General features: G+C 40.1%; 1 long non-coding RNA gene across 1 annotated transcript; it reads left to right on the top strand.

Moving 5' to 3' along the window:
• Window positions 1-39,165: 39,165 nt before the first annotated feature.
• LOC150059285 (uncharacterized) lies at window positions 39,166-50,031 on the top strand. The gene is made up of 2 exons (XR_016536637.1): window positions 39,166-39,454; window positions 49,762-50,031. It is a non-coding gene; the product is annotated as an uncharacterized LOC150059285 (long non-coding RNA).
• Window positions 50,032-72,089: the final 22,058 nt, after the last annotated feature.

Here is a 72,089-nt window from a genome sequence, read left to right on the forward strand (position 1 = left end):
CTTGGCTATGTGCCCAACATGGTTAAATAGGACTTAAATGGTGGTGACAATATTCTTTATTCTCCATCTTGAAATTGACCCCTTCTAAATTGAAAAACCAAAGGACATAGGAACCAATGGCAAAATGAAGCAAAATATTTCAAAATGATCTGAAGAAACTGGACTCCAAACAATTTGCCTAATGAAGACTTGAAATACCTCCGCTATACTGAGTGAGGAGCTCAGACTGTCTGGTAACTAAGGAGACAGCTCCAGCAGGTCAGGAAGCCTCCCATATGCTCACAGGGCTCAGTAGCATCTGGGCATTTCTCCTGTATCCCTAGAAAGTCAGAATCACTTGGAAGCATGTATTCTCTAGCCTCGCTTCATGAACAGGATACTAGGATGCAGGAAGGACCAAAGGAAAGTCCTAGAATTATGAAATCAAGTATTCCTATACACATGAGTGTAGAGGGAAAAATTAGTTTTAATTGTATAGATTGTAAGCAATCTCAATAATTTAAATAAAATATCTGTGATTCCCCATAAACTCTTCAGCCTTCTGTCTATGAACATCCAGTGCTGAGTCTGTCCGGCTTCTCATGAATTGCAGACAAGGCTTCCTTTGTCTTCACCTGGGTTGTATGTAGTCTTTGCTCTTCCCAAGGGTTTCTCTCTCTTTGGAATTCTAATGTTTTAAGAGTTCTACCCAAACTTGCCAATATTCAGGTTTTAAAAATGGATGTTAAAAATCCTTCACTTGCTCCACCTACATGTAGAGCTATGCCCGTGAGGTACATCCTGCCACCAGAAGAAGTATAATGCACACCTTACGTTCAGTTGGGAAGAAAATGCTCAGTCTCTTGATAACGGATTTCCTTTATTTATTTTTCTGTCAGTCATGAGGCGTCCTCTCAGGGCCTGGGTGCTGTCCCCGAGCTTTTTTACTTTAGGCTAGCACTCTACCACTTACTTGATCCACAGTTCCACTTCCAGGATTTTCTTTCTTCTGAGAATATTATTAAGATGACTATAACAGTAGTTGAGAGGAGTTGATTTAAATTAAAGAAAAAGCTGGTACTCTTAATTAAAACTCTTGCTTTGGTAAACATCATGGTCAATGAGAGGAATCCAGCCTGAGGACTGAGGATCTGTCCTTCTGTCCAGCCTTGCCCTGTGAAGAGGAAAGATAAGCAAGCACCACTGAAGCTTCTCCCTTGAAAGTTGTAAGAATGGGCCACTACTGGTATCACTGAGAAGAGGGAGAGAACCCTGGGCTCTTTCTGCAGTCTGCACAGCCTGCAGCCTGAGGGTCTTCAGGGAATGACTGTGAACCCTCAAAGATGCCTGTATCACATTACAAGGGCTCCATCAAAAGACACAGAGAAAACATACATAAAAACAAGTACCTGAAAAGAGATGGGGAAACAAAAGCAGAATATGCATAATAAGAAAATATAAACACACAAAGAAATGTAGGCTTTTAAAATTAGAAAAACAAAGAATGTGAAAATAAGGAAATATTATAAAGGAATGGATAGGGAAAACGTACATAAATATTTCATAAAATTAAAATGGCTATAAACTAGTCCATGAAAACAAAAGAGAAAGGGAAGAATCAACAAAGTGATCACACAAAAAAAGGAGGGTAAAGGGAACCAAAAAAGAAAGAATAAAAATTCACATAGACAGAAATAATATTAAGAAGAAAAAAGAAGGATACCATGGAATACCTGCTTGCAATTTCAGCCCTTTAGAAAGCAAAGATAAAGGATCTGAGTCCAAGGCCTATCTGAGCAAGAAATAAAGTAAAAACCAAAGGACTGGAGGCATGATTGAAAGGTAGAGCACTTACCTGCAAGTGGAATGCTTTGACTTGAAATCTTAATATCATAAATAAATTAAAATATAAAAGGAAAGAAGGAAAATAAAAGTAGAAGATGGTAGATGGGAAGAAAGTCAAAGATAAAGGTACCTAAAAGTACACAATCAAGGCCATACTAAAGCAACCAGCACAACCATATTCATTACAGTATTATTTACCACAGCTAAAATATGGAACCAACCCAGATACCCTTCAGTAGATGAATGGATCAAGAAAATGTGGTTTACATACACAATGGAATTCTATGCTGCCATCAAAAAGAATGGCATTGCCCCATTTGTAAGGAAATGGAAAGATTTGGAAAAAGAATCATATTGAATAAAGTAAGCCAGAACCAAAGAAGTATAGGCTCCATGGTTTCTCTCATTTGTGAGAATATATATCCAGATTCTCCTAGCAGAAGATCACAATAGCTCAATAGCTGTGTACATATGACCACATAAGATGATGATCAGCAAAATGAACCCCAAGATATGGAAACAAGAAGTTTTTTCTTTTGGGTTGTTCTATTTAATGTACTGTGTGACATTATTTCTTTTTTCTTTCATTTTTTCCTCTTTGATTTATCCCCTGTTGTCTCTGTATCTGATTTTGTTGCCTGTGTATTATATTACATTTATTTGAATCTGGAAAGGGAAGGGGAACAACAAAAGGAGACAAAGGACAAAGTGTGAACCAATATAACAGTGATAACTCACAAGATAATATGATGGGAATGAGTTTTACAACTGGGAGGGAATTGGAGGAAGGAAAGTGGGAAAAAAACATGGAAAAGGGAAACAATATTGCACAAGAAATGAACTCACTACCTCATGTACGTAACTGTAAACCTTCTGTATACCACCTTGACAATAAAATTAAATTAAAAAAGAAATAAGAAAAAAGAAAAGAAGTAATAAAACTCAGAATAGAAGAATATATATTAAGTAAAACAGAAAAAATCAATGAGGGAAGAATGAAAATAAAGTAATATAAAAATGAATAAGATGTATACACTTATGAATTGACATATTAAATTGAAACCTTTGTGCAACTACTTAAAGAAAGATAACTAATGAATAAATAAGCTAAAATAGACATCAAAGCGAAGCAAGGCAAAGATAGGAAGTGAAGGAAAAGGAGGTGTCTAGTAAAGGGAAAGCTGTTAATCACTATGGGTAGCTGACTGGAGCTTACATAAAGCTCACATACGTAGCTCTTTTATACCTTGATTGAGAGCAGCTGTGGAGTCTGCCAGATGTGAACAGAGTCCCATACAAGGGGCCTGAACACACCCCTTACTTAATGGAAAGATGTTCTTTGTTTGGTAGTAAGAGTAAACACAGGGGAATAAGGGCAGTACAGGACAGCATTTGGACAAATTGAAAATACTGAGCCCCATGGACAAGACACAGGTTAGTCTTTTCCTAGCTGCCTATATCTCTGTAGCTGCCAAATCACCTATGGGGTATATATTATTTATAGGGAGCAAGGCAGCATGGACGAAGGAGAGCAAGGCACAGCAGGACTTTGATCAGAGTTTATTGTATGCAGGGGTGGGAAAACCATAATAACCTTTCCTATATAATTTATTTATGCTAATTGAAACATACAGCATAATAAAATGTAAAACAAAAAAACAACTCATAACCTGGTGATGGAAAGTATATTGGTTTTTGAGAAATGTGTCTCTTTTCACTTTTAACACACTGAACCTATGGATGAAGCTTCTATTTCCCTTACTCCTAGCTCCTGTTGAAAAATATAGATGCTTAAAATTGATCACTGAGTTAGACTCTAGTGTCTGCATCAACTAATTGCTTGTCAAGTACTGGCTGTAGAGATTAAACAGTGCTTATGCTTCAACAAGGGTAAACAGCTTTATTTATTTATTTATTTATTTATTTATTTATTTATTAACTTTTATCAGTGCTGGGGCTTGAACTTAGGGCCTGGCCCTGTCCTAGGGCTTTCTCAAGGCCAGTATTCTACCACTTGAGCCACACCATCACTTCTGGCTTTTTCTGTGTATATGATATGGAGGAATCAAATCCAGGGCTTTGCACATGCAAGCAAATACTCCACAACTAAGCCACCCTCCAAGCCCAACAACTTTATTTTTCTATGGACCATTTCCCACAAGGGAGATAAGCAGGTCATTGTTTCCTCTGATTTTACTTTATGGATATGGATAACTTTCATTTGTCAGGAGTATGAGAGAATATGAGACATCATCCACAACTGACCATTGTTGATTAGAAATGCAGTCAGTGCCTATCATACTGTATACATAATAATCTCACACAGTGTGTTGTGATGTAGGCACTGCGGGTAAAAAACTCACCTGAAGAAAAGTGGAAGATGTGGAAGGCGTCGGACCATTAGAAATGTGACTGAAGACTGGTGGCATGGGAGACACAGTCTGTGCGGGGCATAGAACAGAGACGAATTCATTCTCCTGGGAACATACCAGGAGACTTAAGAATACAAGACCTGAGATGAGAAGCCTAATGTCAACAAGTGAATTTGACACTCGTGTTTCTATGACTTTGAACATGTAACTTACATTTTCTATGATTCAACTGCTACTTTGATAACATGAGGAAAACTTTGGAGCAGAATTTACAGTTTATTACAGAGGGAGCACTGGAATGCAGGATGTGTTTGGCTCAATTGTAAGTGTATGAATAATCCATAATATTGTTTGTTATTTAAGTTTATTATTATTGCCTTTTCAATAGATTGACTTTCAAAGAAATGCAAAGTCATGGTGACAGAAATGTTTGTAATTTCATAGGAAGCATGCCTCTTTTGATTAAATCTTTTTATTATCACTTCATTAGCATTAGCATTATTATTGACCTTTGTATGTCATTTGTCTTAATCATTGAGGTAAGAAGATAAGCTGTGCTGATATCAACCACATAAAAGGCATAATTCTACTAAGCTACAAGTCTTATTTTATTGATTTCCGAAAAAGAGGAGGTATAATATGTCTCATATACCTCATAAGTAGTTTATACAAATTCATTGATTTAGTTTACTTTCTCCTTAAGGATTCTGTCCCCACTTTGCAAATAAAATGGGAGGGAAAAAAGCTGTATTTTCCTCAGCATGTTTGTACAATATGCTTGAACTCAGATTTCACTAATTCTAAAACCATAGTTTTTTAACTATCTCAGCCTCTTTGGGAATTTATTCATTTTATGTAATGATTTCTAGTTTCCAGTTACTTAACTCACACTGTAGTATAATATGAGAAGCCATGTACCTTGTGTTACCAATGTAACCTTGTGTTACCAAGAAGAACTTGAGAGTGGAGATGGTTGTACACTCTTACATTTCTACCCTTTACAAGATTCAGGCAGAAACTGCATACATTTACAGCCAGCCTGGGCCATAGAACAAGGAGGTCAACTTTACGTACAGAGTGAAAACTCAATAAACCAAAATAATAATTAGTAATTATTTTAAGATTAGACTCTTTGAGATTCAGTTTCCTTAGCTGTACTATGAACGAACGCTCTTAGTCATGTATTCATAAGTGGTTAAGAGAGAGAATATGTAGGGCTTTATACGAAATATATAGTCATTAATACTCAGCAAACATATGTGGGAGTGTAGCCAGGTAATTAGAAGCAGTGAGTGAATTTAGAATAGATATTGACGGATGCAGCAAACAAAGACTAGGAGATGTGGTAACTATATTGTGTGATAATTTTATAATTGTCTCTCTGTGACAACTATCAGGGACTAGGCCCCTAAATTTGACACCACCCTACACCTGAAAGTGAGAATCTTTATCACTAACGCTGCCCTCATCTTCATCTTCCTGACACTCTGTGGCCTTAGAACTTGACTGAATATGTCTCTGAAACCTCCTGGGTCCTTTTCTCGAGCTACCCACTTACATGCTTCCAAGCCTGCTCGTTGAAACCAGAATATTCCCTCCTGATGTCTAGCCACTCAAATCTTATTGTGCCTTGCTTTCGCCATATCTCTGCTGCCATATATCTCCTATATGAAATATTCTTTGTTGTCTAGGATAAAAATTCAGCCCGTTACTATGTATCTTCTTCCTACTATCCTTGTCTGCAATCTGTCTCTGTCTTTCCGTGTGTGTGTGTGTGTGTGTGTGTGTGTGTGTGTGTGTGTGTGTGCACGCATGCGCTTTCATTATTCTGTGAAAGAATATCACCATACTCTTTGAGAGTAAGCAAATGGGAAAGGTAGTATTTTACCTGTTGACTGTACCTCCCTCATACTCACATGTAATATTAGCTTGAAATTCTACCTTAGTAACTCTAGCCTCATTTTTCTCATTTCACAGATAAAAAAATTCACACTTGGAGATGTTAAACAAATGTCTTCATATAAGTTATAGAACACAGCTCATACGTGGTTAAACTGGGAATACATCAAGGTCTAACCACAAAGCAAGTGCTCTCTCCCACTTTGTTCCTTTTCTTCTTTTTCTACCAAGACTGTTCAATTGACAACAGCACTGAATGCAACAGAAGCCAGGAAATTGAAGGGAAGGGAGACAAGTCTACCCTGAAAACTAAAAACCGAGTTTATCTGTTTCTCATCCTGAGCCTGACTTTAATACTATCGCCAGCTTCCCAAGCTTTTGGATGCTACAGAACATGGAAAAGAGAGCCAGTCACTGCCTAGCTGTGCCCCTTCTGATCATGAAAATAGACTCATGCGCTCCTCAGCTGTGAAGAGTGCTGTCCTTGGCATTTGTTTTAATGGTCAGAACAAATGGATTGTGACCATTGAATGATACTGAAAATTAGGTTTATTTGCAGATGAACTGATGCAAAATTACCAAAACTATCATCTCAGGAGGCAAATACGGGGTTCATGCTTGCATAGAAAAGAAAAATATAGTGTCTCTCTCCTCAGTGGTCTAAATAAGCTTATTTAACTGAAATAGAATGCCCCTATCATCAACTCTTACCTGGGGACCATATTCAAGCTTCAGTACTAAAATGAAAACCAGTAAACCCCTTTCCCAGGGCTACGTAATGTGTGTGACTGAATCGAGAACCTGACCAGCTGTGGGCCCTCCAGCTGATAACTATGAGTAAGAATTTAAGAGTCAGCAAACTATGGCCTGTGGAACCAGCTGTGTCTTTTATAAGTAAAATGGAATTGGAATGCAGTCTTGCTAATTCATGTCTGTTTTACAATTTCTCCCTTTCCGTTTATTTTTTGCTGTTTGCTTTTTTCCCCTTTCTCTCTTCTTTTTATTTTCTCTACAATGACAGTCTATTTTGCTCAGATACACAGAGCCTTGCAAAAATAGATGAAAGTGTTTACCTTCCTGGCAGGAGGAACCGTGCCAAGACTCACAGTCACCTGGATAGCTGGATTCTGTTGCAATCCACAGCTATCAGTGCTTAGGTCTTTAACCACAAAGCAAGTTCACCACTATGAGTAGCCAAATATTACTAGTCACTAGTAGTGTCTCGTAACTAAGCATTGTATTTATCCCCCCTTCTCAAAGTCATCTTGTGCGTGTGTTTCTTTCCTAGTAAACTGTGACAGTCTTGAGTGCTGTCTATGCCAGTTGGCCTATGTAGAAGCTGAGTGCCTAACATTTAGCTCCTTGTAGAACAGAATGACTCTTTAGAATTGAATTTCTTGACATTTTTAAATTAAGTCATTTATTCTGGGAATTCTGAGCCTGGGTCTAGTTTTTATTTGCATCCTTAAAAGAAAATGGTTTGTTGAGAGCAGAAGTGATAGTTCAGTCATTGTTAGCCATTAAGATATAATCAAGTGAATGGAAAAGTACCAAGGACTTGCCTTCACAACTTGGATGATTTCCAGAGGATTTGTCTTTAAATCAGAAAACGATAATAATAATTTTAAAAAGCCTTCTCTTTACACCCTCCCATGTGTCACAGTATGCAAGACTAAACACTTTTCACCCATGTATAGCCGGATTCGTTTGTAAGATACATGATATATTTCTATGATCTGCTCATCAGCCAGAGTAGGTTCAATTACAGCCTCATTTCCAGGAGACTGTGATTAGTTTCCTGTAAATTGGTAGAAATGCTGTTCCAATCAAATGCATAATTCACTTTTCCCAGTGAGTTAGGTTTCCTGGTGTTATGTGGCATTTAGCAGTTGACATCACCTTTAAAATTATCCCTTTCAGGGAAGGATCTTTGCATGAGAAATAGAAATCTGACTAGCGCTGGGTTTTAAGAGCACCAATTTTTCTGCAGGTCAGATCCCAAATGCCATATTATATCTGTGAGCTCTACTGTCTAGCCATCCTCCTCCTTCTGATGACTGCATCGCTCAAATATGGATAACTCTGGTAATCATCTTTTATTCGAAATATTTAGTAGACATATATTTTCCAAAGGCCTGATCCAAAGTTCTCACGTCAAATCCTCAGAATGATACTGAGAGTTACTTATAGTTTTCCATACCTTAAAATAAAAAAGAAATAGCAATATCAACAATATAGCATACTTTTAAAAGCAATTGGTTAGCTGTTTAAAAAATAGATAGATACATACATGCATCCATCCATCCATGCATGCATCCATCCATCCATGCATGCATGCATCCATCCATGCATGCATTCATACACATATTCATATACATAGAAATACTGAATAGCATTCATTCACGGATCTGTTTACTTGCCCAACCAGTTCTGATCATTGCTAAACAGTGTTGACTCTCAAACAAGGCAAAGGTAGACCAGAGCAATGACCTTGTCATTATTTCACATTTAATTATTACAGTTCATTCACTCACAGCAGCCAGTGTTGGGGGCAATTGTAAGGATTGGGAAAGGCTAAGGGGATTGGGCTGTTTTTTTTGTTGTTGTTGTTGTTGATCATTCCAAACATAAAAAGACTTTTAAAGAAAGTTCTGTAAAATTGTGACTTTAAAAAAAACTTTAAAAAATTACTTTTATCTCTAAGTAGTTGTACAAAGGATTTTCCATTCAACTAAGTAGTATATTCATACAATACATCTCAATTAACATTTTCATTTTAAAACACTGAAAACCTAAGAATATCAAGTGACCTCTGGAAATAATAAGGAAGTCATGTGCCAGTAAGCATTAACCATTTTTAATACACAGCCACATGTGTGTTCTTTCATGCTATCATAGAAAAGCTAAGTCCTTGCAAGAGAGAATATATAACTTACAAAGTAATATATTCTTCATCTATTTTGCCATTCCCTTTGTTGGGTAACCTCCAGTGGCTATCTCCTTCTGTATGCAGCCTTGCTTGTCAGTTTTTGCTTTCATGCAAGCAGTTAACGTAGTGGAAGCCCACTGGAGAAAAATGCCTTAGAAAAGTGAAACATGTGGCTTTAAATGTTCATTAATTAATTTCCGTAAAGAGCATTTATGTCAGGTCCACCAGATTTACCAAATTGTAAGTACAATACAATCAAATATATAAAATTCAACAGATAATACTTTCTATTAAGGAGCCACAGCACTGGAGAAAGGAAATCACAAGCTAACTGTACCAGTATAGTAGTTCTATGATGATACTTAAAAAACACAGACAAAATTTGCTTTGTAAAAGCATACAAGATAGGGAGCCCAATATTACATAGAAGGAGACAGGCTTGCTGAAGCTATGAAGGAAATTCCCTTGACCTGCCCTGTAAGGCTGCTGTTGGTACTTCAAGCAGACTGAGAGTTCCCCACAGAGCGTTGGTTGTGCAGGAATCACATGCCATGTATTTCAGGTGAGGACTTTAAGGGACACTTGGCCATCGGCCATCACTGTCATGTGGGATGAGAGAGAGAGAGAGAGAGAGAGAGAGAGAGAGAGAGAGAGAGAGAGAGCGCAGCCTAGGCACTGAACAGATCACAGAGGACACTAGGGGCTCTAATGAGAATCTAGAGAACATTCGAAGATGTAAAGCATTAAAAAGAAAATGTAACAAGTTAGAATTTGCATTTCAGAACCATCCATCAACAGGTCAGAGAGTAAGATATCAGCAGTATGGTGCCCTTAGACAATGGTACTTCGCAGATAAAGATGAGGAGACCCAGTTAAGGCTACAGAAGTGATTTCAGTGGGAAGGGCTCACAGTGTCCAGAGAAGGGCCATAGGATGTGGGAAGGAGTGCAGCTAAAGGAATGAGTCAACAGTAACTACAGGCTTTGCATTTACTTCCCAGATGGAAAGTTGAAAGTTGTCATCTTCCCTCCAGTTGAATACTCACAAACACAGATCTGCTGATGGTTGATCTTACTCTGCCATAGCTATTCAGTTATTCTTCCCTCCCCCCACCACAGGATACAGTGGAAACTGCTGAATAGTCCTCAGTCGAAATTGCAATAGCAGGTTGGTTGAAGCTAAACATCACAAAACACATCTGAACCTATGTTTCCATACTTCTCTATGCATGATCTGTGTATGTATGTAGAGATCCAGGTTCATAGTTTTACACACATATCTTAATTAGCAAAGGAATGACATTACTGAAAAGCAAATGCAGGGATATTGTTCCATAGAAGCCGAGTTTTAGAGGGAAACACGCCCACCTGGTGTTTAACAAAGTACTGCCCCTGTGATGTGGACCTCCCTCTTTTGCTTTATTAGCAATGAGATGGTATCATGTTGAAATGTTTGGTTCCATGGCAGACAAATATTCTGCTTCTACAATCTGGAAATTTCTGTGGCTCTGGAAGCTCCTTTCAGGGTCACTACTCATTTCTTGTCAGATTAGCAAAAGAGTAAATATTCTCTTCCTTGAAATCTAACTATAAACCCTATGGAATCTTCTGGAAAGAGGAAGAAGCCTCAAACGGTCACTAGAAGGTAGCCGTGTTGGGCTAAGGAGTTTCTGAGGCCTGAATGAAGTATCACACGGCCAGTGATGGCTCTGGAAAACAGAGGTGTCCAACATGTACAAGAATGAAACACAGCAGAGAAGGGCTCATTCAGCTGACTGGGCATACACACGGCTGGCCTTTCAGCTGGACCGCAGGAGACTAATTCAGTCCTCAAGAAGGGAAAAACCCAGAGTTATTCATGTAGTTCATGAAGGCAAATGTGAATGTATAAATGGTGTGAGCACAAGCTCAAGGAAGAGACAGACCAGGAAGGCCAAGAAACATCCTTCAGCTCACCTCTTACACAGAACACCCAGCTCAGGGCTGATCTTTAACACGTTTCCTTGTCAAATGAAATACCAATGCTTCAGCAGTATCAATGCCTTCTCAAAATAGAGCTCCGCCTAGAGCGGTGGGAAGGAGTATTTGATGTCCTCTGCTGGTCATACATTCAAATGGAAGAAGGGAGAAACAAGAGGAAGAAAGGGAGAAGGAAAAGAAGGAGATCAAGGAGTGCTCTCAAATAAGAGGAAGTTACAAGGTAATTAGAGGAGAAAAATAGAATGCACTTACTGTTGACATTTAGCTATTTTGAGAATTATAAAGCTAATTTATGGTGATTGCATCCAAAAGGATATGGAGTTCTTGACTGTTTCAACAACTGATCTACAGACATAATGAACATCAAGATCTACGGCTAGGTCGGAACCACTCAGGGGGAAGGAGTTGCTATCTTTCCTGTGCCAGGCACGCGGTCACCGTGAATCCCACTGGAATTTTGCAAGGGAAGTATGATGTCAGCTTTCTGTGGGAATACAAAACCAGGCAAAGAGAATATAATTGCAAAGTAAGCTGTGGGTTATGCTTGCTGTACATCTGGGTACTTCAAACATATACCTTGGCATTCAGTTTTCAGCAGAGTCTGCTGTAAGCTTAGCTGTAGATGCTTCTAGAACACAGCACATGTAGCAGCATTACCGAGGCCTCAACTTGCAGGCACTAGAAATCCACTGGGAGTTCGAAACCTTAGGGTGTGGTATGGGCTATTAAGAATTCTGATGATCCATCTAGTCACAGCGAGGAAACATATGAGAGTGCAGGTATTTGGAAGGAAGTAGGAGCAAGGAAAGATGCAAGCCACTAAAAAGATGATGATGGAGAAAAGCAGAGGTTCCTTCCAGAGGATGAGAGAGATGCAGCGTTAGAAGGAAGGGGTGGTTGTTCATAAAAGATGTTAGATGGAAGTCAGTTGGTTTTAATTTCAATTTTTGTATAGTGGATTGTTAAGCACATATAAGACAAGGTAAAGCCAAACAACTCCCCAAATTAAAAAAAAAAAGAAATACATCAAGAGGATTAACCAGCAAAAGTTCATGGGAGCTTGTCTTCCTTGGATAATGTCACACTTATATCATAAAAGAAAGCTCATTCAAAGAGTCCAGCCTATCATGGCACTCACCCTCCACATCAAAGTGGACACAGATTTCAGAATAAGTCATGCAATGAAAATTGTCTCTCCACATCCTTGTCAATCCAGAACTTGAGAATGGATTCCTACTTGGAAATAGCATCTTTGTTGGTCTAATTAGTACAGATTTTTAACTAAAAATTGTCATAGATTTCATGCATGCCCTAATTCCAATCATTAGTACTATTAGAAGAAGAAGACGGAGGCAGGTGTTAGGGGCACATGCCTGTAACCTTATCTAGTCGGGAGGCTGAGACCTGAGGACCATAGTCTGAAGCAAGCCCCAAATTATGCTCTTGTAATGACAGAAATACAGTGTAGAACTACAGGGCATCTCTCTCTCTTTTGAGGTTATTTCACTTGTCAATCTTATTTCTGGTTCTATTATGAAAACAAAACACCACCCCAAAATAAATGTATTCCTCAGAATATTAATTGATATTGTTTCAAAGACGATACCACTGTTTATCAAAGCTTTAAATTAAATATTAAGAAGGAAATGAAAGAAATTTTTATTTCATTTATTCAGCAGTAACACCACAATTTATACAAATGAAGGCATAATTAAACAGTCTGCCATTAAATTACAATCTGCATCTCATGTAAGCAAACATATTAAAATTGAAAATGCTTGTTAGGAATAGACAGCCAGCTAACCAGCATGCTTTAATAAGGATTGTTCTGAATGTATGAGTCACATTTAAACAACTGTTTGGCTTATTCAAAATTGACTGTGGCTTTTTTTCTGATGGTATGGCATGAAATCTGGATTTTTTTTTTCTGGTGGTGGAGCTTGAACTCTGAGGCTGGACAATGTCCCTAGGCTCTTGAGCTGAAGGCTACCACCCTACCCCTACAGCCACAGCACCACTTCCAGTTTTCTGGTGGTTAACTGGAAATAAGAGTCTCTCGGACTTAGTGCCCGGACATGCTTTGAACCGTGATCCTCAGATCACAGCCTCCTGAGTAGCTAGAATTACAGGTGTGAGTGACGACTCCTGACTCTCAACAGTGGCTTTTTAACTGTGGTTGGTTGCATGGCTTCTAAGATGTGTAGTTGGTAATTATTCTAAGATTACCAACAGCAATGCAGGTTGGGGTAATCTCTGAGATGCACTAACTCTCATTTATAACTTCATTTGTGAACTAAGTATCACTGTTACCTCAGTTTTTGTTTGCTTGATAGATTGTTTGGCTTTGTTTGGCAGAGAGAGAGAGAGAGGGAGAGAGAGAGAGAGAGAGAGAGAGAGAGAGAGAGAGAGAGAGAGAGAGAGAGAGAGAGAGAGAGAGAGAGAGAGAGAGAGAGAGAGAGAGAGAGAGAGAGAGAGGTACAGAAAGAGTCTTCGGGTAGCAGTGATTGGAGATGCAGACAGGAACACCCCTTCTAAACTGTGGAGTATGAGGTAAGGACTCCAAACTCCAAATCCGCTGGAGTCTTGCAATAGGGAATTAACCTGTAAGAATTACTGAGAGGGCTTACTGTATACTACTCCAGGGGGGAGGGGAGAGCTCAAATCAGGTTACATCTGTCCAAATGATATTGGTTACCTTTTGTAGCTGTTTTTGAACCCTCTTTATTGAGATATATTTGACACGAAACCAAGCCGTACATAATTAATTTTAGGCAAATTGAGGAATTTAGGAATAAGTTCAAGTCCATAAAACCATCAAACACAATTAAGCCACAAACAACCCATCTCTTCTAGAAGCTTCCTCTTGCTCTCTTAGCATTATGGTTCATACACATAATACCTTGCAAGTAATAAAAATCTTTCAGCTCTCCCCTTTCAACCAGTTTTGAGTATACCGCAGAACCTACACAAGCAACCCACTTGCTCCTCTGGGCCTCATTCAACTTCCATAACTGAAGTTGTGTCCCTTCTTTTGTACACCTAGGACTGTGTAACAATTGCTTGGTGTCCTGACTTCTCTCACCCCCTTGCCCTAATCACTCTCCCTTATCCTTCCATTCCAGGATGAGAGGAGCCTTGGAAAAAATTACGTCATGAAGTCCGCCTGCCTTCTGCTCCCCAAGGCTGAGGAACTGGCAGCAAGGCTGTCGCCAAACCAATCAGAAATGGAGACTAAAATACTGGAAGCTAGTGAGTTCCCTACCACTAGTGTCTGACAGGCACTGCTCAGAGGCAGTGGTCACTGACCTGGTGGAAAGGCCTCTATTTCAGTCCTTGGTTTGAGCTAAGCAGGAGCCCTGCCTGGGGCACCACGAGGCCTTCCCTCAGCCATGATACCAGTTTCCTTTCTCCTTGAGCAAATCAAATCCACCTTAAAGTGAGCTTGTGTCTTTTCCTGCTCCCAGCTTCCCATTAGGCCTCCCGTTTAAAGAGCTTTCTATCGAGCTAGCCTTAGGTAAACAGATAATTTGGGGAATATGGCTCATGCCTGCTCATTTTTTTCATAATGTGTTATTGAATCTAACTTGTGAAATTCTACTGCATAACCCCTTGGTTTATTGAATTTAAGTCCTCAGTTTCTACTGTAACATCATTCTCTCAAGAATCATTGGCGAACTTTCTGATTTTGAAATGTTTTCCCATATGTTAATGTTTGGGCAGAAAAAAAAAACTGGAAATATAATCCTAAATTTTTATTGGATTGGCTAAATGTTTTCCTTTCCATTTCTTTTTTCTTCTATCTTCTTCTAGATTAGCAAAGCAGAATGAAGGATAGTGATCACAAAACCCTAATCCATTCTTAAATTCCAGCATCCTTGGGTACCATTTAATTAAAAGGAGAACCTGCATATCATCTAACAACCTCTTCTTCCTTGTTTGTTTATATTAGTCTCTAGAATTCTTGTTTGCATTTTATTTTATTTTTTATTATAACCTTTAAGTAGCTTTACAAAGGAGTACAAAGGAGCTGTAACACAGCAGTTTATGAAAATAATATGTATGCTTTTATTTTATTAATTTTTTTGTCATTCGTAGGGCTTGAACTCTGGGTCTGGGCGCTGTCCCTGAGCTCTTCAGCTCAAGGCTAGCACTCTACTCCTTGAGCCACAGCCCCACTTCCAGCTTTCCAGTGGTGAGTCTCTGGGACTTTCATACCTGGGTCGGCTTTGAACCGCAATCCTCAGAACTCAGCCTCCTGAGTAGCTGGGATTACAGGCAGGAGCCACCGGTACCCAGCTGAAAACAATATTTTGATATGTACCTAAGTATACCCACATATATAAAGAGACAAATTATATATGTGTGCATGAATTCGTGGGGTTCAGTATGATTGTTCAGTCCATGCAAACAAGCTCACTGATCAAATCTCGCCTCTCTTCCCCCACTCTCTAGCAATCACGTCCTCTCTCAAATCCAGTGATGACCATTGTGGACTCAGTTGCATCCACATGGCCCAGGTAGAGTTTATAAATAATAACAGGGTAAAAAAATCTTAGAGATATGGCCTGCCCATTGATCACTTCCTCTTCTCATGTACCTCCATGGTCTGAAAATCCCCCAAATCCTTTGGTATATGGCAGGAAACACACGCTCCTCTTTGTCTACCCACAGGCCATCTTCCTGTGTTGATATATGTACGGCTCACAAAGGATGTGTGTTTACTCTGATAGGCCATAATGCCCCCGTTTAATTATTTGCATCAAGTAGTTGTGCGAGTCTAGACATCGTGAGCAGCACCCACTTTGATCAACGTCTCCTCTTCTCTCATTCTCCTCCATCTTCACCCCATCCATCCATCCTGTTCTTACCCTCAAGTTAGGTAGCTCCCTGTTCATATAATGCGCATGGAGTGAAATGACTCTGTTGGCTGACAGGGAGGGGGTGGTATTCATCTTTCCGTAGGTGGCTTACTTCACTCTCAACAGTACAATCATGGTCCTCTCCCAGTGAACTTCAGCCATCAAAGTAGATCCACTTTCCTTTTCCCTCCTTAGCCAGCCCCCTGGCTTCTGGAATTCACCTTAGTACATGTCGGTCTCCTCAGCTCAGCTTTTCTGTGGACACAGCACTGGTCACACACTCACCAATTCTCTTCTCCCATTCCAGCACTGATCCCCCCACCCTTGCCCATCTCTACCCCATGGACCGTCTCAAGCCAGGACATGCAGTTGGCCAACTCTGAACAACTCCTTGTCAGAAACAGAAGCATGCAGGAGCCTGGCTCTTCTTTTCTCGCTGTGCAGTTAGTCCAGTGTCTTTCCCAAGACACCTGATACTTGCCAGCTCATCTGTCATCATCACTTTTCTTTTTCAAACTCTTGAGCCGTTTGAAATTCTCCCAGGCCCTGCATTGATACAGACTTTGGAAAAATCGTTTTCTTCAGCAGAAATCATTTCAGTGGTACGTAAATCCAGCTGTAAAATGACCAAGGTAATGGGTCTTACAAAATGATGGTTATTGATTGGATCGCTTCAACAGACATTTGGTGAAATTAGTAATTACCTCTCAAGAGCTATGGCTCTGAGAGTAGCTTTCTTTATAGTTTCCTTTCATTTTCTTCAAACTAACAGTGACTGTAAGTGGCCCTAGATCTGGGTGTGATCCTTCCTAATAGAAATGGTGGTTACAAAGTAAAATCATTTGCATGATGAAAAATTAATTAGAAAAGTCTGTTACAATTTTTAAATATGGATTTGTGGTTAAATCAATTTGAAGTTTTGGATTTCACTTGCTGCCCCTTAGGGTGGATATTTCGCATGCTTGTAGTTTATCAAACTACAAAAAAATAAAAACAAAAAACCTAATCAGACTGGCTCTGCCATAAATGGAAGTCATTTATTTAGCCGTAATTGGGATCTGAAAAGTTATTAAGGCATATTTTTGGAGTTTGTTCAAATTAATTATTGTGAAGCAAATGAATTTATAAACAGGCTCATTTCTCTAAACATTCCTCCTGAACCAGCTGTGCCTTGTTTCAACAAATGAACATTATAGGAAAAGAACAAATATTATGAGCTTACTTAGACAGAAAAATACATGGAGGGACCAAGGTTTAGCGCAGAAGCTGGGGAGACAATAAAATAAAACATTGGTATTATCTGTGCTTGCCCAAGCTAAGTAATTATTGCTTCTGCCATATTTCCACTGGAAATATATTTTAAAAGTTTATTGCAAGCACAGGAAATATCTTGCTATCCAGTTGATCTTCAGAGGTCACAGCATAATTTTATGGCTGTAGACTTTTCCTAAGTAGGGAAATACAAATAATTCAGTTTCTTATACCCAAGGTTCATAAGATCTTTCTGAGGAAGTATATGTCATATCTCATCTAAAAGAATCAGGATGGGGTTATCGTGTAGAAAAGTAGAGTTTTATTAAAAGGTGACCCAGCATATGGAGTAATGGTAGAATCTAGCTATTTATATTTCATTCTCTACATTGCGTGCAGTATTCGTTTAAGATATAATTACAATTTATAATCTGAAATTCATGCTTATCCCAATAGATAAATGCATTTAATCTTGACTGTTTAGCAGGTGATGATTTTGATATAACCTTTAACCCAGCTAATGACAGCTATAAAATTCCTGGTTCATCCAGTCCTAGGCTGAGGATTTAATATTACTAGAGCAATTACCTGATTTATAAAGCTGGATATCAAATGATCACTTCTTTCGTGAAATACTCAACTTATATGATGAGGAAAATTTAGATATTATACCAGTGGCTCGATATACACATGGAGAATATAGATGATATATTATGACAATAGTTTTAAAATTAGCAAAATGTGTGCACTTTTCATTTGTTTGTCTTTTTCCCTAAATTTATCCAAATATATGGCATGAAACAGGTGACTTTTGATTTATACTGAGTCCCTTTGAAATAAGAATAGACAAAACTTTTGATTTCTGTTGTCCTCTTCAATTATCTGGCCCTGGTTTTCTACCCTTTACCATATCAACTTCTCTCCCAGACAGTTCAACAGCTGTCAGCATTCTGTGGACTCAGCACATTGTATTTCCAGCCACACCCTTTTCAGTTTTCTGAAATGAGAAGGTCAAAATATGAGTCATGCATGACATGTTTAAATCTGCTCTGTTTCAGTGAAATCGGAAGCTATATGTTGGGTCCTCCCTATTTGAAGGTTAAGTGTTGGATGTGAATGATTATCTCATGTCTGTGTCTGTGTCTGTGTCTGTGTGTGTCTCTTTGTGTCCGTGTGTAAATCTACATCTTCCACCTGAAAAATCGACAGAAGTCAAAACATATTAATTCATTTTCCATAATTTGCTTCCACAGAAAACATATATAACTTCCAAAAGTAAATTTGGATAGTGAGGGAAGAGAATTGAAGTGCCATGGTACTGTAAATTTGAAATTTGATAGGGAAGGGGGGAAAACCAAGACGGGTGGGGGGTGTGGGGGGGGAGGGATACGGGTACCAAGACATGTGAAAGGGTATCAATGTATGTGAATTAATGCACCTTCTATCTGGCAAATATCATGTAACCCTTTTACTAATTACAATAAAAAAAAAGAAAAAAAAAGAAATGAAGCGACCTTATGAATGATCTGTGAAATAGTTCCTGGCAAGAAGAAATGCGAATCTCCTAGAAGGAAAATGTCCCAAATGCAAACCCTAACAATTCCACTGATTAAATCCCACAAAGCATGGTTTGAACAGAAAAAAAACACTACATATACAAGAATGTATTAGCAAAAATTAAATCAATCCAAGAGCACTTTACCCTAATGCTTTCAGAAGTTGGAGATGACGGATACTGTATAAAAGTGTCTTGCAAGGTCTTTTTATTAAAAAAAAATAAGAATAATACCAAAACGTAAACAGTTTATAGTGTAGCTCAGAGCTTGCTTAACATGCAAACAGTTATGGGTTTGATCTTCAGAACTTAAAGAATTATTGAGAAAAAAACCTTGAAAAGAAACAAATTTTGAATATGGATAGATTTTTCCCTGCTATCTCAAATTCCTGTTCTGAAGATCTGACCACCAGTACTTCAGAAAGTGGGCTGATCTGAAATAAGGTTGTTTGATGTAAAAGTAGTTAAGATAAGGTAAGTCTGGAGTCATGAATACTGTAATGATAAATCTTAATTATATAAAAACTAACTGGCCATGGAGTACTCAGATGTTTGATTGGCATTGTTTCAAGTATATCCCTGAGAATAACATTTGGTTGGCCAAAGTAGATTGATGGCCTCAAGATGGGACCTCAATTAGAAAACTTACTAGACACCAGCAGATAGAGTTAAGGAGAATATTAGGTACAAGAGTAGACAGAAATGATGTAAAGACTGTAAGCCTATAGAAATTCCCAGGAATGTTTAATAATGCTAGAAAGAAATAGAAAAATGAAAAGCACATTAAAAGATATTGAGAACTGGGCCTGGGATACATACCTGGAATCCTAGCACTTACGGAGCAGAGGCAGAATGATTGTAAATTTGTGGCCAGCCTGGGCTTCATGGGGAGGGGCCATCTTAAGACAATAATAATAAAAATTAGTAAATGAAAGTACATTTAAGGGGATATCATGTAAATATCCAGCATGAGAGTATACCTAGAAAGCATTGTAGATGCTGAGAGAACACCTTCTGTAAAGTTTCCACTGCTGGTAATAGTTTAGAGTCCACAGCTAGCCAAGAAAACTAAATCCAAACAAATAAAACTCTGGACACATTTTACCAAAGACAAAATGGCAAGGGGAAAAAGAGACTGTTTCATTAAAATGATAATTAGAACTGACTTCTGAGTAAAATGATACCCCCAAGGCACTCAAAGAGTGTGCTAGCACTAAAAAATTTGATATACTGCCTCAAGAACAAAGACATCTTAAAGCAAACAAAAATCAGAGCTAATCTTAATATAGTTACTGAAGTATTTGTAATTTTTTGCCAGTCCTGGGCCTGATCTCAGGGCCTGAGTTCTGACCTTGGGCTATCACTCTACCACTTGAGCCACAGCACCAATTCCAGTTTTTCTATGTATGTGGTACTAAGGAATTAAACCCAGGTCTTCGTGTATGCTACATAAGCACTCTACAACTAGACCAAGCTCCCGGCCCCTGTAAAATGTTTATTAAAAAAAAACAATTGCATGAGGAAGATCTACAAAACAAGAAGGATAGATAAAAATAACTGAATCAATTTGAAAACATGGTGAAATCTAAGCACATGGTGTTGGAATAAAATTTCACAACAGTCATTATCATAATCATAATATTGTCAAATCCACAACTTTAACAATGAGTTGAAACTAAAACTTTCATTGTACATAAGTGACAGAGAAGTGGAAAAGGTAAAATGTATCTAGGGAGACTAGAGAGAAAGGGAAAGAATGATGAAAGAGTCGATTCTGATCAAGCAGCTCTGGGCACTTAGACAGACATGTTAAACTGTAAGCCCTGTGAAACATTTTGAAATTCAGAAAATAAAGTGAAGAATAAACAGCATGAGTGACTTATAATATAATGAACAAAACTTCTGGTGTTGGAAAAACAGAATTCAGTAGCAAGTATAAAAGCCAATGGGAAAACTAGAAAGAAAAATGTACTGAAGTAAGATGCAGTATAATTAAATAAAACTAAATACAAAACACCAAGTGATGGAAACGTGGGCAAATGAATCTTAAGTACAAACTACAAATAAGTTGGACATTAGAATGGCAAGCACATATATTCTATATAATAGAGATCAAACTTTTCAGTTAAAATCTTTTTGTTTTTTCCCACATTATTGTTAGCACTGATTAGTTTGTACAATCGTGTTTAATTTTGGTAATTTATCCATAATGATCCCCTTAAACTCCCCTTTTCACTTTCTCTACTTACACTAGTACTTACATTCTAGATAGGATCTAGATTCATTCTATTCAAAAAATTTTAGTTCGGCCTGGAGTTTAGCTTAGTGGTTGAGTGCTCGCCTAGAATGCACGAAGACCTGGGTTCGATTCCTCAGTACCACATACACAGAAAAAGAACCCAGAAATGGTGCTGTGGCTCAAGTGGTAGAGCTCTAGCCTTGAGAAAGCCCAAGGACAGTGCCCAGGCTCTGAGTTCAAGGCCCAGGACTGGCAAACAAACAAAATTTAATATATTCTATTTGCTCTACTCTTTACTGTGATATTACACACACGCACGCACACATGCACACACACGCACACATGCACACACACACTCTATAGATTTAAAGACAAAGACAAAAACAAAAGACACAGCAATATTTTATTTATAAGGGACAAACCAAGGCATATTGAATGCTAAAGAGAAAGGGAAATATATGCCAGACAAATAAGATCCAAAATATGAACAGTTTATTCTATAAATGCCATATAAATATTCTTTAAGCTCTGAAGAATTGTTCTGAGTACAACTGGTTAAATGCAATTTTTTTCTTTTTCTTTCTTTCCTTTTTCTTTCTTTTCTTTTGTGGATCATGGAGCTTGAACTCTGGGCCTGGGCACTGTCCCTGAGCTCTTCAGCTCAAGGCTACTGCTCTAACCTTGAGCCAAGCCCCACGTCTCATCTTCTAGAGGTTAATTGGAGATAAGAGTCTCAGATCCTTTTGTACCTAGGCTTGATCCTTAGATCTCAGCCTCCTGAGTAGCTAGGATTATAGGCATGAGCCTCCGGGCCCAGTTAAAATGCAATTTAATACTGTAAACTCCTAATAAAGTGCCCTCAAAATACATAGAATAGAAAATAGAAATTGACAAATCTAAGAAATCCTCCCCCTAGTCAAAATCTTCGACAGATATTTCTTACTTGTTTATTATATAAGCAAGAAAAGGGGGATATAGGATGAATAAGATCTACTATACATCAGAGAAGTATGATCACAGAAGTCCATTTCAATCCTTTGATATTAACCATTATTCTCAAGTACGGATGGAATTAAATAAAAATCAAACACAAAATGTTCCAGACCATCAATATTCAGCCAGGCATGGTGGTAGACATGTATAATACTAGACTTTTAAGAAGCTGAAAAGAAGACAGCAAGTCTGAGGTGAGCCTGAGCTAACTAGTAAACTGCTCTCTCCAAAAAGAAAAATATCATACAATTATTTAAAGAAATGATTCAACAAATTGGAACTAATATTATTGACATGGGTAGAAACATCATGGAATTTTGTGAAAAGCCACAAGCTTGACTAATTTCTCTCTTAGGCAGAGCCCTCTGGAATCCCTCCTACCCTGACCCTGTACTAAGCCAGAAGCCTATGAGCAAACAGTAGCTTGACCAAGGGCTTGCTATTTTTGTTTCTTCTCTTTTCACTTCTATGGTACTGGAGAGCATGACTAACAAAGCAAACTGGGGGATTTTGAGAAGGGAAAATGATCAGCAAGACCACCAAAGACCAGCTCATAGCCAGCCTACAAACCAGCAAGTGATCTAGCCCGGGCAATTATCTGAGGTCACCGCAGAACAAGACACAGGAACAGCACTAATAAATGGTAGATGCATAAGTGCATCTTATGCACTTATGCATAAGTAGATGCATAAGTGCAATATCTTCCATAAATTGTCATGCATTTAAACTTGGTAGATTATCTGGGCCTTTGTTTGATATTACCAACAGCAGAAGAACAGTTCATGATAAAAGTATAAATAATATAAGTATTATTACCACACATTTTCTTCCTTCAGTTTATGAGAGCTAAATGCCCCTTATAAGTTCATTCTGGAATACGATCATGAGGTTCTACCACATGTTGTTACCCTTGCATTCAAGATACATGCATGGAACTGGATAGAGAATGCATGCTAAGGAGTCAAATGATTAGTAAAGGAAAGAATATATGTATATATGAATATGTATATATGTATATTTATATATACACATATAAAAATATATGTAAATGGATATATGTAAATGGATATATATGTACATTTACATATATTTAAATATATGTATATACGTATACATATATACATTTATTTACCCTATTAGCTAATATATATTGAGGATCACCACAAAACATGACCCTGGTCAATAAGCCTTTACATTAAGCTTAGGGGTACTACGTAGATAGGCAAAAGAATGACAACAACCCTGTCTTTGGAGTTGCAGGAAGATTATATATCAGCTTCTAGGTGGCTTGAGTAATTTATTTAATAGGTGCACCTGTTCCTGCCAGCTGTGAAACATTTGGTAAGGTGACCTCAAGCTCATTTCAACAGCTTGGCATCTTGGCATCCCCTGCATGGCACACGAGAAAGGGGAAAGTCAAATGCAGGTGGGAGACATTCCAGCTCCTTTGAAGTGGAGGTGGTTGCCATGGAAACTCTTCTGGAAGGCACACTGGAGGAAGTCAATTCTCCCAAGTTCAAAGGAAAAGCTTTTGTGATGTGCATTGTTTTGGGGTGGGGGGGACAGGCTTCACTATCCTACTCTAAAGAGAGCTCTGAAGTACACATAAAAACAAGAGCTCCCTTTCTATTTGGGGGATGACATACAATTCTGTTGAGTTTGTTGTGAATCAACATTGTGAAATGTTTTCTTTATGCTAGGTACTGGATACAGAAGCGGATAACCATTAGAGAACACAAAAGGTCTCACTTCTCTAAAAAATCATCAGAAAACTAAGAGAATGACAGTTCTTGATTCAGACTATGCAAGCTGTGATTGAAACAGCAGAGATAAGGAGCAAACCTACCTCATCTGTGAGGTGGGTGTGGACTGGGAGGACAGGAGTAAGTCTACTTTAAGTAGAATCATAATAACTCCAACAATACAACTCTGGCTTAAAATTGTGTGTATTTTAATGTCTTGTGTGCAATTTAGAGACTTTGGGGGTAAAGTATTGGTTAGATAAGACGGCTTAACCAATTTAGATGAAACTCACAGCTATACAAGTTGTGGTCGAGATGGGAGGGGAAAAATGGGAGAGAGCAAGTGAAGGAGTGCCATTGTTCAAAAGAAATAGACTCTTTTTTGTTGTTGTTGAGTTGGTCATGGGGATTGAACTCTGGGCCTGCATGCTGTCCCTGAGCTTTTCAGCTCAAAGCTACTGTGCTATGACTTGAGCCACTGCTAGATTTCTGGTACTTAGTTGGAGATATGAGTCTCACAGACTTTCATACCCAGGCTGGCTTTGAACCGCAATCCTCAGATCTCAGCCTCCCAAGCAGCTAGGATTACAGGTATGAGCCATCCATGCCCAGCAAGAAATATACTCTTTATCTGACTTATATAATTGTAAGCCTTCCTTTCATCATCGTTACAATAACAATTTTTAAAAATGCACAAAAGAAAAAAGAAATTCACATAGCCTGGCATATAGAAATAGCTCCATGTCAGTTATGTTTACTATGCCTCTAATGGTAGCCAGAACTGAATAAGGACCTAGACTGGGGTAGGGTTGCTGTCAATCAAATTTCATCCCTTAAAATACACAAAACACCACCTTCATGGATGACCCTCCTACCACGAGTCCACGAGCACAGTTTCTCTCTCTAGCTTTTCTTTCAGGCAACTGTGACCCAGGGAACTTAGCCTTAGGCCTACAAAACTGTGACTACCAAATCCACAGTGATATCTATGGCGCTGCTAACTTCATTCTTAACAGTCCTCTGTACCCCACATCCACAATAAGAACTCTCACAATCAGAAGTATTATAACAACAGAGAGCCATGACACCATGCCCAACACGTGATAGGCCATTTCTGCCTTCTTGGTTATTTTTTTTTAGTTTTTGATACTTCTCTAGTGAGAAAGATGTTATCTCTACTCACGAGCTGAGAGAAGAGACATACCCGGGTTAAATAGTGTTCCTGTGCCATGTATGTGATAAACAGAAGGGCTGAAGCTGAACCCAGACAAGACTGCTCTAGATTCATGGGAGCTTAACAACATATCCTAGGTCAGAGCATCTGACCTAGGACAGGAAGCCAATCAGGACGCTGTCAGAAGATTAAATCATCAATGGGCTTATCATCCAAGAATAAAGAGAATAACCTCCTAGGAATACTGGAACCCACCAGGAAATTAAAAACTAAAAGGGCTTCCCATGTGCAGAACAAAACAGAACTCAAAGAAAAGAAGAAGCTTAATTCCCACATAAAATAACAAATAACCAAGCAACCGAGCAGAAAATTAAGGATCTAGAAGACAGTTCTCAAAATACTGTTGAAAAAACTACTGATAAATATGATTCATGAAAAGAAAGAAAGCCTCCACCAGGCAATTCAAGAGCATGATGAGACTAACCAAAGATTATTCTTTAAAAATTCTTGGAGTCTACAAAGAGAAACCTAGATGAATTCCAGGAGAAGGAAAGGGAATCCAATAAAAAAACAGTCACTCAGATAAAGGATATGATAGAAGACATAGATAAACAAATGAAAGATGTAAAGAACTCCATGCAAGACATAAAGGAATATTCAATAAACAGAAAGATGCCATCAAAAAATAACCAATTAGAGGGCAGAGGCATATAAAACAAAGTAGAAAGTCTTGACAGGAGAATAGGGGATGATGATATAGAAGAGTCTCAGGAAAGGAGGACAGATTAGATATATTAAAAAAGAGAAAATTATCTAGAACAAATCCAAGAAACAATAAAGGAGCTGTATGACTGACAGAAACAGAGGAAGGAGAAGAGCAAGCAACTTAAATGCATAGGAAAAATATTTAGTGGAATTTTAAAAGAGTACTTCCCAAACATAAGAGTGGTCCATTCAGAAAGCAGTATGGCAGTTCCTCATAGAGCTCCCTTATGACCCAGAAATTCCACTACTTGGCATTTACCCAATCATCCAGAAAAGGGCATACTAAATCCACTAGCAAAATGATGTCCATTGCTATTTACCATAGCAAAATATGGAACCAATCCAGATGCCCCTCAGCTGATGAGTGGATCAACAAGTTGTGGTATTTATACTCAATGGAATTCTATGCTGCCATCAGAAAGAACGACATCGCCCCATTTATAAGGAAATGGAAAGACTTAGAAAAAAAATCATATTAAGTGAAAGCAGACTGAAAGGAACATAGGCTCAATGGTTTTCCTCATTTGTCATAATCAGTAAAAACCTTGGGCTATCCTAGCAGAGATTTACAAAAGAACAAAACCTAGATACATAAGGCCATATAGTATGAAGCTAAATGAAAAGACCTCCAGGATATAGAAACAAAAGCCATATAATGAGTGATTGTTGTCCTTAATGTACTATGTTATCTCTCATCTCTTTTGCTGTCCCTTGGCTGTCTCGTATTGTTACAGTATTTCACCTTGTTACCTGATATATTGTATATATGCCTAATTTTTTATTTGAAATAGGATAGGGAATGGGGGAAAACAAGATGAGGGGCAGGGTAGGGGGAGGGAAATGGGGACTAAGACATGAGAAAGGGTATCAATGTTTGTGAAGCAATGCACCTTCTATCTGGTGAATATAATGTAACCCTTCTATTAATTACAATAAAAATAGATGGAAAAAAAGATTGGCTCATTCAGATACAAAAAGCCTTTAGAATTCCCATTAGACCGGATCAAAATAGAAAATCCCACTTCCACATTGTAGTCCACACAGGATCAATAGTGACCAAGGAAAAGATCCTTAAAATTGTCAGATAGAAAAGATGAATGATCTACAGAAGAAAATCAGTCAGAATAACTAGATTTCTCAGCTGAGGCCATGAAATCAAGGAGAGACTGGAATAATACATGCCACAATTTAAAAGCAAACCACTTCCAACCAAAAATATTGTACCCAGCAAAGTCTTCCTTCATTAATGAATGACAACTAAAGCCTTCCATAACAAAGAAACTTGAAACATTTTTCTCCATCAAATATGCATGACAAAGATACTGAAAGATATCCTTTATATACTGAAAATCAATAGGAACACAAAATTGGCCAAAAAAATCCCTCTTATGAGAGAACCAGATAAATAAGTATAGTATGAAATGTGGAGACATAGTCCCCAAAAAGGCAGATAACATGACAGCGTTACCAAGCACTTCTCAGTCCTAACTCCAAATATTAATGGACTTAATTATTTAATTAAATCATCAAAATGCAAGACCCATCCATATACTACCTTCATGAGCCATATCTTTCCAACAAAATCAAACACTTTCTCCAAGTGAAAGGCTAGAATCTTTTAAGAAAATGATCCCAGTAAACAGGCCAGAGTAGCAATACCCATATCAGATAAAAACAGAGTTCAAACTAAAATTACTGAAAAAAGAAAAAGAATGGTATTACTTTATAATAAAGGGAAATCTCCTATAAGAGGATAGAACAAGGTTTCTACTGATTATGACGAATGAGGGAAACCATTGAGCCTAAGTTCCTTTGAGTCTGGCTTACTTCACTTAATATGACTTTTTCTAAGTCTTTCAGAGATCTGCAATGGAGCAAAATCTTGATACATAAAGCCATATAATGTGAAGCTAATTGAAAGGACCTCCAGGATATTGAAACAAAAGCCATATAATGAATGATTGTTGTCCTTAATGTACTATGTTGTCTCTCATCTCCTTTGCTGTCCCTTGGTTATCTCATATTGGTATAGTATCTCACTTTGTTATCTGATATATTGAATTTATTTGTATTTGGATATTTGAAATTTGATAGGGAAGGGGGGAAAACCAAGACGGGAGGGGGGTATGGGGGGGGGTAATGGGTACCAAGACATGTGAAAGGGTATCAATGTATGTGAATTAATGCACCTTGTATATGGCGAATATCATGTAACCCTTTTACTAATTACAATAAAAAACAAAAAAGCAAAAAAAAGAGGATAGAACAAGTCTAAATAACTGTGTATCAAATGCTGTAGCAGCCAACTTCATCAAAAATACAACTTAAGATAAAAACACAAATGCTCCTGGACTGGAAGTAGCAATATCTGAAAATGGCTACACTGCCTAAAGCTATCTACAAATTTAATGCAATAGCCATCAAAATCCCAGCAACATCCTTCAATTATATGAAGGAAGCAATCCAAAAATTCATATGGAATAATAAAAGACCCAGAATAGCAAAAGCAATAATTAGCAGGAAGATTAGTGTTTGAGGAATATCCATATGAAACTTCAAACACTGTTACAAAGCCTTAGTAATTAAAACATCTTGGTAGTGGAACAAGAATAGGCGTGAAGACCAATGGAACAGAACAGAAGACCCCAAAATTAATGCACATACCTATAGCATAAGGGATTAAAAAAAGCACAGGATGGAATTAAAACAGGCTCTTCAACAAATGGTACTGGCAGAATTGGCTACGTAAATACAGAAAACTGAGACTACATCCTGATATATCATCCTGTACCAGAGCCTATTCCAAAGGGATCAAAGATCTCAATGTAAGACCAGATGCCATGAAAATATTCCAGGAAGGAGCAGGGGAAACACTAAGGGTTCTAGGCACAGGGCAAAGTTTCCTAATCATAGCAAAGTTTCCAGAATCATAGCGAATCCAAAGAAGAGTAGACAAATGGGATTGTACTGAACTGAAGAGTTTCTGCATGGCAAAGGACATAGCTAACAGGATAAATAGAAAACCCACAGAATGGGAAAGGATTTTTACTAGCTATGCATCAGACAAGAGCCCCATATCTAAAATACACTTAGAGCTAAAAAATTAAATTCCCCCAAAACAAACTCTCAAAGAAATAATAACCCAATTAATAAATGAACTAAAGACTTCAAGAGAAACTTCTTGGAAGAGAAAACAAATAGTTTAACAAACAAAACAAAAATGTAAAAAAGAAAAAGAAAACTCCAAGTGACAGTTGGAAATAAATAATAAAGATCAAGCGAGCTGACATGAAGTAGAGAATTACATGGTATTTCATATTCAGAGCAATCCATTGACCCTTAATATTCTTCCTGCTTTTTTTTTAAACTGAGGCAAAAGAGCAGTACATGAAGGCAGGCACTTGCAGCTTACAGCTATAATCCTAGCAATTCAAGACATTGAGAGGTAAAAACTGTGGTCCAAAGCTATCCTGGTCAGCAAAGTCCAATTAACCACCAGAAAGCTGGAACTAGAGCTGTGGCTCAAGTGGTAGAGTAATAGCCTTGAGCAAGAAAGCTAAGAGATTGCGTCTGAGGCTTGGGTTTAAACCCCAGTATCAACATGTAGACACAATAGACACTACAAAAGTTTATCTCAATTACATTCCTGAATTGTACATTCATACTAGTTTGTAAAGATATTATCAAGCAGACTTCATAATTGTGTATTTACTTCTCTATTCCTCCTGGTAGAAACTGACTTCTTCAAGAAAGTGTATCTTTCTGATATAGTGTTCCTGAAACTGTGACGAATACCACTTAACAAAGGCACACTCAAATGATGAAGTAAATACATTGGACCCAGCAATCGATAGTCGAACATCGTTTCTTCCACAGCATCTCCTGTTTTCAATCCTGCTGCAAGATGTCCTCTTGGGCTTCCTTTTCATTCCAGGCTCTCTTTAAAATGACTCATGCTCTCTGCTGTAAATTCTCTTTGCATTCCGAGCCTCAGAGGCTGCTTTGGAGAGCAGGGGTGGGAACGAGACGGGATGACCTCAAGGGACATCGAATGGTGCCGGTGAGGCAGGTGCCTAGGCCTGATCAAGGGTGGATGCTGCCAGACTACAAGGACCACTGAAGGAGCCAGCAGGGCACAGTGGGCAGTCCGGCCACCGGAGAGACCTTATCTGGACAATAAATACTGCATGATCAGCCGAACCCGGGCACTTGTGTGGCTGGCAAAGAGGCATTCGCAGCTGCACTGATCAAAAAGACACAGATACTGTCACCTGGGTTATATGCAGGCTAGACCCAGTTTACCTGAAGACAAAGACAATGCCTACGCCAGGAACATCCATCAATGTGGGATGGTGGTGAGTCCTGGGGCCTGGCTGTGCTCACTGTGCATGGGCAGCTGGCGCTGGAAGAACCTGATCCTCACCTCTCCCATGCTCACCTGATCCCCACCTCCTCCCATCCTCACCTGATCCTCATCTGATCCTCACCTCTTCTCATCCTCACCTGATTCTCACCTGATCCTCACCTCCTCCCATGCTCACCTGATCCAGCTTCCTCCTATCCTCACCTGATCCTCACCTCCTCTCATCCTCACCTGATTCTCACCTGATCCTCACCTCCTCCCATGCTCACCTGATCCAGGCTCCTCCCATCCTCACCTGATCTTCACCTGATCTTCACCTCCTCCCATCCTCACCTGATCCTTGCCTGATCCTCACCTCCTCCTATCCTCACCTGACCCTCACCTCCTCCCATCCTCACCTGATCCTCACCTCCTCCCATGATCACCTGATCCTCACCTCCTCCCATGATCACCTGATCCTTACCTCCTCTTATCCACACCTGATCCTCACCTGATCCTCACCTCCCCCCATCCTCACCTGATCCTCTCCTGATCCTCGCCTGATCCTCACCTAACCCTCACCTAATCCTCACCTCCTCTCATTCTCACCTGATCCTACTTCCTCCCATCCTCACCTGATCCTCACCTCCTCTCATCCTGACTTGATCCAGCCTCCTCCCATCCTCACCTGATCCTCACTGATCCTCACCTGATCCTTGCCTGGTCCTCACCTCTGCCTATCCTCACCTGATCCTCACCTCCTCCCATCCTCACTTGATTCTCACCTCCTCCCATCCTCACCTGATCCTCGCCTCACCTGATTCCCTCCAGGACTGATGTCCTCCAGAAGCCTCTGCCATCTCCCTCCCTGCCCTCGCCTGCTGCCACCCCTCTGCTCTGCTCTCTGGAAAGCAGGTCTTTGCCCCACAATCCAGTGATGACCTCAGCTTCTCCTCCCTCCTGGCCCGCTGCCCCGGGGTCCCCCGCCGGCGTGGGTATCCCGGTGCAGGCTGGGGTGGGGTCCAGGAGGGCAGGGCTGGGGCGGCGGGGTGTCCTGAGGCCCCCAGGTCAGGCTGGGCCCCCGCTGAGCTGGCCAGGCCCCTGGAAGGGACAAGGGCGGCCGGCTTCCACCTGCCCAGAGCACCGAGTAGTACAGGAAGAAAACCAGATGCTCCTGTCCGCTCCTGTCCAGCAGAGGAGCTGCCCGGGTGACCGAGGATGAGGATGCCGTCCGCCAGGGCCTCCAGGCCTGCCGGCTGGGGAATGCGGCCCTCGGCTGCCCCCATGTGGTTCTGCTAGCCAGAAATCCCCCAAAGCAAGGCAGGCTCCGTGGCCATCCATCCCCGGGGCTCAGGGAGGGAGAAGAGGCCTGGGAAGTCAGACGCATTTGCCAGAGAAGAAGGATGGATGTGGTTCTGAGTCCATCAGAACAGAACCAGGCCCACAGGAGCTTCTGCAGATGTGAAATCAAGTAGGATGCCTTCATGGGATTGATCACACACATGCATGCATGCATGCATGCATGCATGCATACATACACACACATACACGCATACATACACGCGCATGCATGCACACATGCATGTGTACATACATGTACACAGACATGCATGCACACATGCATGCATGCACACAGACATACACACGTGCATGCATGCACACAGACATACACACATGCATACATATATACATACACATGCATACGTGCAGGAAGGCAATTTACTGGCAGTTGAACCCAGGGCCACGTGCTTTCTCATCTCATTTGTTGAGGTGCAGGAATAAAGCTTTATTCTGACCAGTCTTTACGCCTCTCTACAAACCTGTCCTTGACATTATCAGCACAGCCACATCCGGAACCATGAGGGCTCAGTCTTCAAGTTTCTTGATTCACTATAACTGTCTGGCAAGCGTGAATTTTCCTCCTGAGAACACCTTAGACTCCTCACTATAATAACCTACTTCCTGTCTCACTTAGATACTCGGTGTTTAGCCTCATCTTCTCATTTCAGAGAATATAAATATTAGGATGTCTTAATATATAGTGTTCTACAGTGTTCTAATCCCTTTGCATTACACACACACACACACACACACACACACACACACACACACAGTCCCAATGACATCATTTCATATCATGGATTTGAATATCTTTATAATGCTGGTAATGCTGAAATTATATTCTTAATTTAGACTTTCCCTACAGGTAACTATTAATCCAACTTACTACTCCTAATCTTCAATCTTTTAGTCAGTATCACACATGTATGTCTCAGTATGCACTTCGGTATGTCTTTCTGAAAGACATATACTTTCTAGACTTTAGATTTCCATCCAAGTTGATGAAAATTCTTTTTTGTTTAATAAGATGCCACACATAAGTTAGACCACCCTTTTACTTTTACTTTTTCTCTTATAACTTAAGATGAAACCCTCAGCAAATACTCATATCTAGAATATGAGGATTTAGTATCACTCCCATTCCTCTATCAAAATTGTTCCAGTAGCCTCTTTACTAATTTTCCTTCATCCAAATTCATCTTCTACAATCCACGATCGACTAGCAAGTTCATCCTCACAAAACAAGTCAGATGATTACACTTCTCTTCTCAAGCCCTCAAAAGGTTTTCATCTCTGTCAGGGCCAAAGTCAAACTCTTTGTAACAGTCTATAACAGGCTGTGAGTTTTCTCCCGTAACTGGGCCATAGCATGGGCTTTGTGTTGTTTATTCTGCTGACCGATCAAGAGCTTTGCAGCAGTGGGAGACACAATGGCAGTGAGAAAGGAAGCCCTAGCTGCTTGGCCTGGGCCCTGATACCATGCTGTGCTGTGAGGGCCACTGAGCGTGCAGTTAGGTTACAAGTCCACTGGAGATGCGTGTCCTGCCCTCTCTACATTTTTCTGTTTTTACTGTGTCACATGACTTCTAGTAGCACTGAGACAAAACACAAAATTCTATCCTCTCCACCTGTGTACATTCCCATAGGCCTCTAGATTCACTGCTTCTCCAAGACTCCTTACTGAAGAAGAGAGATGCTCTGGACTGAAAACTAAACACAAATTCCTAAATGCTTACTTAGGTCTATTACTTCATTCACTACAGCTGCCTTCTTCAGTTGGTTAGGGACTCTGATAATTAATATTTATTGACAGAGTGAATAAATGAGCCAGACTCTGGAGGAGAGGCCCACGCATCTAATGAATCCTCTCCTCGGCTTTTTGATATGTATTGGATCATCTCGTTTATTGCTTCCCTCAAAGGGAAAGTAACAGCAAAGCTGTTAACTGGAAGAGCTAAGATGGGAACTTAAGTAAATGTGATTCATTCCTGCAATGATTGAGCAGCTAGGTCCTCAACAAGCATACATAGTAACATCTTATTAAACTCAGAACAACAGAAAGGATAATAGTCACATGGGCCATAAGGTTCTAATAATGAGGTTTATGAGGAGGGATTCATACAGTATAAAAAGCCATATAGGGGCTGGGAGTTTGGCCTAGTGGTAGAGTGCTTGCCTAGCATGCAGAAGACCCGGGTTCAATTCCTCGGTACCACATGCATAGAAAAAAGCTGGAAGTGGTGCTGAGGCTCAAGTGGTAGAGCTCTAGCCTTGAGAAAGTCCATGGACAGGGCTCAGGCCCTGAGCCTAAGCCCAGGAGTGGCAAAAAAAGCAATATAAATTGCCAGATCCGTGGTAAACCACATTGATCCTGCTTGTGTGTGGTGCCTACTACTTTGTGAAGTAAAACACATGACAGTGAGACCACAACCTAAGACTGTGAAGAAGAGCTTTCTCTTTGTAGATGCGAGGAGTAAAGTCCAGGAAGGCACCATTACTCAGTTAAATTTGCTTTCCAGTGGAACCTGTACCTACAACTGAATGCTTTCTTTCATTCATCAGTTTCCCTGTGCTGAGTTCTCTACCTCACCTCTGTCTTGTTTCCCACATCCTTGCCATGGCCCTTTACCTGCTTCCATCTCCCACAGAACAGATCTGACACAACTGGTCATAAAGCTCCAAATCTTCTCTCCTGTGCTCCACACCCCATCCAGACCCACTGTGCTCAGTGAAGGCAAACTGTGCTAAGCACACTTCCCTCTCTGTGCTTACAAGCATAAAGAGATAGGGCACAGGTAGGTGGTCTTTCCCTTCTCAGCCAGCAATGCCTGTCTGAGGCTCTCAGCCTTGGTGTTTGGTTTGATGTCTACCCTTTGTGTCTATGTTTCATGGTTGTTTAAGTAGCGGGAGGGTGGGAGAGGGCACTGACACATATCGATCCGTTTCTATGCACCGGTTTATTTATCCTTAAAAAGGATTCTTTAGTGGTCAACAATAGAGAAGGTAAAAAAAAACCAACCACATGGGTGGAGATTGTTGAGAGGAGAAATGTTCATGCAACACTGAAGGCAAGTAATCAGAGAGGATGGGATGAAGTAGAGGCATTTAAAACAGCACCTGGGATGCAGAAAGGGTGCTTGAAATGGGGCTAAAACACATACACAGAGCCAAGATGGCTCTCCTTCCCATGAATCAGAGGGTCCTTAAATGCTGCTTCTTCCCTATCTATGTGGCCGCGCTCACCCCATCCTCCTCCGTCCTGGTGCTACTTTCTGTCCTTATGAGGACAAGGACAATTGTTCTCTCTCTCTCTTGGATGCTGTCCCATCTAGGATGGGCTCCTTGGCCCACATCTACCAGCCACTATCTCAAAGCGACAGCAGCTGCTCCTCACGTGCACATCAGAGTTCTAGTACTTAACAACGTGGACGGGGAAACTGAACTGCCCAGTTCAAGTGCAAACACCACACATTCACATGAAGCATCAAGCCACATTTCCCAAAGAGAAGGGATCACGCAGTGTGAAAGCTGGGATAAATTACACGTCTGTTCTGGGATCTGAATCTTTATTTACGAGATGAGGGAGCAATAGCAAAGAAATTAGAGTGGTGGCGAGGGCATGTCTCACACACCAGAGGCATGAGGGCGAGTTAACTTTGTCTCATTAGCCATGGACCACGGAAAGTTCTATAATAAAACCGGGAATGGGTTTCTCCTCCTTACAACAGTCAATGCCAACAGCTCTGCAAATGTGTAATAAAATCATAGGATGCTCGAGGAGAAAATCTGGATAGTACACTATAAAAGACGTATACTATAACTATTGCTATATTATCATGGAGGACAAATAGACCCAAATCATCACTGAGATAAAGAAAGAATGGCTTTATTAATATTTAGGTAAATGTACAGCTCTAGAAATGTTGGCTAAAAGTCCACTGAACTGCAAATGGGGTTCTTGTCTTCTGACCGCACACCTCTAACTGCTCTTCAGTCTTCCCTTCACCACAATGGATTGAAGAGGCTCAGATGCTCTGAAGACACAGGAAAATGGGGTGTGTTTTCCTGCATTCAGTGTTGAGTATTGGCAAATTCTACCTTGAAGGTTTTTTTAGATTTGTGTAATAAAGGTCTCAGAGCAGAAGCCACCCCTCCCCCCCACCCCCAAAGTCAACAGCACTCTTCTGAATTTCACACTTGGGAACTGGTACAACTTGAGGACTCAAGAGAATCGAAGCAGGTGTGGAAATTCAGACAGCTATAAATTATCACTGAATTTGGCACCAAACATAGCAGTGTTTCTGAATAATTCCTTTACGCCTGTCATAAGAATTTGGCTTGCAATTCTGTACTGCAATGCATGTCATAAATACAATAATTTATGGTTTGGTTCTACCCAGTAATGTGCAACGTTGTCCTCAACTTGGGAACAAGCACAATTAGAACTATAATCAGTAGTGACACATTTTGAAATGTTTCTATTTAATTACTTTTTTTGCTACAGACTGACATTAATAGATTTTTTTGAGCTGAGAAATCATAATAATTACTCCAGGAGAAAATGACAAAGATAAATGTTGTTTGTGTAAGAAGGCTGAACTGATCAAGAGACTGAGGGTTAGCTGGATGAAAAGGAAGACAAGAGTTCTGCTCATTTAGTTTGGTCTACCTACTATATCACCTACAGAAGAAATGGAGGAGTATCTAGAATTACTCCTCATGTTCTTCCCATCCTATTTGCAATCTATAATTTTCACACAGAAGGCTTTCTTCTTAATAATGGAAAAGGCTAAAGCTTCAGATTTGGTCAACTTCTTCCAAACAATGCAATCTTGAGTAAAAGTTTACTGTCTGCTTTCTGAGCATAATGGTATCAAATTTCCAGAATTCTTCTGAAGACTATCTGATAAACCATAAATAAACAGCAACAATTTGTGGTTAAACATAAATCACACGCCCTAGAATGAAAACAACCTCGCTTTAAATTATAGATCCACCTCCATGCTAGATGTGCAACATGTGAAACAGTTACACATAATCACTAAACTTAAAGCAAATGATATGACCAACTCTGTGCCAGGTTCTGTTAACACATTCCCATATAAAGGCAATGGTACAGTTGCTCTATAGCATAAATACTGACAAATATTAACTATACTACCGGGGGATAGAAAGAGAACATGAGGAATGGTTAGACTGCTGGTATGTGAAGTAACACACCTTCCATCTGGCGAATGTAATGTAACCCTTCTATTAATTACAATAAAAAATATATGAAAAAAACACTACCTCTCAACCACAGCACTCGCCCGAAAACACCCATGGTACAGGGGCTTCTTGGATTTCTTTACCAATGCTTGCTTTCATTTATATCATTATATTTTAAGAGGACAAGAAACATAAGTTCAAAGCCACTTGAGTATAGGAGGTAGAAACCAACTTAATGGCTTTTTAAAGAGAACTATCCAGGTTATTATGCGGATATCTGATACTAAGCCAGACTTTGTTTCACCAGCCTAGAGAAGATGGTGTCATGGTAGCTGCAGTCCTGTCATGTTCAGGAATGCACTTAGAATTCTCGTTTTTTTCCTGCCCACCAAGAGAGAAAACTGCCTTCTGTTGTTTGGAAACTTTTCCTAGGCTGGCTCCGACAAAGCTGTCAGAGAAGAGCTGAGGGTGGAAGCAGCAATTTCTTTTTTGTGTATGTGTGTCATGGGGCTTGAACTCGGCCTGGGTGCTGTCCCTGAGCTCTTCAGCCCAAGGCTACCACTCTACCCTTGAGCCAAGCCCCACTTCCCACTTAATTGGAGCTAAGAGTCTCAGGTCCTTTTGTGCCTGGGCTGGCTTTGAACCTTGATCCTCAGATCTCAGCCTCCTGAGTAGATAGGATTGTAGGTGTGAGCCACCGTGCCCGGCGGAAACAGCAGTTTCTTACGTTAACGAAAGTCTCATAGCTAGCTTCTCTCTCTCAAGGCTTCTCAACAATGTAGCACCTGCTCCCTCAAGAGGAACTCTTGAGAGCATTTGAAATCCTCCCCCCACCCCCGCCACAGAGCTATTGGTCTCTGGGTTGAAGTTCCTTTACCTGGGCAAATGAATTCCATTTTGATGTTAATTGGTTTCCTCCTCTTAGACCTCTAGAAATCTTGTGGTTAAACTTCAGATCCTACTCTGTTAACACGGCTTCTCAACCCTATTGATCAGGATTCAAGGCATCCCAGAAGAACTATCCCACTACTGGTGTGAAGATCTCTGCCTGAACAGACTTCTGAGGTGACGTATCTCCCCATAGCTGAGTGTCTAGTCCCTGCTTTCGTGTCAGCATCACAAGTCACCTTCTCTTGTCCTTTATGTTTCCCTGAGAAGAGTCAGGCTGCATTCTACTCCATCACTCAAATCACAGGACCCACAATTTAAAAAGTCCCCACATTTCTGAAGTGGTCCCTCTCAACTGACCTGAGGTGAGGCCCCAGGATATAATCCTTCGCTCTGGTGAGAAGAGAAAGAGGCATTCCTGGCAAAGTAAGGTTCTTTGAAAATATTCTTCCTAATGTTAATGTGTCAATCTCACTATCGTTGGCTTTGGTGACAAGTCTAGTGTGACTCATACTTTGTCCATTCTGAAGGTGGCTGCTCTTTCTTTCTTCTGGTCCATCTTGATGTCCACTTGGTTGACCTCTACAACTGAACAGCCATGAGATCCCTATTTTCTTCTTAGGGCCAGTTCTTTCTGGGCATCGTTGCCTTATTCCCATCTCTCGGAAGAACATGGCTGAAGGTCACGCATCCAGCTTCAGAGCGCTTCTGCATCTGAATGTCTTCATTCTAGCTGAATGCCAGAGTCAGGCCACATTTCTCTAGTCTGCACAAGTCTTTTTCTCAGTGAAGAAACTGAAAGACAGAGCACAGGCCAGGTCTCTATATCTGATGCGCGCTTCATGGCAGACAGGTACCTACGACATCAATTAGGGTAAGATGATCATTAGGGTTAAGAGTTTCTGGTCCTCAAGCTACATGTATACTGCTGACAGTCTCTCTCTGCAGAAACTGGCCATCAAGACAAACCTTCCTGCAAAAAATGTCACAGCTGAACTTAGGCTTGGAGAATGACAAAGAATAGAATCTTCTAGGAAAGGGCTTTCTTGGCGGAAGCTGGAGCTCAGGCTTTAATAAAAATAGAAGTCAGTGTAATTAGGTCTTTTATGTACCTGATAAGGAAAGATGACAGCTTCTAGGTGTGAACAACTAGCTGAGTAATGAAATGTTACTTCGTTTTCAGGCAAGTGTTTTTTCTAAGAAATCAAGTCCATGGATGAGGAAATGTCTCTGCATGTCAATCCCTGGGTCCCAGGGTCCCTGAGACCCTTGTTCCCTTGTGTTAAGCAGTGCTGGAGAAACACTGATGTATGAAGGTGCTTTTAGGCAGTAGAGAAAGCAGGAGGTTGAAAATCCTCTCAGGCCCCCTGAGGAGATGCAGAGTGGGGCGTGGTGGGGAGGAGGAAGCAGCATCCTTTGCTGGAACAACAAAGAAAGCTTTGAAAATCAAACCTTGAGCAAAAATGAGTCTCGTGAGGAAAAAGGCCAAGGGAGGGGAAAGAAAAAGAAGGGGTGAGAGGGAAGGAAAGAATGGGAGGGAGAAAGGGGTGAGAATGTTGAAAGGAATGGCATTGAGGATGCAGTTTATTCATACACGGCTTTGTTAGATGTTGGCTCCAGTGTTCAATGGACTTAATGATAAGAAAATAGTAAAAATAAAGAGGGGAGACAGGTTATATGCAGACCAAGCAGAGAGAAATTGCATGAGAGGGAGAGAACTTTGAGGAGGAGAATGGTGGTTTATCTCCATTCTTAGCTCACAAAGTAAAACAGGAAACAATCTAGGCTAGAACCCCAGGCCAGTCCCTTGAAATAGAAAGGTGTCAACTCCAGGTTAAGTGTGGTGTTTACCACCAAAGCAGTGGTAGTGTTATCTGTACGAGGTAATGCATGTTTTTACGGTCACTTAATCTCTATTAAAGGGGGTCATCACAGAGCCCTTATTGATTTTTCTGTTTAGAGAAATGAAGAAAAAAATGAGCTTTATTAGCATCAGGGTGTTAATCACAGCTCCAAAATGCTGGCTATGACTACTCCTGTGCACATGACATGCGTGGAATCAGTGCTCTGAGGTCTGGGAAGTCTTGTCTGCAGGTAAGGTCATACTTACAAAACAGGAGAGAGGAAAGAAGGAAAAGAGTTCAGGCTGATATAAATGATATGTCCAAAGACAAACCCAGTCATGCCTCAACCTAGACACACACACACACACACACACACACACACACACACACACACACACACACCCTCGCCTGCAGATAATGAAGGTGACTCTTGATAAAAGACAAATGAATCCTGTTGCCACTGAGGAAACCAACATGGTACTACATAGCCAATTAACTTCTGCTCCTGGTGGGAGGTGGCTTGGCCATGAAAAATTTGTATCCAGGAATGGGCATCATCTACTGGGCTTCAAAATAAGTGGCAGATCCACTGTGACCTGAAGTCACATAACAGAGAGCTCTCCTCCCGCTAGACTCGTAACATCCTTCACCAAGGTGGTGTACAATAGTAGAACATGAACCTAGGCCAGAATGGATGCCTGGTCTGAGACCAACAGGAGGCCCTCAGTTGATTAATTCTTTGTTGATGGCTTATTGGAAGGAGTAAGGTGGGCTGGTCTTAGGGGAGTGGACAGCAATTCACTCCACGGGCTGGAAGCCAGTTAGGGATATTTCTATACTTTTGCAACAGGAGGCAGGCAGTGAAATTAGTACTGGATAGTGACTTTCTTTATCAGGTCAAAGTGAACAATTATTTGCCTCAACCAGAAATAATGTTCTAATAATTTTTCGTCATTTCCCCTGGCTCTGAGATAGCTCTAGTATTTAGTACATGGATTGACTATTTTGTGCTTCCAGACTGCGTATAACACTGCAAGCTTTCATTTTTCATGCTCCAGGGGCAAGAAGTGATTACATGGACTTAAATCCAGGAAGTGTTTACTCAGTGCTCCCTCACTGTTACCCCATTAGGGAAGAGCCATTGGTGAGCCAGCCCTATGCTCAACATAAGCTGCTGGTGCTGAGAGGAACCAGAGAGGAGGGGATTCTTAGAGCTGTGAAGTCAGAGACAAGGACTCACATTATGGGAAATCACTTAACCTTATCTGTGGAAAGATTCACCAGCAATAACATTATAAATGCATAAGATCAAGCTAAGCCTAAAAGATAAATCAGTGATACACTGGAAATAAGCATTCTAGACCTCTCAGGAGTACTGGATGGCTGTATGCAAAACACAGGAACACAGAACAAAAGAGAAGGGCTATCAGGTATAATATTGGTCATGGAAAAAGGTTAAGCATCTCTATTAACTTTGTGTGTCTGCCATGGTAACCTATCACCAGCCAGATGACTTCGAATATATGAACATGTTGTCTCACAGCTCTGGACCCAGAAGCCTGAAAGCAAGGCATGGGCAGGGAAAGGCTCCCTCTGCAGGTGTTCAGGAAGAGTATTCCCAGGCCTCTGTCCTACTTCTGATGACCTCACTTGTTTCTCTACCCATAGCTACAACAATCACATCTATTTCTTCCTACGCCTCTCCACACAGGCTGTAATATCTCTCTGTGTGTTCAAATTTCCAGCAGTATATAGCGAACTCTAATGACTTCACTTAAAATTGAATATGTCTAAGGCCCCAATTCTAAAGGTGATATTAAGGTCACCATTCAACCCAGAAGACCTTCGACATATGGGAATGTGGCTATCTCACCATCAACACTCTTCTGCAGCATCCCTGGGGGACACATACGAGTCTTTCCACGTTTCATAATTAATCAATGCAACATTTGAAACTAAAATTACCATCTTACATTTGCTGTCTCTGTGACAGAGGGCATACCACCCTGACCACATGCTGTCCAGGCAATATCTCATTTGATTTGATTTCCCAGGTAGGCATGGTCCATTGACATTTTACATTCAAGGTAACTAAGGGTTGCTTGCTACAAAAACCAACTGTAAGTTACGCTGGTTAATCAATACTGCACACAATTTAAGCTCAAAATGTGTGCACGTAGCAATAGGTCATTCCAACATCACCTAGTCCAGTCAATTGCTAAGCAAGAGGGTTCTAAAATGATATAACGCAGACTATGATACCAAATATCAAGTATCCAATGTGGATAAACGTAAATGGGTACCTTTTCCTCTGCTTAACAAAAATGGGAAGAAAAGAGTTTAGAAAATGACAGACTGTCAATAAGTCCATTTACTCTTCCCAGTATATTTTACCAGGTCTCTCTCCTCTAGCTTATTTTTCTCTCCATCTTCCATGGAAGTCTTCAGCTCTTGACAGTCACTAAGTTGAATCTGCATGGACATACACTCTCAGGTAACTTTGGACGAAACCTTAGTTGTACCATTTATAGGATGCATGCCTCTGGAGAGACATCTAACACTTTGTTTCTTCAACTGCTAAAACGGAACAAATTACACCAACCTATTTCTTATACTTACTCGGCAAATTGTGATCCTGCATATAAATTCCCTTCACTCTGCCTTCGACATTTCCTGTGGACAGGTGTTTCTCTTATCTTTCAGTTGTTTAGCCCAAACTGAAATAATTGTCTTCTGGAACTAAAAAGTGTTCAAAGAGGGATTGAGTCCTTACAACACCACTTTCTCCTTATTTTCCAAAAACACATCATGTCCTTATTCAAAAGAAAAGGAAAAACAGATTGAGCATTAGCTGTAAGATCAATCCCAGGCTTATTTACAAAGGTACTAAAAAGCAGATTTGAAAATAAGCGATCATAATTTTAAGGTCTGAGGAAGGCAACAACAAAGTTCCAAAGAAGCTGATGCTAGAATTAGCATGTAGAAATAAGGAAGATATTAAAACATGCCCCTCTACATCAAGACTTCATTGTACATCAGATGCAAGGCTAAGATTTCTATTTCTATATAAATATGCAGGGGGTGAGGAATATAGCTCAATGGTAGAGTACTTGCTTAGTATATACAAGGCTCTGGGTTCAATTACCAGCACCAGAAAAAAAAACTATCCTACTTAAATATGTCTGATTATAGTAGTTATATAGTGGTCTTCTTCCTTAAAGCTGGATTTGGGAAGCCAGAGAAGAGATCTGCCATAGAGTATGTGCTTGGCATGTGCTAGACCTCAGGAAAATGAGCTACACTGCCCTTACCACAGAAGCTTCCGTTCATTATTGTAGTTTCTCCACTACCAGAATTGTATAGAAAGTGAATTTATCTCCAATTTGCCTCAGTTACTTTTTGATAGCCAAGCAAATATATTCATCTCATTTCATACATCTGTATAGCCTCTTACACTTTAGGACATGTATCAAAAGTTCCTTATAGATTTAATAGATTAAGTGTTGCTTCCTTTATTTTCTTCCCTTACCTTCCTCCCCTGCCACCACCCCAGCACTGGCTGGAACTCAGAGACGCACATTTTCAAGACCAACTGGCATTGTATGCTTAGGCCATTTTTTAAAATTTATTTTCAGGTACGTATCATGTTACTCTCACCTATGGCTAAAATCACAGATACACATACACACGCGCACACACACACATCCATATAAACCTTATGGTCTGAGAAGGAATCCCCTTCTTGGGCATAATCCTAAATTCATCCCAATCTCTGCCTCCTGAGTAGCTGATGGACATGTCACCGTGTCCAGCTCAATGTCACCCTCTGTGCCATGAATGTATTTCTCCTTAAGAGCTGCTATATAAAAATGAACATCATACCCACTCTTTTGCCCTTAATTGATTAGTTTTGACAGAAACAGCTCAAGAATTGTCTTTTATAACATTATCAAGCTTAATAAATGGACAGAACCCTTCAAAAAGAAAACATTGTTATATCTAGAAATGTTAATTGTTTTCAAACAAGACATCTCTACCTTACTAATTCTTTTATATCTCTTTAGCCAAAGCTGTTTTACTAATTAAATGTGATCAAAAGTATACACTAATGTGACTCAGAGAAACAACACAAGCATCAAGAGCTCAAAGCCTAAATTGATGCTTTGTTAGAGAAAAACTCCAGAGTATGAATGTTTAAGGGTACTTTTTTGAATGTACAGAAAAAAAATAGTTCCCCAAAGCTCTGAAGAAAAGGCCAAAACTATGCTTTGAAGCTAGAATAGGGAGAAAAGCCTGTGAGATTCCATCTCCAAAGTGACCTAGAGAAAGCAGAATTGTTGGCATGGCTCAAGTGAGAGTCAAGCAAGCACGAGGTCCTGAGTTCACATCTACTCACCCACCAAAGATTATCAGTTATCTTGAAGAGCTATGAATCAAAATTATCTACTTTTAGAGTAAAAAGTAGAAAGCTTAATATAGAATATGGAAATATGTGAGGATCTCTCTACAATTATGTTTGTTGAACTAAATTTGAGGATACTGCTTTGTGTCTCATCCCTTGGCAGTTATCCCATTGGATATGCTGTCTTTATTATTATGGTCTTCTTTAGATAAGGAAAAGACTACAAAACACGATGGGCTGGAAAGCATGAGTTCATTTGTGTTTGGATCCCACTTTCTCACAGGGAAGGCTCAACAGGAGAGCTCCCTAGCTCTATTCGGAGGCTCGCTAAACTGAAGTATACATTCAATAAGGCTTCTAGTCCTCAAATAGTTGACTAGTCACCATTTTAACCCAGAAATTGCAATTCGAGGTGGCCCCCCCCAAATCAAAAGCTTATGTCTACACAAAAATCTGTTCATAAAAGTTTATAGCAGCATTACTTGCAAGAGTTAAAACTTGGCAACAATATAAATATCTATCCATTAAGGAAGTGGCAAGCAAAATCTGGCATATGGAGACAATGGAATGTTATTCAGCCATGACTGGGAATGGAATACTCACCCTCTTTTGAAGACATTATACTCAGAGAATAGAGCTAAGTACAAAGGTACATCTGTATGACCCCCTTCCAATAAAATTCAAGAATAAAAAACTCACAGAAACAGAAAATAGATGATTATTAATTTCCAGGAAACAGGTGTAGAGACAAATGAAAGGGTTTATTTGGGGGAATAATAAAAATATACTTTAGTTAAATAGTGATGATTGCATGGATTCAAGAATAAAATAACAGTTCTTAAAATAAACTTCAAAGGGTGATTTTTTCTTTGGTTGGTAGATGAGTCCTGTATCATGCAAGAAAAAAATGCTTTACCAAACTGGGGCCTTTTGCAAAGTATCTCAAAAGTGATCAGAAATTTCACAGGCAAACAATTTATGGGCCAGCCAGACAGAATACACAAGAACCAGTAGATCAGAGGCAGGTTTTATGTGGCATATGCACCACAAAGCAAAGGTACCGGGTTATGAGCCTCTTGTTTATATCAGGCCAAGGAGCTGTCTCCAGCTGTCTGAAGCTGTATCTGGAAGAAGCCTTTCAAACTGTCAAGATGACCTATTATCACAACAACGCTTCTAAAAGATGAATAGAATTACTTGTTGCATTCTGTATTATTTTTCTCTTGGTTTGTTTTCTCTAAGATTTATCCTGCACATTACAAGGTTAGGTGTTTTGTTGTTATTGTTGTTGTTGTTTCTGATACAAAGCAAACAAGAGGGAAAATATAGAAAGACCTGAGGTTGGGATGGGAGAATACAAACTTGCTAAAAATTAAAATGAATAAAAGAGTCTCTCACAGTCAGGCAAAGCATGAACATATCTTTCCGACAGTAGTGAACAAAGCATTTCTTGTTCTAGTCTTTGATAATCCAACCATGTCATTAAATCTTTCTTCTCTCCGTAGGTCAAATTGTTTGAACAGACAGACAGTTTTCACTACATGGATAAATCAATTAAACAAGTGATTTAACTTGCCCTTACCAAAGAAATCTGGGTTGGTCACTTTATTAGAGTCTTCAAGAAAAATAGAATCAGTAGGATATTCTAATATTCTATTTATCTATTTATCTACCTGCTATCTATTTGTCACTTATGTTCTATCATTCATAGATGATTGACTGATGATAGATAAATAGATAGATAGACAGATAGATATACAGACAGACACACAGACACACAGATGTTTTTTAACAGCAACAAAAATAATGCTGGTATTTAGCTAGTTCTTTCTTGTGGACTGAAAATAGTGTTTCTACTGAAAGAAAAATGTTCTTTTAAACCAATTTTATTTCACAGTTAGGACATCATAGTGGAACAGAGGTAAAGCCATTTGTCCAACATGATATGGACAGTAACACAATCCACGTTTAGTCAAAAATCAAATACATCTAAATCATGCTATTTCTACTATTCCAGAGTGCCCTGCCATCTGGAAAGGCCTTCAGTAGAAACCAACTGGTCTACCTTAAAACATGGGCTTTGCAAGGTGTCTGTGCAGACTAAGAGGGGTACAAAATGACACTGCATTCAACTGAGAGTCTGTAGCAGACAGGGTCAGGACACTCACTTTTCTGACTTCTGAATATCACCAGCATCTTCCCAGTATCTTCCTCCATTCTGCAGGGATGCCAGGATGCTCTGTGAGGTTTGTGAAATGTTTACAGACTTGATAATCTTTACGAGGAATATTTAGAAAGGTGTTTGAAGAGAACGTGTATTTTTTTGTTGGTAGAAAAGGAAGCTTACCTTTCCACTCATTTGGCATACCCATTTCTCTCTGTATATAGTTTCTCTGTCTCCTAAATCTTTAGATCCCAGTTCCTCTTTTGTAGTCCATTCTCATTTGCATAGATTTTCCTTTTCTTAATACATCTTATGTGACGACGAATCCCTTTATCTAATCTCTAATTCCTCCTCTGCACCCTGCTCCCCTTATTATTTTGATATATCACTGAACTTTTTTTGCCAGTCCTGAGCTTTAGCTCAGGGCATGAGCATTGTCCTTGGGCTTTCTCAAAGTCAGAGCTCTACCACTTGAGCCACAGCACCACGTCTGGCTTTTTTCTATGTATGTGGGACTGAGGAATTGAACCTGGGTCTTCGTGCATGGTAGCAAGCACTCTACCACTAAGCCAAACTCCTGGTCCCACATCACTGAATTTTTAAACAAATAGTATCAGCTATTTACAAATTTACAGATGTCTAGTATTTGATGATCAGGAAGTTAACTTTGTACAGTGGGCTGAATAAAGCCCTCTATGGATGCCAGATTCCTAGACTCCAGAAATGTGTCAGTGTGTGGTAAAAGGGACTGATCTGTGATAAGCCAAGTGACTACAATGTAATCAACAAGGCCCTTAATTAGAGAGACGTAGGAGGTCAGAGTCAAGGAGTGCTAATTATGAGGAAGGAGCTGTGTTGGAGAGATTAGGGATACCACTATACCACAAGAAGCTTCTAGAACGTGAAAAAGGCAAAGAAATTGATTCTCTGCTAGAGCCTTCAACATAAAATGGATCTGTCAACACCTTGATATCAGCTGTTTGAGACCAACTGTGGATGGTGGAATTCTAGAATCTTAGAGGATGAATTTTTCTTTATACCCACTTAGTGCTTTGTTTGACAGAAATGAAACAAAACGATGTAACAACACACCTCTTGTAGATGCCTCTTTTTTCAAAGCAGGATGTTGTTCCTAATTGTCTTGAAGATGATTATCTTGAAGGTCATGAGATTCCAAAGGAAAAGGAAATGGCTCCACAAATTACATGACATCCAGCTTTCTTTTCCTTTTGTAAGCGATCTCATGGTCTAAAGGAATGGAATGGAATTGGAGGAGTTCCCCTAGATTCAATCTCCAGAGGAGTTATTGGAAGACTCTGTCACATTACTTCTTCTAAAGTAGAGGACTAAGTGCTCTCACAGACTATGGAAAAGTCATAACTACCTCCACTCCTCTGTAATGGCCAAGCCTTTCATATTTCAGACTCATTTTCTCAACTTCATAAAACCTCTCATTTCTGATCTTTTATTTGGGCCATGTTTTACTTTTCATAACACATTTTTCATAATTTATCATTCATTTACATTCCAATTAAGGACACTGGCTGTTTGTAAAAGCTACCCTGATGGGGGAGTAGGAAATAAATCATTGAAGTTGCTATAATCTGCACTTCCATTACCACCTCATTTACCCTAATGACACTGAAAAGATTGTCACCATCGCTGTAGTTCATCCCTGTAATAGAAATTCCCTTTGGAGTTGAACACACAGAGCTATAGATATTTGCATGTGCTGAATATGCTAATGAGACCAGTTCCTGGCTGGACCTCGCCCAGGGACTCTTCATTTAGGAAAGGCTCAACTAGAAATTAAATTCTATGCCCAACCTTCCAAGAAGATGTCCCCTAGCTCGAATAATGAACATTTAACAAGAAAGGCATTTGATTATCATTACCACATGGTCCTAATTCCTCGTTGTAGTTTGGCACCAATTTTGCACCTATTATGTTGCTTTAAGCAGAGGAGAGTGGGTGAGAGAAAGACATGGTATGTAATGGCCAGCGTTCTGAGGAATTCTGCCTAATATCATCCTAAAGACCCTATGCCAATGGGAGGATGTGACATGTCAAATAGTAATAATAATAATAATAATAAGTAATTATAAATAAGAATGTAATTTTGTTTTTGTTTTTGTTTTTGTTTCTTTTTTGCCATTTCTGAGCTCAGGGCCTGAGCATTTTCCTTGGGCTTTCTCAAGGCTAGACCTCTACCAGTTGAGACTCAGCACCACTTCAGGCTTTTTTCAATGTATGTGGTACGGAAGAATCGAACCCAGGTCTTTGTACATGCTAGACAAGCACTCTACCACTAGGCCAAACTCCCAGCCCCAAAGAACAGAATTTTTCTTATGCTTCCACTATGTTTGATGCAACTCACAAATAGATTTGCATTCTAATTTTTAACATTAGCAACAGATTGTTACAACTAAATAATTGTCAAAGTTATATTAGAGATGACAGATGCTATTGGTGCCTGTTGCTGGAATCTGTTGTTACCACTGCACTGTGTAAGGGCCCAACTTCCAACACACATTCTGTGCCTCTGCTTGTGGATGTCTTGGTTGTCTGTGTGATAAAACCATGATCTCTCAGAACTAATATGCTCTCCTCTAAAACAATAATGGATAGGAGATGAGTGAATCACCATGCACCTCCCATCTCTCCTTCTGAGAGCAGAAGAAATGACCCTTGTAAACTGTCAATCATACCAAGTCTTCATTAGAGTTAGGTTTCTCCTGTAACTCAAATTATACTGACTTTCCTCCTATCCCTGCTTAACCTCTTATTTGTCTGTAAGTTCATTGCACATAAATCCCTATCCCAGACTGAGTTCTCCAGCCCACACATGCTTTTCTGAAATCTTTTATAAGAACTTCAGTCTTCAACTTCAATCTTCCCTTAAACCTCTCAAGGCCCAGGGTTCATGGTCACTGGATGTGTGCAGACACTAACCTGGTATCCGGTATAGCTGGGTTTCTGGTTACATTTCCTTTCACTCCTGGTTTATTTATTGCACCTTTTCAGTGCTATACTGTGTTCAGTGGCATACTCACAGCCTAAGCCTCATTTAGAACGAGAGTTTTTGCTCTTGTAATTGAGGATCTCAAGCCAAGGTTTCCTTTATTAGGTAAAGATCTATTTCCAATGACTTTGGGTAGAGGATGGTCTTTTTGTGCCAAGGACCATTTGGATACTCAAGCATCCTTGGTAAGCCATACACAATTATAAATACAGGAAGACAGACATGGCCAGTTGTTTATATATCTGTGCTATCATGCTATTAGTCATTAATACTTTATAGGATATTTTTCCAGCCTGAGGCTAGAAGTTCCCACCTCTGCAAGGGGACACAGGTATTAAAAGCAGAGGAGCATAGGAAGATGAGAAGACATGTAACTGGTATAGAACTATAGGGAATCATCCCTGCTGACACCTTCACTTCAGGAATTCTGACATCCAAAAGTGTGTAAAAGAACAGATTCCGATTGCTTTAAGTCTTATGGCTTCTGATAATTTACTGAGATAAATACTGATGTCATTTTTGTTAGAACACCCCAGAGAAACAGAACAAATAAGATACAGGGGCATGTGCACACACACACACACACACACACACACACACACACACACACAGTCCCTGAACTACGACATTTTGGCCTTATTATGGTAAAGAATTGGAACACATTCAGTAGAAACCATAGTTTGAATGTTGAATTTTTTATGATGGTAATATAATCCTTCCTCCTAAGGCCTGGCAGTCGTAGCTACCTGCAGATGCCAGGCATCCATATGATCAGAGTGTGAAAAGCTGATATTGTATGATGTGCTATGCTGCCCAACTTATAAAAGACTTATTATGATGTAACCCCACTGTAGGTCAAAGAGCAATGGTGTGTGTCTGTCCATGTGTATGTGCTCATCTGTGTGGTATATTTGTACTCAGTTGCACATCACTGACTTATTTGTTCATTGTTTTTTGTGTGTATGGTAGGAGTTATCTCGTGTTATAGGAGCTGAGAAGTCACCATGTCTGCCATTGCAGAGCCAGAGGAGGGGATGTCAATCAGAATCCACAAACCAAAGACCCAACAGCACCAATGGTCAAGCAGAGAGTGGATGACCTAATTCAAGCATCATATTCACCTTCCTCTGCCGCTTGATCAGCTCAAGTCTGCAACAGATTAAACAATTGCCATATGCACAAGTGCAGGAAACCCCCTTTACTGACTATATGAAATTAAAGGCTAATTTCTTATGGAAATAGTCTCATTGATATACACAAAAATGACATTTTCCTAGCTACGTAGGCATCTCTTATTAGCCCAACCAAATAAACCCACAAATTAACCTTTACCTCCAATGACGATCTTTGGATTTATTTCTCCCACAACTGTTTTTGCATGAGACCCACGATTTCACCCCAATCTCCAAGGCTTGTGTAAGCAAACTACAAGCAGTGCAAGATGCCAAGGTGAGTATCCTTTTTGTTTGTTTACCAGTCCTGGGGCTTGGACTCAGGGCCTGAGCACTGTCCTTGGGCTTTCCAAGGCTAGAGTTATACCCCTTGAGCCACAGCACCATTTTTAAGGCATTTTCTATGTGGTACCAAGGAATCGAACCTGGGCAAGCACTCTGCTATTAGGCCAAACTCCCAGCCTGGAATCAGTATCTTGAGCCCGTCTTTATAAACTAAATTAATTCTTTTGGAAAAGATTTCTGGCCTCTCCTGCTACAGCTCTTTCAGTGCTCACACAGTGTGTTATTCTGAGTTTGAGTTCATGTTTTAATAATGAGCAGTGCACATTCTAGTTCTTGCCCCCTCTCATGGCTCTTGGTTTGAATTCACGGATACCCTGGCTGTAATTCCTAATTCTTACTGATCGTTCACTCAAGGCTAACAAACAGGCATAGCCTGCAACGTGACCAAGCCTATAAGACTCGGAGACTTGATCTATTTCTCAGAATGACTCTGAAATAAAAAAAAACTCTCCATTTATTCCCTATATACTCATCCAATGGAAAGAGGAATAATCATGTATATTATGAAATCCTCATACTTAATGAGGCATTTATACAGTTAGAATTATGGTTGATTAAGATGCTTATTAAATGATGAAAATAACAAATGCATAATACTGAATGAGGGAAGTTTAGATAGATCAAAAACAATAAATAAGTCAAAGCAAGCCGTAGTATATGAGTGAATGGGCTAATAAATTAATAAGTTAACAGATGATTTCCTTTGAGGTTTGAATATACCTTTTAGGTATATTCCAAAGAAAAAGACACATCCTTCAATGTAGGAGCTTAGCTCAGAAATGAGCTTTAATGTCTGTATTTCTAATTACATAGGACTGCTGACATCCACCCTCATAGGTTGAAAATCTAATACCAATGTGATCGAATTGAGTGGCTTCTCTAGAGGTTGACGAGTTCAAGGGGGAGAATCCCTCCCTCATGAATGGGTTCTGGGACACGGTGAGCTGACTGGTGGTCCTGTGAGATGGCAACTCTTGCCAGCTTCTGAGTCTATGCTGTGCTCCCCATTTCCAGAGCTCACAGAGAAAACGTTGGCTTATAAATGAGTTCGTTTATTTTATTACAGCATCATAAATCAACTAAGAGAAGAATACTTTTTAGCTTGGCAATGTCAACTTTTTCATGCTTACAAAGTTAGGAGGAAGTTAGTTGGAACAAGTCCAAGGTAAAATATAGACAGACATATATTTACATGAATTATCCTCAATGAATATATTTAAAAATGAAAAGTCTGATTCCAAATGTTTCTCAGTGTTCACAGATACTGCATTATGCAGTTTGAGTCCCATCAGATGCACAGCGTGAGGATTAACTCGCTGGTGTCTGGGTGTCCCTTCAGCGTCTATTTTAGTTTAAAGCCCATATGTCCAATGCAATGGGCTGTGAATTGTCAATCATGGTCATGCTGAAAGTTAGTGATACAGATGTTCATTTACTGGACTACTATAAAGGAAAATATGTGACGGATAGAAATGAAATGCTTTTAAAATTACGTAAGCATACTCAATAAGTTTTAGGCCCCATTTTTTAAAAAATCAGGTTTCTTGGGCTGGAGACGTGGCTCAGAGCATACAGAGCCAGCCATAGCAAGCGAACGAAGCAAGAAGGTGAGCCTCTCACTTCAAACCATGTTAACAGCCAAAGTAAACACATACAAGCATACATACGTACACATACACATACATACACAAATAAACAATACATAAAACAGGAGGAGAATGATGAAAAGGATGACATTTGTTCAGAAACATTGTATCTATAAACTGATTATTGAATGGTAACCCCTTTATACAACTACCTAAATATAATAAAAATAAAAAACATGAAATGATAAAGTCAATTTTAATCTTTAGAGCAATTCCCAAGGAGAAAAACTATATCTATTTTTCCTATAGGGTAAAACATGCATTTGCATTCAAATTTCAATCTCTGGATGTGGTAATCTATTAAATATGTACAATAACAAAAGACATCCTGTGACATAATAAAATTATAGGAAAGGGACAACAGAAAAGATATTTTGAATGGACTGTATACAATTTCTTCCCATTCAAAGTGAAATCATTTCAATTCAAAGCTATACCAGGCTGAAGCCACAAATAAGCTAGAAACCCCACACAAAGACATGAGGAAAATCCATAAAAATAAAACCATAATGATAAAATACTTCTTAAGAATTAGGGTGGATTTGGTCAAAATAAATAGGATGCATATATGTGAATAGCATTAACAAAACTCTGTACAATTAATTTGTGTGAATATAAAATAAAATAACCTTTCGAAAAGAAATAAATTTAACTCTGCAATATGATACCTAGGACTAAGTGAGAGTACCAAAGAGATGTATGAGAAAATTTCTTTCTCCAAGGTGCGGGCTCAAACTTCCTGCCAAGGATACCATCCCATCCACTGGTAGCACCTAGATTGCCCAGAGCAGAGCTGGCCCTCTGTTGTCACCCAAGCAGCCGGGCAGTGGGTGTAGGGCATGCAGAAGAAGGCTGATGGTGCTGGGAAATCTAGAGTGGGGGGCTTGGCAGACAAAGCACTGGAGGGCTGGATGAGCAGCAGGAGTGGAGTGTTGGTAAGAGTGAAGGCTTAAAGGCCCACTGGCTGTGCTAAGCAAGCTGAGAAGCAGACGTCAGACCAGGCTGGAGCTGGTTCAGTAGAGCCCTGGGGACTGCCACAAAGCTACTGCTGTTCCCACCAGAGATGGCCCCAATCATAGAACTTCCTGGGCAGGAGCAACATCCTTCTCTTGGCTTCTCTGTCCCGCACTTAGGAAGCTCCTCATCCTGCTGTCAATGAATGAGAAAATCTTAACCAAGTCGGCCACCTGGAGCAGAATCGCGCGGGATGATGAATTAGACTGGATGTGTGATTTGCTAAGAATAGCAGCGGGCCTGGTGACATTGACCAGGGTGAGAAGGAAGACTCTGGAGATTCAACCCAGAGCTTGCTTTGTCTCTGGTGACTGACTTTTCCTGAAATTTAATGGATCTATGAGGTGGAAAGAAGACAGAAGAACAATGACTAAGCTGTCTTAGAGACTTCCCATTCCTTCTCATAGTTAATTCTTGCTGTGTGTACTGAGCAATTTTATATCACCTTTAGGGATGAGCTCAGAAAGGTTAACCAGCTTCTGAAGTGGACAGGTGATCTCAAAGATTCATTACACAATCCTTGGCAGCCATACCTAAGGTGAAAGAGACTTGAACATCTCTTAGAGAAGACTGAGATCCTTGGGGCTGGAGACATGGCTCAGGTGGGAGCGTGCTAGCCAGCCAGTGAAAATATCAGGTACTGAGTTTGAGTCTCAGTCTCAGATAAAATAAAGAAGATTGGACTGTTAAGTTGTCTTCTCCTGTATATATTTCTTTATGGGCAGGGGACCCTAACCTTTTGGCATGACTCGCAAGAATCTGGTAGAAAATTTACCATTACAGTCTGGTGCTGAAGCTTGATACATAAACCTGACCACTCACTATGGGTCAAATCACTAACAGGCTTCTCTGAACCCCAGTGGAGCTAAATGTTTCTTGAAATTCCAATGACATTCCTAATATATTATTGCTATTAAAGTCTTCAATATTATCACTTAGTATTCTTGTTAAATTCGAGGATGTTTCATTGACTAAAGCTGAAGTAGAGACCGAGGGTATCTGAGATTTAATTTTACAAGAGCCATAGAGTCAAACTCCAGGGTATGCCAATTTTTGTGACCTTAAATTGCATAACTTCACAAACTCAATATTCTTATTTGTGTAGTGAAAATGCAACAGGCTCTAATACTGTTTGAAATAATAATTACCCTTTCCTGCAGATAGCCATATGAGCTCATCCTTTGATATCTAACTTCCCCTGTGAAATAAAAAGGGTAATGTACGTTAAATGTTACATGCCCATTTAGCAGTACCTATCTATAATTCCAGCAGCTTGGGAAATGGAGAAAGGAAGAAAGAAACTCAGTTCAAGGCCAGCCAAGGAAAAATGTTACTGAAAACCCCTTTAAGAGCAAGCCAGGCATGTAAGTGCAAGCCTCTAATTCAAGCCACATGGCAGTCATAAGTGGGAAAATTATGTTCTGAAAGCAATGTGGGGCTTTCCATGTGCTCATGAATTTTAAGTATTACATAAAGATTAACTCATTCATTTTCCTAGTATCCGTTTAAGATGGATGTTGCCATCATATCTGTTTTAGAAACTCCTTGAACATTTTTCCCTCATATTTTTTTATTGTAAGGTATAGAGGGGTTACAGTTATATTTGCCACATAGTAGGTACATTACTTCTCACAAATTGATATCACTTCTCATGTTTTTGTCCCCATTTATCACCCCCCAACCCCCTCCTAATCATCTTGTTCCCCCCCTTCCCTTTCCCATCATACCAGTTTCACAAAGAGAAATAACTTCACGCAGCTAAGACTGGCAGAATGGATTCAGGCCCTGGCTATCCATTCCTATAGTCCATGCATTTGGATTCTCATCCAGCTTCTCTGAATGTGGTCACCAGGAACTTATGGCACAAACAGAGTCTCTTTCTAAGCTTCAGAGCTATGGTGGTGAGGACCCATTACCAGGTACCAAGAAACAACAAGCTTTCTTAAGGATTATTTGCTCAAGGAAATAATCCTATCTAACTATCTTTATATCTGCCTTTATACCCACATCTTTGGATAGATGACTGATGATGGATAGATGACAAATAGATAATAGATGATAGAGGATAGACATACAGAGACAGATAATTTACAGAACAAAGAGCTGTAACCAAGTGATCACATTTGATTGCCTCAGAGGAAAACTATTGGAAGTTAAAAATAATTTTGACAACGTATCAGCTGCCTCTGCTAGGAAGTTGATGGGCACTTGTAAGAGTGTAGTGACAAATGATCATGTTTGTTCACTTTTTGAACAACTACTAGACAAGCCCTTTCTCTACAGCAGTGAAACCTGACCCAGGTGCAGGGAGAATATGTGGTTTGGCACAGATTCATGGTTTGAAGCCTTGTCCCAACCCCGGGGTTTCCACTGCTCAAGCCTCATTCAGCCCTTTATACCTGTCTCCAGACTTTATATTAACCACATGTAACTAATGCTCTTCTCTGTCTGAGCCCCAGTCAGCAGTCTACTTGCCCCACTCACCTTCTGCTCTAAACATCACTTCGGGACTACCATTTGTGTCTGCATTTGAGCATGGCTTTCAGAGACATATTTACTCGTGTCTAATTGCTCTTGTTCAATAAATAATGTACATCCTATTTACAGATCACCCTTAAAATCCTGTGAGGCCATGAATTTGGTGGATACACTTCCTGTCCTATACCTTCCTGTGACAATAATTAGGTGAAGGACTGAACTCCATGCTGCTATTCTTGTCAAATCACTGATTTCTCTGGGCCGCTGGTTCCACCATGGGGATTGATTGAATCCAGGAAGACGTGTGGAAGCTGTGAATCCAGTCTTCATACCTCAGAGCCACGGGCTGAGAAGCTGTCTGCAATTCCCATTAGAGTCGAACATTCTACATTTTGCCAGTGATTTGTACTTCTGACATTTCCACTGGTGTTCATTCACCCTCCTTTCAAACAGCAGCACCGCTTTACTCACATTACATAAATCAGAGGTAAAAGAAGAAAACAAGGGGATTGTTCAGCAGATGGCTCAGAATCCTCAGCTGTATCATTGCAGATCTGGGAGACTAACATTTTTGTGCCACGAGATAAGTATCAAATTATATGTAAATGGAACTTGAGAGCAAATAAACTATGGTAACTTCTCAGGCATGGAGTGAATTGTTTCCTTTTTTTTTGGTTCTTTCTAATGTATGATGCTAGGCGTACAATTTTGAGCTGCTTTACAAATAATCCATTTAATCAATTCAAATGCCAAGGGAGCCACACATAACCATGATACACAAAAAATCAAGGTTACTTGTCTAAAGTCACCAGAGTATATTATTCAACTAGGGTAGTAAAACCTAGTTTTTAATTAAACTTAATATTAATTTACAGAAGAAGTTTTAATTTAATATTAATTTATACAAGATGTGTGAATAAGTCCCATGGCCTCTTATCCAAGGTTGTGGCACTCAAGAAATTAGTAGTCTTGCCTATATAAGAAGGGCTCTGGGCACTCATGGCTCATGCCTGTAATCCTAGCAACTCAGGAGCTTGAAATCTGAGGATTGCATTTCAAAGTCAGACTAAGAGGACAAACTTGTGACATAATTATCTTCAGTGAACTACCAAAAGCCAGAAATGGAGGTGTGGCTCAAGTAGCAGAGTGCCAGCTTTGAGTGAAAAAGCCAAGTAAGAACTTGATGACCTGAGTTCAAGCCCCAGGGCACAAAGAAAAAAAAAGGCAATACAGCCTAAATTGATGAATGGAAGTGTGTGATAGTTTTTGCTGTTATTAATGTTTTAGAATAAGCATGTAGAAAATGGAACAATTAGGCTATAAGTTCTATGTCTGCGAAAATCAACCAAATACGTACAGAAAATATCCAAAAATAATAGTTCCTTCTCTACTGAACATATGCAGCCACCTATCTTTATTTTTGCCAGTCCTGGGGCATTGAACTCAGGGTCTGGGTGCTGTTTCTACACCTCTCTGTGCTCAAGCCTAGAGCTCTACCTCTTGAGCCACAGCAGCACTTCTGGCTTTTTCTATTTATGTGGTACTGAGGAATTGAACCCAGGGCTTCATGCATGCTAGCAGCACTCTACCACTAAGCCACATTCCCGGGCCCAGCCATCTTCTTGATATTTTTAACCCTGAACAAGATTGTTCACAATGCATTGTAAGGATCTAGAGACCCAGGATTTATGTACAGCATTTTGTTACGTGGGGACTGACCAAGCCTGGCTTTCATTATCTCTTGAAATCCTGACGCAGCTCTTTGCAGAAATAAAACCTGTACATGTTTTGATGGAATCAAATTTATTAGCTGGTAAATTGATTGACAAGCATTGTGCTCAGGTTTGGCTTTTCTACATCTTCTTCGATTTTTGAAAGCTATTGCATGTTGTTGGACTCTCAGCTACTCCTAAAAAATCAACAAAGAGAGACACTGATAAGCCTGCACTGAAGGGCTGGTGGATTTTGAGGGGGAGATTTTGCAACGTGAAGTGGCTGAGTCAGTGCCTTTCTCCTTCAGTGGAGGTCAGAAGACAGCAAAGCATGCTGAGATCTTCACCGTGATGGTAAAATGGAAGCACATCACCACATCACCATCGTCCTAGCTAGTGCATTGAAACTGTCCTCTGAACTTGGCCTCCAGGTGACACAGCTCCTCACACAGGGACCAAATGTGATTGCAGATGCTCCCAATCATAGCCTCTCCCTTCCTCCACCTCCCTCCTCCACACAGACACCAACACAGCACCACTTCTTCCATGAAGCACAGGATGAATTTCAATCACGTGTTTCTGCACTTACGTGAGCCCTTGAACTAACCCTGAGACTCATGGGCCAACTTTTGTTTGCTGGATTCTTTACATCTTTATGCGGATCCTTCAGCAGTGATACACCTTGACTCTTGCCTTCTCTCTCCTTTTTTCTACATTACTATTGTATGATTTTTTTTGAAGGAGAAGTGAGTCGGTACTGGGATTTGAACTCAGGGTCTTGCACTTGCTAGACAGGAACTCTGTCACTAGAGCCATGACCGCACTATTTTATTTTCACCCCTGGGGAATGACAAGGCCCTACCATCATTCCAAGCATGTCATTGAGATGGAATCTAATGAAAAAAATGCTACTTACCCAGTTCACAACGGACATTAAAGAGCAAGTAAGGAGTAGACGTCGTCTACTTCATCATTCTACCCTTTCCGTGATCCCAGGGCCTGAAAATTACATTCCCCTGGATGAACAAAACTTCCTCCTAAATCTGATGCAATCATTTCTCTAATCAATCCTTCCTCCAATAAAGCAGAACAAACAAAATATCTACAGAATTACAAGCTTGAAACACACACACATACTGAAGTGAAACTAGTTTCAAAACGAATCAAAGCTAATCGCACTGAAAATATTCCAACAACTGGATTCTACTTCCAAGAGGAAACCACAAGTCCTTTGCATTTGGACTCTGGGGTCATTATCTCGACTCCTCTATGGATTTATCTTTCTCCTCCATCTCTTTTTGTGCTCTGCATGTAGCTGGCACTCTGAGTGGGTTACGTTCACAGATCATTAGACTGTTATGGGTTTCCTGCGCCTGAGCTTATATGTGGGCTCTGGATGCTTGAAGTGTCCCCAGGAATATTTACCCTGATGTTTTCAATACCTCCCTCAAGATTCAGGTATTTTCTTAATTTCAAGAAAGCCCACTCTATTCAGAATGCCCACAGTGCTCTCTAGAAAGCAGGATACAAAGAGGAGAAAGCATGGAAGTCTCTAAGTATGTACATTTTTCTTCACCTCCACTAATACTATAACCAGGAACAAGTTTATGGCATAAATACCAATAATACCTGATGACCAGAAGCAGCTGTTAGTAAATATATGCACAGAGCATAGAGAAAGTGCTATTTAAGTGTGTACCATTATTGGCTTGGAATACGTCCTCTTATTTTTAGGCTGAATGTTTGCTTATAGCTTGTGAAAGATGTACCATGAATGTGCTGTGAAGTTAGGCCTCAACTTCAACAGTGGAACAGCAGTCAGGGTAAAAAAATCATCCGTAAAAATAACCATATGCAAGATATCTTGGAAACAAGGAGGAATGAGGAAAGTTCTTAATCTTGATGATTTATCTTTATAATTTCTATAAATAATGAAATGTTGCAACTTATGTTGTGGGGAAAGGCAACTTGAATGTTAAAACAAGATAAAATCAGAGAACAAAAATGACTTGATTAATTATACTGGTTTTCTTGTTAATTACAATAAAAAATAAATGGGTGATGTACATATCGGCTGTTCCTTTTGAAAGGTCATACTTCCTGGCTAGAGAAGCAGCAGAAGGTCTTGATGATAGAACGACACAATATGGACCAGAACTTCTGGCAATGAGCTTTAACCAATGCTTTCATAAACGAACACTCTCATAAGCCTTTAGTTTCCTCATGTGTTAACCTTGGAAATAATGTTTATCTTACAAATTCTACTGGCTTATTGACAGAAATAGATGAGCTTTAATAGATGCAGCTCCATTGTACAAAATGAAAAGGATTATGTAAATGTGGAGGGTTATTATCAGGAAATTTGGAATGAGGTCAAGGGATTTATTTTCCGACACTCTCCTGGTCTCTGGCCACAAAGCATGTCAGAGTATTGGAATCAACTGACTTGATCCATGGTGATTGACCTTCCCCATTTCTGACATGTCTCATTCTTTTCTTTTTCCTTCTTTCACTGAAGCTAAATAAGACACTCTGTCCTGCTGACAGGAAAAAGGAATGCTTAGCTCCGTCATTTCTCTGAATACACAGATGGATGGTTAGAACTTGAGAATGACTTCAGCCCCTGGCAAGATCATTTCATACTATTCAGAATCTGCTCTACCCCCTGCAGGGCAGAGAGGGGGGGAAATAGCTCTTTCTGTTTTTCCCTGAAGGTGAGAAATCATAAAATGAAGATAGAGACAGCATAACACAACTAGAAAAATACAGCCAAGAGCTCAGGGATTCTTGGGCTGTCAATTTAGCTTTTGAGATGGAGTAAGGGAAAGATGCTAAGTGGGGACTGTTTTCAGAAGACAGGGGACAGAACCAGTGGCTGTCGCCACAGTGGCTGTGATAGGTGACCTTCTCCCACCCCTGGGGGTGAGCCTAGGGATTTTTTTTACTATGAAATTAGTCATGATATGGGGAGCCTGGTTGAAAGGAAGACTATATTTAGACAGGATTCTACAAGAACAGCAAAGAAAACATGAGGTCGTTGAGACCAAAGCGCGGATTCATGGTGTACTTTATAAACCAACCAATCATAGATCACTTGGTAGGTGTCTGCATTGTAGTAGGTGGTAGGGATGTAAATTTAATATAATTGGGTCTATGTTTTGAAAACATATGCAGTCTCGTGGGAGAGAAGTTCTCCAGCAAGCAGCTTAAACTGATCTCGTGGAGAGCTAGCAGCTTATTCTGGAAAGATGGTACAGAAGCAAAAGGAATAGAGAAACTGACCTGAGGCAGAAATACTATGGAGTTCAGATCACATAAATGTGCTGCAGGAGGCTCTCTGGAGGAGGCAAATCATAACCATAGTCCTGGTGATAAGGGAATGAGAAATGGCACCAGACCTAAAAATCATCATTTTTGTTGTAGAGTTAATTCTAGGCATCTCTTCACTATATTGTTCCAAAATAAAATTAGGCATCATAAAATATGTCAAGGAAAAAATGCTTTAAATTCTTAGATTCTAAACTTCTGATCCCTTCTATTAAATGATTATGTGGAAGTGAACGCTAGCAAATTTTTGTAGAGGAGGCATTGAAAGTGCTGTAAATTAGCGTCAAGCTTTCATTAGAAGAAACTGAGAAAAGCTTGAGCTTTTCCACTTATGGTCACACAATACAAACTTGGAAAATTTATATTAAGAAAAGTAGCTGGGTGTTGGTGGCTCATGTCTAGAATCCTAGCTACTCAGAAGGTTGAGATCTGAGGATTGTGGTTCAAAGCAAGGCCGGGGCACAAAAGTTCATGAGACTCATTTATCTCCATTTCACTACGAAAAGAATGGAAGTGGTGTTGTAGTTCAGGTGGTAGACTGCTACCTTTGAACAACAACAACAACAACAACAAAAGAAAGAAAGAGAGAGGGGGGAGGGAGGAGGGAGGGAGGGAGGAGGGAGGGAGGGAAGAAGGAAGAAGGAAGGAAGAAGGAAGGAAGGAAGGAAGGAAGGAAGGAAGGAAGGAAGGAAGGAAGGAAGGAAGGAAGGAAAGTAACCCAGACAGGGTTAGCCAGGACTCAAGGTTTCCCTCATTGTAAAAGCTAGTATGTGCCCATAAACCCACTGGATGACAACCACGGTTGCAAATGAATTAACTTGACTGTAGTAGACCTATGGAGAGTGCAAATAGTGTATTCTTCAAAAAAGACAAAATCAAAGGCAACCAAAAAGTATCCGGAACTGGGACCATGGGAAGATGGGTAGAATGAAGAGGGCTGGGAGGATGGTGCAGGTAAGAATATGTCGTCCACATCACAGACTGGAGATAGGTTGAATGGAGATGGATTGAAGTGGGGTGAAGATGTTGAAGCCATGAACAGATCATGACGCATTGTATACAAAAACTGCTTTGTTAAGTAGCAAAAAACCCCCAAACCTTCAATACTTAACCTAAAAATAAAGGAAGGGGTGGGCTGGGAGGGATTGTAAGAATATTCAAAGGGGTGACATTCATCAAAATGAATTGTGTTCCTGAACTGCTTTGATGAAGGGCATCTCCTTTGTACAACTACTTAAAGATAATAAAATAGTCACAAAATAAAGATTTGCAAGAACACTAGCCCTCACTTCATTTTTCTCCCGCTCTTGCTGAAAAAATCTTGGCTCCAAAAAGCAATTCTAACTTGCGGATAGAAAAGACGCTTTCATTTTACTCTTCCTCTCAGCCTTCCATTCCCAAGAACCGGTCTTCACATTCAAAACTGTCATGTTCATTTCTCACCTCCAGGTTTGAAAACTATCAGGGAATATCCGTTTCTTAGTTTGCATATGAATTGATTTGTGGCCACCAGGCCTGCTGTTTCTTGAAACTTGGTCAGGATTCGCTTTTCCCAAACTAAACCAGACAGACTAGACACACAAAGAAGATATAATTCAGGGTATTTAAAAGCATTCTTCTGTGGCCACATTGTTTTGCTTTGTTCATTGTGACCATAGTCAACTAGATTTGGGGGTCCTTTGGGGGAGGGGATTTTTTTTTGTGGTGCACTCTGTATTGCAGCTCGAGTTTGGAGTATCATAAGCTTAACAAAGACCTCTGGAGTGAAAATTGTACATATTATTCACTAGACGTTCCGAGTATTCATTTGATAGATGGGAAGATGGAATACAAGGGATGCTGTATGCTTTATGTAAATTGCAAGCCTGAAGAATTAGGACTGAGGGGAAGCAAAGGGCTCTAAGCCCGATGCCCTCAGTTTGGGTTAGCAGAGGGTGATGGAAAAGTATCCACAGTTTCAGGAGGTGAGAAGCTATGGAGCCGAAGGATGGAGTTACAGTAGGCAAGACAGGATGGGCACAGAGCCCATAGAGAAGGGGGAGAGGATTTCAAGGTCAGTGGTAACTTAAACACAGACTCACACGTGGCAGCACTATCGCTGAGGAGAACTCACTACTGAAGCAAGCAGTGAAGCATGGGGCTTCCTGGCCTGCCATAGACCCCAGACGACAGTCCTCGCGTCACCTGGGGTCTGGAACGACTGGGGTGAGTTTAACTGAAGTGAGTCATCATTATTTAGGGAGAAAATACTCATATCTTCTGTCTTCTCAGCTGGGGTTTCTTTTCCTCAAAATGAAGTCCAAAACATTTAAGATTCATAACGAGCTAGGTAAGTAGAAGGAAAACATCGATGAGGTTTCTAAGATTTTTAAATGGCTTTTTATTCATCCCCCAAACAAAATTATAATGAATATCTACAGAACACAGTGGCATTATTTCTCCATATGAAGACCACGAATGTCCTTTTAATAAAACCTAAGCCACGATTTGCCACGTTAAATGTATAAATGGGGTGGTTGTTTTTTTTCCAGTCTTTTATGTTTGATTCTCATCTTAATGAGGTCCAGATTCATACCTCAGCCTCCTTAGAGGAGATAAGAGATAAACAACATTACATGGAGAACATAATTAACATTAAATGAATGTATATAAAATAAAACTACTATGTGGGAAATTAACTATGCAACTTAGTAAGGAGGGCTGGAGGGAGGGGTAAGTAGAAGAAAATGAGGGAGAGGATAACAGTGTTCAAAAAGAAATATACTCAATACCTTACTTATGTAACTGTAACCCCTTGTTCAACGCCTTTACCATAAAGATAAAAAAATAAAGTAAATTAATTTGTAGGAAAGTCTCAAAACTATCAGCAACCTGCAGATGTCTGTTTCTATGCCTTCCAATAAATTATATATATTACAATTGGTTAAAGAGGAAAAGGTATTTTTTCCTGACTCACAAGACCACAGTAAGGAGAAAATAAAAATCCCATATAAAATGCCACAAAGAGGTTAACATACTTGGGAATTTAGCAATCTGTTCCTTCATCCAAGGTGTTTCCATGTTCCTCCAGTTCATGGTGTGGCAAGATGGCCAGTTTCCATCTGGATGGATCAGGTACTAAAGGCTGTCTTTCACCTCAACCTCTCTGAACTAGTCAGGGTGCTATTGTCAATCCAGCTGGCTTTCCACAGGACGTTCCATCAACATGTAAATCCTGCCATCTCCAGAAACACTTGAGCAGCATGAGTTATTGCAGAGCGCCACAGCTGGTTCTGGGAGAACAGTGGATTATTTATAAGACCACAGATGTGAGCAGAGAAGAACTTCACATTTTCCCAGGGAGCCAGGGATATAAAATGATTGTGGACCACAGGGAAATGAGTGGAATTCTACCAGCTTGAAGCTAAAGATATTAATACTTACGAGAATAGATGTGGAACCAGAGCATGATGTCTAAAAGTTAACTCCTATAAACATTAAACACTTGGACAGATGTGTGACAAACCTTGGATTTTTCACATCCTTTAATTACACTAAATTTGGTACCAAAGTTCTGATTCACATGTTCTTGTCATTTTCATGCTATTTATTATTGATACTAATTAGTACAGTGGTTGCTAAACAAATCCATTGATGTATAAAATGCTTCTTGATTATCATTGCCCTTTTACCCTTTTTCAATTCAAACCTCTTTCTTAACATTTAAAAAAATATTGATAGCATTTTAAAGACGCTATATTTATCACATGTACTTTTCAAATGCTTTTCTTAAGTTTTGGGAGCTATTTGACCAGCATTTAGGAGAAAGAAACAGAACTAATGTTATCATGGATGTTAGCAAGAGGAGAGTATGTGGCACAAAGAAAGAGGGCAGGCAGAGCAAATTTTGTCTTTATTTGTTCCAAATTCAAATGTTGTCTTTATTTCTTCCATAGTGATCAGAACTTTTTCTAATTGGGCTTTGTCTATCCTGTAGCCTACAGTTAAAATTTTGTGAATACATGAGTGCATAAAGGAATAAACTTGTGTATCATTCTCCTGCTGGTGTGGTACGAAACTGATGAATGGTGATAAACTTTCTCCCCTCCCCAGGAGATAAAAGGAACAAGTGCTTACTGGGGACAAAACTAGGAGGGGAAAAGAAAAGTTACATACGAGTATCTCTTCTGTGTCTGTCCCTAAGTACTGAAATGTCATTTTTCAACAAGATAAGTTCCAGAGAAGTTAAATTTGTATATGTGAAGTAATACATAATTGACTACACAAGCATTTGCATCTGTGTGAAAGAAGGCAGACTGAAGATGTCCTGATATGTTAATAATGAGTTTAATTCACTTTGTCCTATGAAGTAAAGGAAGTTCATGTCACCAAGTTACATTTTAGCGTCTCTGTTTCATTCTCTCCTTGTTGAAACACCATTCACCCCTTCAGGCTCATTTCAACGAGGAGATCTAGCTAGGATCTAGCTAGAACCTGTGATGGTTCTTTGGGAATTCTGTCCAGATTCCTTTAACAACAGCATTTCTCTCCTGTCAGCCATTGCTTCAGGAGTCGTCCTCATCCCCAGCACCTAGGTGATTGAATCACCCAAAGATCAGAAAAGTAGGGAGCTGTAGGCAGAGTCTAGGCACCAGCACAGAAAAGACAGCCACTCTGATCTTTCCCCAGATAGTTTTTTCACATGGAATAGAGAAGATAGATGCAATCTCTTCCCAGTATGGAGTTACGAGCTGTCAGCTGTGGGGGCTATTGGATGTCACAGTCTAGCTCCATGAGTGAATCCCCATGTGAGAGATGTCCAGGAGAATAACCCATGTCGGAGGCCCAAGACGAGGGAATGACTGTGTTTCTGCTCTGGATTACCTCTGTCCCCAAATGCCTCTGCTTCTGTCTCTCTCATAAGACCCTGCTACAGAGGTTCAGCATGGCTTCCTTCAGCATTCTGTCCCAGTCCAATGACAAAGTTGAACAGCTGATGGTTGGAATGGCTCGCTTTATTTACAAGTTGGCTGGGTCCATTTAGAATGAAAGAGGATCGAGTCAAAACTGGAGACCCACACCAAGGAAGGCCTCACCCAAAGGAGGAGGTGCCTTGGTTACCAGGATAAAAGCCCCTTACCCAACCAGATTCCACTGCTTCCATTGCACCCAAAGTGTGTATGGCACTTCTTGATGGGTCATGAAGACAACAATGGTAGAGCGAGAAACAGGCTACAGCAAGGAGACCAATGATGGCTTGGTAGTCTATTCTTTATTTCCACCCCTGTCTACATTTTACCCACCAGTCAGACCATTCATTAATGTCCAAAATCAGAGAGAGGGAGAGAGAGCGTGCGCTCTGACTCCTAAAAGAGTTTTCCAGCTGTTGACATGAAGGTAAGCTACAGAATGGACTCTAGCACTAGGTAGCATTTGACCCAGGGGTTTGCATCTAAGAAACTATTCTTGTTTCCTGTTCTATTATTCTTTTAACGTTCATTAATTAATTAAAGATTCCCATTAACCTTAAGGAGTTACTAAATGGTATTCTAACTCAGCATGTCCATTGGTGATTACGATGCATCTTGATCAATGTAATCTCTTTCATCATTTTTCCTCATCTCTTCCCACCCCACCCATCCCCTCAACTTAACATACACACAATGAATTTTATGACTGCATTTGCCCACCCTTCCTATCGCCATTTATCAGCTCCTCTCCTTTCTAGCAGTCCTTAAGGATTTTCTAAAAGCTGAACATTTAGAAACAGCCCTCTTTACCAATGCAGTGGGAATCCATATTTGCTCACCAGCTAAATAACAAAATAAAGAACTCTGGAACAGTGATTCAGTAGTACATTACTGGCCCAGCATTCACAAGGCAATGGGTTTGATTTCCCAAATTGCATCTTCATAAATACAGTGACAGTAAATACACTGGAATAAAACATCAGTATCTCTTTCTTTCTTAAACACTTAAGTGGCTATTGACTCATCAGTCTTGTGCAAAGCCTCAAGGTCTTTTCTATGCAAAACAATCTGTAAACTGGAATGAAGAGTAATTTTCCTAAACAAACTTCAGATATAATGGACCCTCTGCAATTGCCACATCCAGTTTCATTAGAGAGAATAAAGCCTTGACATTGTGATAATCTGCTAGCACAGACAAGGGCTTTATATCTCTCAAATTATGAGCAACATATGCATGCACCATCACACCAGTAGTTATCCTGGAAGTCTACCTAGACTCATGTCTCCAAATTCCCTCCCTTACCCCATTTATGTGTTCTTGGAGGGAGGGACTGGTGTGAGCATGAGCTCCTAAGTGCTTGTACAAAAGATATTTAAGGAATGAGCATTTCATTTTTTTGTCATATATTTTTATTGTAATTAATAAAGGGTTACAGGATATTTGCCAGATAGATGGTGCATTAATTCCCATACATGGATACGCTTTCACATGTCTTGTTCCCCATTTCCCTCCCCCCCACCCCCACCCCTCATCTTGTTTTCCCCCGTTCCCTATCCATTTTCAAATAACGAAATACAAATATATCCGATATATCAGGTAACAAAGTGAGATACTGTAACAATATGAGATAACCAGGGGACAGCAAAAGAGATGAGAGATAACATAGTACCTTAAGAACAACAATCATTCATTATATGGCTTATGTTTCTATGGTATTTGTACACAATGGAATTCTATGCTGATGTCAGAAAGAATGACATTGCCCCATTTGTTAGGAAATGGAAAGACTTAGAAAAGATCATATTAAGTGAAGTAAGCCAGACTCAAAGGAACATAGGCTCAATGGTTTCCCTCATTTGTCATAATCAGTAGAAACCTTGGGCTCTCCTAACAGAGATTTGCAATAGAGCAAAACCTTGATACAAAAGGCCATATAGTAGGACGCTAAATGAAATGATCTCTAGGATATAGGAATGAGCATTTTAAGTGAAGCAGTGTGTTCATTTCCAAGTAGAACACACTACTTTTGCCTTTGGGGAAATGGTATTTCTATGTAAGAGTCATTGTAAAATCTTTTAGGAAGTTTGTTGGCGTGTTTCAAGAGATGACTTGCTGGTAACAGCCATTTGTTAAGAATCTGACTACACAAAAGCCTTACCTGGGTATAGCTAACCTTTCACCTAGCAAAGCTTTAGCCCACGAACTCAGCTCAAACCGCTTTTATGTGAGAAGAGAAGCAGCCATGCTTCTCTGATGGTGAGTTGTGACTCCATCTCTGTCATCGTTCCATGGATTGCAGGATCTAAGGGGAGGCTCATGGATAGACAAACATTTGCACACCCCTGCCTATGCCTGGTGTTGAGCCAACAGGTTTTGCTTCAGCTGGACCTTACCCCAAATCCAAAAGGAGAGCCACAGCAACAGACTGCAGGTAGTTGGTTTAGAAATGACACCCCATTAGCATGGCATTAGCATGCCTTTTCTTGGCATCTCTGTCTGCTCTTCATTCCCAGAACCTCCTTTGCTGGCGAGCCGTAACTATCATGAACTGTTTCCATCTGAAGGCCCCAGAATGGTGTAAGGGGAAAGCAGGCAAGGACAGCTCAAGGCCAGCACCTTTCTCGCCAAAATCTCCCCAGTCTGAAATTAACGTGAGCACCTGCAACAGCAGACATGTTGACTGATGTCTTTCCTCCACCCTGCTAAGATCTTACACCTGTTCCTCACCCCCTCCTCTGGAAAAAGAAACTTGCTTTCTATGGGTTGGATAGCAATATGTCATTGCAAGATATCCTACTCCACATGCATATAATCATGATAGTTATGATCATATTTCACTAATTCATTGCATCTCTTTTTCTTCCTTATAGTTTACTTGAAATGTGGTACCAGCAGGGAGATCTACCCCTAGAAATTATCAGCAGTATCATGACACATGGAGTATAGGATAGAAGAAAGTTCACAATGCCATGAAACAGTCTGTTCTGAGGACTAGGTTCAGCCAAAATGTTCTTTGGAAAGAAATAATGAATGTCTGCCCCAATCGGTGTCAATAGCACTGTTTTAAATTACTCACTCAGTACCTAAGCATTCAGTGCATTAGAAGTGGGGACAATTTTTGCTTCTGACATTGTACCTTTCTTGTCATCACCTATCAGCATAAGATAAATGTTTTCATATACCAACACTCTATCCCATCATCTTAAGTAGTGACATGGGATAGCTTCTTCATGAGCTAAAATTCACCAGTAAATCTATAGTGCTGGGTATGTTTTCAGTTTTATAAATTAAAAGAAAAGCAATGATATTCTTTCCAGACAAATTGTTTTTCACGTATGTCTTGAAGTGTTTACATATGCAGAGCATAGACTCTTAAAAGCAGGACTTTTGAGGGGCCAGGAATTTGGCCTAGTGGTACAATGCTTGCCTAGCACGCACAAAGACCCAGATTTGATTCCTCCGTACCACATACATAGTAAAAAGCCAGAAGTGGTTCTGTGGCTCAAGTGGTAGAGCTCTAGCCCTGAGAAAGCCCAAGGACAGTGCTCAGGCTCTGAGTTCAAGCCCAGCGTGGTAAGAAAAGGGGACTGTTGATAGAGTAAATGTACATTGGAATCCCACAATTTGTTGATCACAATGGCTTCTGATTTCTTCCCCCTCTTCAGTCCTACCAACAGAGTATGAGATTAATCAGACATCACAGTCTCAGCAACCGAATACTAAATCTTGTCACTCTATTTTTATTGTCAGATAGATGAATTCTGACTTTCTCCTACCCCAGGATGTATTTGCATTCTTTAAAGCCTTCCTTCCAGTGTAGTAGGTCTAGTTAAATTAACTAGTTCTACTAGTAGCCTACAAGTTCTGTAAAGGCAGAAATCACCAGGCTCATTTATTTTGTAACCTGACCACTATGCAAACTCTCTCTCCACTGTAATAGATGTTCAGCAATGTGAGCTGAAGACAACCAAACTGTCTGCACTGAAAAGACATCACCAGCAAGGAGTGACACATGAGTGTTGGCATTTATGTAATAGTGGGCTAAACCCGCTCTCATTCCAGGATCCACCCTTTGGGCCAAACTCTTCCCAGGGAATAAGGTTGTCGCAGAACTGTCCCCTGATGTCAGCTTGCTGAACACCTTCAGCTGCTTCCATACAAAACCCATAAATCTCCTTCATCTCTAGGCACCTAGAAATCGACCAAATGTACAGACGAGTCACCTTCAGTGTTTCAGCTCCAAAAAACATGACTTAGATCTCTTCATTTGGAATGGGGCCACCCTCGTCAAGCAGGTGTGTGTTAACACCCATTTCCAACGTCGCCAGCTCCCCTCCAGCAATCACAGCTTGGCTGCTGCCTCCAAAACTGTGGGTCCCTTCTGGGCAATTTACCCAAGGGGCATTGCAATGTATTTTATTATGCTACCTAAACTCTTCAAATGTCTCAGAACTTTCCACAACCTGGAAACTTTGACACTTCCTCAGCCCTTGCCAGAATTATTAATTCATCAATTCATCCATTTATTATAAAAATAGCTAATGTTTATGGAATATTTACCATCTGGTATGCATTATGCTAAATGCCTTACATATGGTGAATTATTTAATCCTCACAAGAGCTCTGTAAGGTAGATGCTATTATTATCTTCACTCTACAGCAGAAAATTATCACAGCTAAAGCTCATTGTTAGCTAAAGTTGTACTGTTAGGAGATAGAAGAACCAGGTATGTCTGACTCCAGAGTCCATATTCTTAAGCACATAGGTACACACGTGTTTACATCATCCTGCCTACCCAGCTGTCTCATATGAGATGTGGTATTTCAGCAACCTTGTGAAGACTGCTTATGATCACAGCTTCAACAGCCAAGAGAAATATACTTCAGAAAATGCTTTGCATATTATTTTTACAAAGCAGAAAATAATTAAGTCTCTGCACATCAAAGCCATCTCATGAGCTGGGTGCTGATTTCATGCCTATAATCCTAGATACTAAGGATGCCAAGAGCTGGCGGATCCTGGCTCACAGAAAGTTGGAGCCCAAAATCCCTTCAGACTCTTTGTTCTAACTAAATAGCAACGGGAAGTGGTGATGTGACTCAAGTGGTAGAGCTCTGGCCTCCAGTGTAAAAGCCAAAGTGAAAACATAAGGCCCTAAGTTCAAGCCCCAGTACCAGAAAAATACTGGGTGTTAATATTATTTAGCACTAAGATGTACTAAATTCCATACCAAAGGGAAAGGGATTTCACAAGAAAAGTTTTCAGCTTCCCTAGCTCTCCTGGAGATATAAAGGAAAAACTTAAGTGCCAAAGCATCAGTAATACAGTTTCAAGGTAATCATGGCAGTGAGACTTCTAATATGGAGAGCAGAGACATCTTCTAGTAACAGTCCACAGAGCAAGCATCAGTGAGGGTGTCTTTGATGGGGATTTACCTTCCTAAGACCTAGCACAGCGCACCAGTCACAGAGTGAATGGACAAAGGGACCTTCCAGGCAAAGGACTGAGCTGAGAGAGGTGGCAATGTGGACGGCAGCAACACCAGGCACAGACGTCACAGAGGTGGCGCTGGGACATGGGACACGGAGGAGCAGGGAGCGTGTGAACTTGTGGGTGCTAAGACAGAGGAAGCCTTTCTCCGTCAAGACACACTTCATGGGCCAGGAGCGTGACCTAGCAATGGAGTGCTTGCCTAGCATGCGCGAAGCCCTCGGTACCACATACACAGAAAAAGCCAGAAGTGACGCTACGACTCAGTGGCAGAGCACTATCCTTAAACAAAAACTGTTCAAGGACATTGCCTATGCCCTGAGTTCAAGCCCCAGGACTGGCAAAAACAAAGAAAGAAAGAAAGAAACAAAGAAAACCACACACCTGGGATCAGGAGTTTGGCCTAATGGTAGAGTGCTTGTCTAGCATACACAAAGACCCGGATTCAATTCTTTGGTACCATATACATGAGAAAGGCCAGAAGTGGTATGGTGGCCCAATTGGTAGAGCACTAGCCTTGAGAAAGACCAAGAATAGTGCTCAGGACCTGAGTTCAAGGCCCAAGACTGACAAAAAAGAAACACACACACACACACACACATTTCATGCAAACAATCATGAAACACATGCTTGATGCTCGTTAACTTTATCATAACATTGATACTTTCAGAGATTTCCATCATTATTTTCTTCATCTTTGGAGTGGAAGGGAATCCTGTTAAATAACAGTGAGATAAAATCACTGACAGTTTCACCCCCATCCAAAGCAATAACATCATACCCAATGTTGACAAGGATGTGACGTCACAGAACTAATCATTGCTGAGAAACACAGAATATCATGCCCGCTTTGAAAGAAATTTAGGCAGTTTCTTAATATACTCTTCTATGTGACCCTCAAATTATGTGCTTCAGGAATTAACCAAAGGAGTTGAAAATTTATATACACACAAAACCCTGTGTGCAGACATTGATAATAGCTTTATTCATTGTAATCAAAACGGAAGTAATCAATACATTATTGGAGCAAGTGAAAGAACAAAGCATAGCCCATCCAAGTACTGGAATATTATTCCGTACTAAGATGGAATACTCAGTATTAAATTCAGAACTGAAAATAACGGGGCTACCAAACTATGAAAATATATCACAGAAACCCAAG

Source organism: Megascapheus bottae, chromosome 9, assembly GCF_031878675.1.
Source record: "Megascapheus bottae isolate mThoBot1 chromosome 9, mThoBot2.hap1, whole genome shotgun sequence".
NCBI classification, from domain to species: domain Eukaryota; kingdom Metazoa; phylum Chordata; class Mammalia; order Rodentia; family Geomyidae; genus Megascapheus; species Megascapheus bottae.